Here is a 71846-nt window from a genome sequence, read left to right as displayed (position 1 = left end):
TCAGAGAAGGACGGAGACATCAAGCGAGTTTCCACCAAGGAATGGGCCCGCTCCACAGGATACGACGCAGTCAAACTCTTCAACAAGGTACCAGTCAGACAAGTCAAACTTCTTGGGCTGTTTCAGAATGTTAAATGCAGACCTTTTTATGTGTATGGGATACCCAAACCTTCTGTTCACTTTACAAGGAACGACTGTCTGTAATTGGTTATAACATTGATTTTTATTTGCTTTGCTTTCATATGTTTCTCAGCTCTTGCAGCTAGTAGTGTAGGAAGGTTTCATTTCGACAGTATGGGCTCTACCATCTATCAAATACTTGAAACAGCTTCTGTGGTATTTTAGATAGTTTTCCTTATTTAATCTCTACATATTGCAATTTAAAAAATTGTCTCCATTTGCTGTTTAAATTTGTTTTCATTGGTGTCCTGCTGGAGATGAGCCAAAGCCTAGCAGAACACGAGAACCAGTTTTCATTAATTAAGGACACAAATCATAAATGTGATTAATAATAATAATAATAATAATAATAATTTAGCAATCTCAAAGTGCTACAGAGCAGAAAAAAAATAAAACAGTTTGAATTAATACAATTTAAGAATTATTAAAAATGATTAGAGACAATAAATAGTTATTATATATAAATAGTGATTAGTCATTTAGGTGGCGACAGTGTTTCTGGTTTTACACGTATCCTTGGTAAAGATATGGATGGAAATGAAAGAAGTGTATTGTTAAAGTTTTGTGTTGGAATTTGATTTTTTTTTTTTTTTGTCAAATGGAGCAGATTTTCAAACAGTTTTAAAATGTACATTTACTTTTCTAATAAGCCTTTTTATTTTTACCAGTACTGTGTTAGTATATTGTTACAACAGACGAACAATAACAAGCTCAGTTCTGATTGGCTCTTCTCCCCAGCTTTTCAAAGATGACATCATGTACCTACTGACCATGGACAAGCTGTGGAAGAAGAGGAAAGCTCCTACACCTCTGGACTGGCATCAGATAGAAAACAGTGGTATGCCTGTTTAGATATTTATGACAGTGACATCTTTAGCTTTTGGTGAAATGAAGTTTGGGCGCTTGCTGCTTGTTTGCTGCTTGCTTATCCCACCTTCTTTCCTCCTGTTTCTGCCAAAATAGACTCCAGATAAACCCAAATCTTAAACACACCAGCAAGACAAGAAAATGTGGAATAGTATTGCAGTTATGGGTGTGACCGGTTTACAATACAACAGCCAAAAAATGTCACACTACTTGTCTGTCAGGAAGATGCTGAGCATGACACCAGAATGCAAACACCATTTTTTTTAGGGTGAGCAGGAGATGTGGTCAGTTTGTCTTTGAAAACAGAGTAGAACCAGGTGTGTAACTATATCTATAAGCACAGAAGAAAACGCTGTCATAAAAGCGATCAGTCCAACCTGCCATGGGAGATGAGAAATGAGAAAAATTAAATCTTCTGTGTCAATATACAAATTGAGTTAACTTTGTCACGATAAAAGACAAAAGACCAGCTCTGTTTCGAGCACACAAAACAATCAAGTGTCATACAATATATTTTACCAAGTTGGATTTTCAGTGAAGGCAAGTGATACATTTTGGAGTTAATATTCTTCAGGGTGAGCAGTTGCTTCACATGACTCTCACAGCTGTTCTCAGGTGGTTATTCCAGTGCTTTGCATGCTAACAGTGTGGTTTGGAGTATAGTTTGAATGCTGTGTTTCTGTTTGTACTCTGGGGCTGTGTTAAAGAGACACTTCACCCTGGTAAACAACTTTACTTGCTGTGCTGTGCAGTTGAATAACTGCTCGTTTCAGCTAACAGCATGGCTCAGTGCGACTTCCTTTCATACAGTGGAAAATCCCTAACTCTTGTCTTCTGTATGTAGGCATGGCCACTATGCACCTGTTTGCCTGTCTCTTGGTTGTCTTAAAGTTTTATAATAGGATTGTTGTGGCCTGAAATGCCTGTTTTCACGTCAGGTTTTCTAAAGAAATTGCGATGCATGTTGCAGTATTTGTAGAGTTTTATGCTTTTTGCAATGAAAATGTTGGAGTTAATGAAAATCGCAAAAATAGTTGCAACGCTGTCTCAGATTTGGAGCCTATTATTATGAGCATTTAGTGTTTACCACAGAACGTTTTAGTGTTGGTGGGGGTAGCAACGGTTAACATCACACACTGAGCCGTTAAACAGAACCAACAGTCTCACCCCACCAACTCCAAAATGGCTCAAATCTTTCATTAAACCCATCAATAAACGTAGGGTAACATTAGCCCTGTGATGCTAACGGTTAATCCTGTCACTGTGTGTGTGTGGCTCTATCACAGCTCCAGCAGTAGTCTTATGATAAACAGAGAGAGAGAGGCAAGCAGTGGCTGAGTTAATCAATACGCTGTGGGTGCTCTACAATGAAATGAGATTTTACCTGTTTTAAATAGTCAAATTCACGCAGAATGTACAGGGATCAGCTAAATTTATGTCAGCTGCTGCAATCACAACATCCTGGAGGGACTGGTTTATATATATGTCTTTTTGTTCATCTGTAATTGTTTGTGTGTTCCAGCATGTCCTCAGGAGGCATTCACAGGTACAGGTTTGAAGGACCAGCAGGTTCTGGGTGTTTGGGGTCTTTGCCAGCTGTTCCAGCACAGTGTAGAGACTCTCCGCTCACAGCTGCAGGAAAAGGGAGAAGGAGCTGAGCTGGTGTGGGACAAGGTAACACTCAAACTCATGGTCTTTTAATTGTAAAAAATCTAAAGAAAACAAGTTTCCATTATGCGTTTGTTGGCTATTTCAGATCTCTTGCTGGAGAATAAGCAGCCATAGTGAAATGTTAGTGACACACAGATACATGTAGTGTTTTATTGGCTCGTGTGTATTTAGTACCTTCACCGCTTCCTCTTGTTGTCAGGATGACCCTCCAGCCATGGACTTTGTTACTGCAGCAGCCAACCTACGTATGCACATCTTTAGCATGAACATGAAGAGTCGCTTTGATGTAAAGTGTAAGTTGGTTGTCTCATGTCATTCAAACAGGAAACAAACTATCATGTAGAATCTGCTGTGTTTTATTTAATGAGTATCTTGTACATGCACATTAAATTAGTTCTGGATATCTTAATTCCATCATACAGTTGTAGTGCACATTCAGATAAATGTCTCTAATTAAGAGTATAAATTGGTCTATTTGTTGATTTGTGTGTTCAGCCATGGCAGGTAACATCATCCCAGCTATTGCTACAACCAACGCTGTCATCGCTGGACTCATTGTGCTGGAAGGGTTGAAGATCCTGGCAGGAGAAATAGAATCCTGTCGCACGGTTAGTACCAAGTGTCCATTGCTAGTTAAATCAGTCCCGGCAGTTTTCAGGACCTGGATATAAACATTTTGTTGCCTCTGTGCTGGCGATAGCTGTGGCCGGGGGGCATTATCTTGTCGTGTTGTCTGTCTCATTCTCATTCTCATTCTCATGAACAATATCTCAAGAAGTCCTTGAGGGAGTTTCTTCAAATGTAGCACAAATGTTGACTTGTCATTGTGACCTCACAAAAATGTATTTGGTCATAACTCAAGAAGTTGTATGTTATTATGACAAAATGTTACACAAATGTCTAATTTGATTAAATGATGAAGTGCCGACATTTTATATCTCAAAGGTCAGCTTCACTCTGACGTCTTAATATTCTGCAGTAACACTTGTCTGGCCATTGCTCAACGTCATAACTCTGCAACAGAAAGGGAGACATTTTGGTACTGAATTGGTGACAATCTTGCGTGTCCATCGTAAACTGTGATGATTGTATAGATCTTCTGTGCTGCCAGAGGGAGGATGTGTGTGAAGCATCTGCTTTTTCACAGACATGGATGTAAACTGTAACTGCAACTTGGCGGCTGTGTGGAGGCATACAACTGCAAGGTGGTAATTCTATTTAACTTATTAACTGTAAATTCATTAACTGATCAACTCACAGTCTGTCTGTGAGTGGCAGATTTCCCTCACTTGCTATGATGGACGGGGAGATAAAATCAATTAATACGTAAATACAGACACTGTTGATTTCTTCCTGTGGAGCTGACATGAGTAAATGTCTGTTGTCAGTCAGCCTGGTGAAGTCAGTTTGGGTGGATGCTGTCCTCTTAGCCATGCAACAGCTGCTGCTGGCAGACAGCTGCCGAACGCAGGTTAGAGTCGGTGTGGATTGAAAACTGCTATCTCCATGGCAACAATAGTAACACTGCCAATCACGTTGTCCGATGATGATGTCCACGACATAACAAAATTCTCCAGGTGTGCGCCATGAAAGAAGACTGTAGAGAGACCCTTTTTCTTTTGAAATTATATCATTTCTGTTGAGCAACACTCATCAAAAGTGTTGAGCGCCCACCAATAAATTAGGCTTCAGTTTTCTTGTATTACCAATAACACTGAATCTGCTGTGTTTCTGTGCAACTATGGTAACTCTTCTTCGAATGGAAAGGTCCACCAACAAAAACTGTAAGAGGAGTGCAGCCATCAGTTAACCCCCTTTTTTGACTGAGTAGTAATAATATTAAATTCAGGCTAAACAGTGCCAATATGAAGCACTGGTAGCTGCCATGTTGTTTGCTGGCATAGTATGGCCTCCACATAGTTTCTGGTTTTTGCAAATGATATGAAAGCTTTTGATAAATTTTTCCAGTCTCAGTTGGGAATAAACCGAGCATCTAAATGGAGCTTGTGAATATTTTTGCCTACATACTTAGCGCCAACACTGTGAATCCCTTCTGCCAGCTCTGTTGTTTTTCCACATTTCATGTTTGTCTTTGTCACCTCTTCTCCAGATCTTCCTGAACAAGCATCCCAACCTTAGGAAGAAGCTGCTGGTCCCATGTGTCCTGGATCCGCCCAGCGCCAACTGCTACGTCTGCGCCAGCAAACCAGAAGTCACAGTCAAACTGAACGTCCACAAAACCACGGTCCAGTCTCTGCAGGACAAGGTGATATGATGAGCTTGTTTCTGCACAGAAAACACAGTTTGCATCTGAATATTCTTCCTCTGTTCTTGGATGGTAGTGCATTTCATCTGTCTTTATGATATAAACTAGAATACAGTACATAAATGGTTGGAGGGGGTTATTGCTGTTGAATTGCAAAGGTTGCTATGGACTCAAATGGGATCTCTGAGATGTTTACTGTTGTCTTACTTGTTGTTGACTTGATGTTTTTGTATGTTTTGACCAGATCCTGAAGGAGAGGTTTGGCATGGTGGCTCCAGATGTTCAGATAGAGGATGGAAAAGGGACCATCCTCATCTCCTCGGAGGAAGGAGAGACAGAAGGTAAGGAATAAGGGAAAAAATCACATGCAGGGATTCTTCGTTTAGACACAAGAGGGCACTCTGGCAGCATCTGTTAATAATCTCTGAGCTAAAACACATCATGACCAGACAGGAGATTAAAAAACATTTATTGAATAGCATCTCTGTTGACACGATTAGTGAGCTGTGCCTTCATGCTCTGGTTTTCAAGAGTTTGTATTTATAGGGTTGGAAATGAGCAGTTTTAGATTGGAACATTTTGTTACACAGATACACAGCAGAGAAAATATATGCAGAGTTCAGAGAGTATTAAGAGTGAGACTAATAAACGTTTTGCATTTGGTGAGTATGTGTAGGTGCAAAGGAAACACTTAGACATGAATAACACATTGTCCCCACATGTTTAGATAGACAGATACTGTTATTAGGTGTGTGTATGTAAATCCCATCCTGTCTGTCCCTCCACAGCCAACAACAGCAAATTTCTTGCTGATTTTGGGATCCGCAACGGAAGCCGTCTCCAAGTCGATGATTTCCTCCAAGATTACACACTCCTCGTCAATGTCCTGCACACGTATGTACATAATACATTGTGCTCAGTTGAGTGGGTCTAATTTTTTATGTTTTGTTTTTATGGTGACTGAAGTGAACAGAACTAAAAAAGCTATATGTGTGTGTCTTTTATTGGCAGTGAGGAACTAGAGCGAGATGTGGAGTTTGAGGTAGTAGGTGAGGCTCCAGACAAAGCTCCGCCCCCTCAGACTAACCAGGAAGAGGTTAACAGCATCACCAACGGCAACAAGGACTCCGCCCAGCCATCCACCTCTTCTAAAGGTTTGTTTTGTCTTAGTCTTGTCTACATTACATTGCTGCTGATTTTGTGTGATCCTGGGTCTTTGTTGAAAACACAGAGCAGAAATGAATGTGCTGTATCGTTTTATTGTGTCAGAGTGTGGGTTTGCTCGCCTTTGCTGTTTTTGTAGTGATATCATGACTATGAATCTGAAGGCTTTTCAGAAACCAAGACACTGCACAGATGTTTGTAATACTTGAAGACAGGATTTACATTTCTGTAAAGTCATTATAGCACTATTTTATTTTTCATTGTAACAATCGCAAGGTAAGTCACAGCCCAACAGTCTCAAACTAACTATCAGAATTTGAAAACTGGCTGTAGTTTGTGCACAGTTCTAAAATGCTGTGGCTGTAACCTTCCTTGCCAGTAGGTGGTGCAGGTTGGCCTTAACTACAGGTGTAGAGCATAGACTGTAACAATAATGGACATAGCTATGGTGACATCACCCATTGGTTTGTGGACTCTCGTATTGAAGCCTCGCGTTCGACATTTCAGCTGTTGCCATTTTGGTTTTAGAGCCAAAAGTGACCATATTTGGGCAAAAGGCTGGAGCTGTGGAGGAGTGAGGAGTGTATCTGACTTAGAAGCCAAGACAGCCTTAATTAAATGTAAATGGGTGAGTTATAAAAAAAAAAAAAAAATCACCCCCTGTACAGTTATGGTGAAGGGGGAAATTTGGGCAAATTTGGGCATTTTAACATGGGGGGCTCTGGGGATTGAGTGGCTTCTGGAGTCAGCCTCATGTGGCCATTAGGAGTTTTTGGCACTTCCGTGTTGGGTTTAGTTTTCAGCCCCGAAGGTTGCTGCTTAGTAGAGCTGCAGGTTTGAAACTGCTGGTACTGCAGCTGTGTTATAACTGCTGGGCCTGTGGTTCTGCATCCACTGACATCACTAACCTTTACTAAGATCCACAACAACAGAGAAATCATATCTCAGAATATTAATTTGTCTTTCTTTGTCAACCCACTGTGTTTTGAATCTCTAACTCCATAAAGACTCAAATAGCAGTCAGTTTCTTGTTTTGAGGGCTGGTGTTATCTTTTGGGGACAGAAATTTGTATCTGCTTCTTTTTCATCTGTAAACGCTGTTGTCTGCCACCTTTCAGCTCCGGCAGAGGATGACGACATCATGATCGTTGAGTCTGATGAGGAGGGAGGGGCGTCGTCCAGCTCTGCAGCAGCAGCGGCAACCAGCGGCACCAAGAGGAGGCACTCGGATGCAGAGACCGGCGAGGCCTCCAGCAAGCGCCCACGGACGGACCAGTCAAGCGCAGCAGCTGCCGACAATGATGACGATGACGACATCATCGCTCTGGATTAACCCCTCCACCCTGGTCTCCTGAAGGACTGAGAACTCTTTGAACGCTTGTCATTTTGACTCAAGACTGACAGTAGGTTTGAATAAAACACCTCTTTTATGAACAATTTACTGCCCTGGTTGGTCTTTCGTCACTCCCTCCCCCCAACTCTGTGTTTGTGCTTTCATACTCCTCTGCTCTGACATGATGCTGTAAATAGATTCTACATTTTAAAACGTTTTTGAGAACACACACAATTTCTTTTGTTATTTTTATTCATTTCTGGTCCCTATAAAATGCTTCTCTTGATGGTTAAAAAAGTGCTTTTTTTGTATTTTTTATAAACGTACTGTATTTCTCATGCTACACAAGTCAGGGTGTTTTTGTGCTTTGTGGTCAGGTAACAAAAGATTTAAAAACCAAAACATTTTCTTGGGTTGTAATATTAATCTCAGTGGCTGTGAAGGGACGGACGGACCCAGGAGTCTGCAGCTTGTGCTACTCTAACCAGCGTGTCTGTCTGTAGATGCTGTCGATGCCTGCTACGGGGTTGGTAAAGCACAGATGCAGTGATGGAGAGTTTGGCCACGTTGTGCCATGGAGGCGTTAGTTTGCTACCTCTTTTCTAGAACTAACATTATTTTGGCTGCGAATTTGTAACCATGCCCTCCATAACACCGCCACAGTGAGGCATCCAGCTCTGAGAGAATCATAAAAAGGTGACTCAGAAACAGCCATGGAGCAGCACAGTGCCGCTAACACGGTTCCCTGATGACTGCACTGTATCTTAAAGGCTCTGGCTAAGCACAAGCAGCTTAGATCCAGCCTAGTCGTAGTTTAATGTAAACATGTTACAGTCACTATTTATTAGTACGACTTGGTTCTTATGGAGCAAAGAGCTCACAGTTTGTGGAGACGGTTAAAGACAGAACCAGATGTGGTTTGACCAGAACCAGTCATTCTTTTTCATACTGCAGAGGTTAATCTGATGGCGGTGGAGTCCTGCACTGAAATAACAGAGGAACCTCTTGCACAAAGTGTAGCAGTTGAGCTCCTGGTGTCTTCTTCAGTCGAACTCCTGTGTCAGTGTCCATAATTTCATATTTCATTGTGATCTGACTTGTTGTTGAAAGGCTATGAGAGCCCTTTGGACCAATTTGGTGAAGACAATAAACTCAATACATGCAGAGGCTTCTTGTGTTGTCTTATTTATCTGTATGTCTTTCAGGATGACTCAGAAAGTTGTTTCAGAATTTAGAAGGGCCAAAATAATCTAAACACTAAAATGACACAGCAGAAATGCACGTCTGTGTGAGCTTTTTTTTTTTTTTTTTTTTGCCTGAGTGTACCATCATCAGCAAATTCAACTGTTTTCTTGGTGTCCTAGATATATTGTTTGTTGAGTTCAGGGATTAACGTCTGACAGTCATGTGATCATCTCTGTACAGAGTGTGACATTGTTGAGAAGAAGAACCATGATGCAACACTACAACTCAGCACACACACACACACAACAGACTGCACGTTACTGTCATTAAAAAAAAAAAAAAAATAGCTTGACATCTGAAAGTTAAACTCGAACATTCAGTGTTCCCCGTGGGAAGATGGGTCAGGATACAAGATAAACATGGATGATTAAAAGAAAAATGACTGTAATGTAAATGAGTGAAGTGAAGCCAGGCAAGTCCCAAGTCAAGTTGCAAGTCCTAAACAAGTCAGAATGGGCTCTCTAAATTTACAAAAATCATAAATGCTATTTAAAAAAAACATTTGTTAAAACAAGTTGGTTTGAGGTTGTTGCGTCTTCCTCTGTGATATGTGGCTACTTACCCGAGGATTAATAGCGTTAATGTTAGTCTTTTCAAGAATGAAAAATGAATTGATTGGTAACATACTTTTAAGATTACATACTTTAAATCTTTGGGCTGGGGGGACGTTATCAGCATTTTAAAGTCAGAAGGGTCAAGTCCGAGTGAAGTCGTGTCATTGGTGTTAAAGTCCAGGTCGAGTCTAAAATCGTGTTCTGACTCGAGGGTGATTCAAGTCCACACCTCTGATTTCTATAGCATATTTCACACACAAAGGCAACTCAAAGTGCTCTACATACAATAACACATTCAAAATGAAAAATGTTAAAAAAGTGTGCAGGATTTAGGGGCATCTAATGGCAGAAATGGTATGTAATATTTATAACAATGTAGCTATGAGTTTATAACCACCAGAAAATCAGAAAAGTTGTGTTTTCGTTTACTTAGTAGGAGCTGTTTATATCTATTTAAGGAGTGGGTCTTCTTCCATGGAGTCCGCCATGTTGTTTTACAGTAGCCCAGAATGGACAAACAAAGCACTGGCTCTAAATGGGGCCATCTGCGTTTTTGTGTCAGTCACCATACTTTACCTACACGCTTTAGTTTTTGTCAGTTTCAATCTGCAACCTCACCACTGGGGGCCACTAAATCCTTCACACTAGACCTTTAAGAAAAGAGACACGTTACTAAATGGTAAGTGGGAGATGTAGGGGCAAGAAATAAAAGCCCAGGTGTTACTAATAATGAACATAATGATAGCTCTGTTCTATTTAATTGGAAAAATAACTAATACTTAAAACAATCTTGAGGTACTTGTACTCGGTATGATCATTTCCCTTTCCCTGACAGCTAACATTGGCCTACAGCTAAAATTACTGTACCAATCAAGATTTTCATTCAAATCATATGATCAGTTAATGAATTGTTGTAGATCAAACTACCAGCCTGTGGAATAGATTCAGTTTTTCTCCGTTCCAACCAGCGCTAACATTGAAATGCTGATTTTATGTTAAAGCAGCAGTAATAATATAACTATTTCAACATACATAGATCACTGTGAAAGGGGCCATTCTTCATAATGAGTGCTGTTATTGCTGATATTACTTATGTTCTTTTACTGCAGTAAAATTATGAATGTAGGACTTTTACTTGTAATCATAGGGTGCAATCATTGGTGTAGATTTCAGGGTGGATGCAGGGGACACGACACATCCAACTCAATATTTAGAAAATGCGCCCCCCAGTAAAAACATGAAAGAAGCATAACATTTTTATTTTGACAAAATCACATTAACACAATACATTTATACGGAAAAAAATGGCACAAATTGGTGCACAAAAATTCACCATAGTGCAGGAATTGAAGCAGTGACGTATGGTAGTTAGGACGGGGCCCGGTGCATGTTATTATGATGGGCCCTAGTGAAAGATTTTGCGTTTAAACTAGCTACAACTTGACATTGGACAACATCAACATACATATTACCCAGCAATCACCAGTGCAAATATGTACACTATTAATATATATTAATATACAGTATATATATATTAATTAATTTGTTGTTTTATAGTTTATGTAAAGTAAACATACAATTTTATTGTAGAATGGATTGCTACTCTTTCACCACAAAAAAAGAAATAAAGACATGATGATGGAGATGGTTTGCCTTTACAAGGGCATATATTGCGGTTGGCCCCACTTTTGTAAATTAACATGAGTTCTACTGTGAACAGTGGTGTATTTCAATTCTTAGGTGGCAATCTAGATAGCTAGATAGATAGATAGATAGATAACTTTACTGTCATTTAAGGACACGTGAAAAACAGTGCACTTGAACGAAATTGCATTGCATTGACTCTCGGAATAGCAATTAAAATACAATTTGTCAACCATAAAAAGTGCTTTATGTGCATACAGTTAACAAATATGCAATAATATATATAAATATAAAATTTATAAAAAAAATCAATAGATAGTTCTAGCAGCAGTTTTTGTGACATTTCATTGTCTATGTGGGTGTTTGGCTTTCTTTTACTGAGAGTTCAGTAGTCTTATGGCCTTAAGAGCCTGTTCTCTGGCCAACACACTGCTGGAGGGCCCGCTCTCTCCACTGGCCCCCCCATCCCATGGGCCCCACCCGCACCGCCTGCACTGTCTGTATTCACGCCCCTGAATTGAAGTGTTTGATGCTCCAAATTCTCTTGCAAAGGACCCCCAACCCTCATTTCATGTGTCCGCCATATGTTGAAACGAAACCTACGCCCTTGCTTATTCATTCATTCTGTGTCGTGCCATATATTTGGCCCATCCCTCATGGGATTACAAGACACCACTTTTTACAAAACATACATCTTCCGGTCTTGTATACAAAACATGTGGAAAAAGAAAAAAAAAAGAAAAGAAATACAGACAATACATAAGTTTATATATAACATAAGTTATCATGCTGTACATTTTACCAATTATTTTCTGAAGTAAAAGCATAAATACTATAGTATTTGTACATTTATTCCACCACTATTAAAAAGCTGAGTAAATAAAGTGATTTATAGAGGGGGAAAAGAAGACGAGATAGCCTACTTAAAAAATGGCAACATGGGAAATACAAAGAGATGAAATAAATGCATGTATAAAATACATTTTATAAAATGGATTAAGCTGTAGTTGGAAAGGGTTTGACTAATAATAATAATAATAATAATACACATTATAGTTCATGTGTATTATTATTACATTGCTATCATTATATTTTGCATTATTACGGTATAATAATGATGAGTACGATTAGAATATATAAAATATAAGTTAGTCGCTTTTTTAAAGAAAAACAACAACAAACAGACAAACAAACAAAAAAAAAGCCCACCTGTCTGTCATTATTGTCATTAGCCTGTCTGGTCCTCCATCATGAACATCATCATCGTGTCGTCATTATTATCGCTAACGCCCCTCAGCGGAGGCCTCTGATTGGTCAGGACTGTAACTGTAGCCCCCCCTCGCCCCCCCACCCCCCTCTGTCCCGCCGAGCAAACAGTTGAGCAACAGCGGCCCTATCTTATCATTTATCGGCTGTCTAGGTTAGCTTTGTCCCGGCGGGGACACCGTGTTATCGTGTTAAATAGGCGCTGTAGCTCCAGGAGACACGTCGGCTGTTTTTGCGGTCACATTTTGAATGTGTGTAGTGAACCTCCTTCCCCCGCCCCCGGGCAAACGGTAACGTCAGGAGGCAGAGACAGACACAGAGGAGATCAGCCAGCAGATAGTTTGTGTTCAGCTGGCTCTGTACTCCGAGCTAACTTTTGGGGAGTTAAAAAGACGTAGCTAACCGCTAGCTTCACAGAAAACACCGCGACGGGAGACGTTAACGGACGTTACAGCGCTTTTTTTAGCAGCTCGTTGTGAAGCTTACAACGTCAGCCTTATCAACATGGTGACTTTGTCATCTGTAATAAGACCCCTGGCTGCTCAGCTCCACCGGCAGCTCGTCAGACACGCCAGGAGTCACCGGATAACACCAGTCAGGAGATGCAACCTCACGGCGTGCTCAAGCAAATATGTGCTGTCGCAGGGTAAGTTGGACTCAGTGTTTTCCCTTTATACCAGCAGCTCATTATCATGCAGCCTCAGAGGAAACATTTAAATGTCACACATTTCCGCATACAGTGGCAGTGTGTGTATCAGCACGGCTGTGATTTGGGTTATTTTGGTTTCATCCAGCTCTCAGGCCTGTTATTGTGGGTCACACAGCATCAATTAATGGTCACTTTTGTTGTCATCCGTAAACGTGCATGGGAGAGCATTGGAAAGCCTGGACTGGACTTTCATCTGCACTGGATCTGTGGTCAGACACACTGTGTTGACCCAGCCGTGTGTGGGTGAAGCAGATCCCAGGTCCAGGTTTTCCAAACAGGCATTGATATCCCTCATATAGGGGCCTTGGATGCTCTTTGACCTACATATAGGGGCCTGTATGTCAGATCACTATACATGTATAGTGTCAGACATTTTGTTTTTAAATGCACACAGACATTTAGTGCCATCTGAAAAATGATCTGTAAGATCCTCAATAAGAATGTATCCTTATTGAGGTTTGATATTCTCATGTATCCAGCTATCGCACTTGGACGGATCATGTGACATGATCATGTGATGTAACATGTTAATAATGTATGATACTGCAGTTGTAGGATGCACCCGCAGTCATGATAAACATGTTCCATCTAACTTGAAGAGGACTTGCTTCCTGTACATGTTTGCATGCCAGACCCCTGGTATGAGTCATCTCCCTTAGTTTTGATGTGCCCATAGAATATTCGTGGCACCCAAGCTCGTCTGACAAGTCCCAGCAACTTCCTCACCGCACCCTTACATGAAGCTTGTCTTGTTCACCATGTCATGCCAAGGACAGCCTCAGAGTCAACATGCAGAATGGTTGAAAGTGGAAAACAGGCCCGTGCAGCAGAGCTTTTATGTTCAACCGTGATAATAAATAGTTCATATTTAACTTTAACAAGCTTATTGTACTGGACACTGTCTGTCCACAGCTTTATGGACGTGCTTTTGGTTTGGCTTTGAAGCGGTTTGTTAGAAATTAGAGGTCTCGTGCCTGTCTGTTGGACTGCCCTGTGATCTGTCCTCATGCTATTTTATTTTGTAAAGAGACTGCTTTCCCTACTTCTCAGGTGAAAACATCTGACTTACAGGAAAGTGATGCAGTCTGTTTCCCTGAAGTAGGGAGGCACAGTGCCATCTTTTTAACATGCAAGGTCAGAGTTGAGAAATCAGATCCTTGAGTTGAGCCTTTCAGCCATTTCCTCATCTCATACAGGTTACAAATCTTGCCTCCTTCAGTGAATTTAACGTATTTATACTTAACATAAATCTCTTACCTAAAGACTCTGAGAAGAACTTGTCAGGTATAGCACACAGCCTGCAAGCAAGTGCTGCCAGAAAACCTCAACTTAGGAAACATAAGTCTCATTAAGACACACTTACACTCACTCTAATGTTAAAAATTGACTTCAGTCTCACGTGGGACGTCTTGTCTGCTTTTATAGTTGTTTAACTTATGGTATGGTTGCATGGTAGTGCAGTGCAGACTTTTTAAATAGATGTGCACTTTCACCTGCTGTGTGCAAGTTGATTTTCATACTGCACAGAAATATATGGAAACCAGCGGCCACCTGGAAGGTATGAAAAACACATTTACAAATTCAAAACCCCAGCTTTGAAAACAGTGTCAAGTTATGTAAATTTCTCCTCCTTCAAACCAAAGCCACACCTTGTGCTAAACTATTTGGCTCAACATGTGTGGCTGTGTTTGCAATTAGACAAAAAGCTCTTATTGGAAAGTCTCTCTGTGTTCGTCTTTTAGTTTTTTGTATTATTTGACCGAATCTCACATATATGGGTATGTATTATTACCTCAACTTTCCTACAGCTGCATCAAAGCTGTGTCGATTTACTGCCAATGCAAACCAACATTTCCCACTGATGTTGCTTGGCATTAAACATTTCCACCTCAGAAGATGATTATTCTAAAGCAGTCATTGGAAATTTAATTATAACTAAAGTTGAAATTTTAATCTGCAACCCTGCCACATTGTGCAGCTATATATGCCAAAAAATACATTTCTCCATATTCCTATATCAAAATCCAATATTTTCTTCCTGCAAAACAAATAAGATGTGTGCTTACCTAAACTATTACCAACCAATTCAGTCAACAATATCAAGACATCCACTCATCAATCAATCTGAAACTTAAAGAAGCACAGAGCTGAGATTAAGTCAGCTACATAGCAACAGCATCATGTGATGATGTGTCATCGTTTCCCCAAAATACCGTGGTTACAGGCCCTCTGGCTAGAATTTATTCACTTTGATTAAAGTGGTATCTGTTACAGCTCCAGATTGTGTGCAAGGCATTTTACAGTGGACTGCCTCAGTCACTAACGTCACATAGGGCATGTGCTTCGTCTCTTTCACCATGACGGATACCACTAGTTCTCCAGTATGCTTGCACTGTCAGGGTCTCATTGTTATGATGTGCCTGCTTTTCAATGATCAGATTAAATTCCTCCCAGTTTTATATCCCGCCGACCTATCCTGTTTCACTAGTAGAAAATGCGTCACAATACTGAAGCTAGATATTCTCGAAATGCTGTTTCATCTGGAATTAGGTAGTGGTTTAAAAGGAGGTCCACAGGATGTGGCCATTTTCTGTGTCATTTATGAATCAGGTTGCATCTGGCACAGAAGGAGAAACTTCACTTTCACTCTCCAATCTCAAACATGCACATACTACAAGATTTGAAAATAGTGATGCATCACACACTACAGGATATTATTAAGATTATCATGCCAGAGGGAGCAGGAACTCATGTTATCTCATGGGGATGCAGATGTAAACAAAATGGAGACTGGTGTGGTGCGATAGCTTGAGATAAACAAAAGCAAAAGGCTTAACGAGTCTGGATGAGAAAATGGTTGAAATGGTCACCACAAGCTGTTTTTTGGTGAGATTTTAGTGTCAGTTTAATGTCTTTCAAGGCTAGCTAATGTTAGCCTAAAGAGCTAGAGTGTTTGCCGTTGCATGGCAACACCGTCAGCTGCTCCACACTGATTTCATCATAACCGTAATCATCCAGATGTTTGCAGTTATCAGGGCGGCCGTGATGAGTCTGTGAGGTTCAAGACTGGATCTGTAAACGCCTCACATTAAGATCCCAGACTGAGTTTCTCCTCCAGTTGTCGGGAGTGGTGAATTGGGGATAAATCGTCTCAGAACTCCTATAGTCTGAGCCCGGCTCCAACATGTCATCGAGATAATCAAGGCCTTTCACCTTTCTGTGCTGTCCTGTGGAAAAACATTTGCACCTTGCCAGCATAGCTTGAATGATTGTGGTTGCTCACAGCACAGCTCAGAGGTCTGATACTGGCTGTAGGTGAAGGATACTATTTCCAGGTTTTTATCTGTCATTTTCGCTAAATTAATCATTGCTCTGCCACTGCCCAATCTTGCTCAAGGGTACAACAGGACAGATGTATGTTGCAGGAATGAAATAAGCTTTCAGGTTCTTGTGGCGGCAGATGCAGAAGACTCAGCTGGTGTTTCAGAGCTCTTCATACACACTTGTCATTTTCTGATTCCAGACATCTGGTAATCATGTGACACTTTCAGGAGCACTGCAGAGTGACACCGTGACACTGCCACGCATCCGAACAACTTCACAGCTGATAATTAGTCAGTGAATGAGCGTGAATGACTTTGTAAGCAGCTCTTTTGTGTTCAGGCAATAACAGCGTCAGGCAGCCAACTCCCCCAGGAGGAGCTGCTGAAATCTGATGAAGATGAGGGTCATCTCTCAGTCAGACCTGTTCAGCTTGGCACTCAGTGGAAACCTTAATCCTCGCGCTGAATGAAAGGAGAGGAAAACAATAGACAGTGTTGTTTTTGCACCTTTTGATACACTTGAAAGATTTTTTCTTAAGATCTTGGTCAGGAGTGGGAGGAAAAGTATCTTTTGAACTGACCTTTTTGAGCTAAGTAGCGGCGTTAATGCTTTGTGGGTGGATTCAAGGGTAAAGGAAAATAAGAAGGAGGGGGGTAGGGAAATCAAGCGGAGTTTCAAGTAATTAGAAGTCAGGTCTCTTGACAGACATTGGCCTGAGCTGGCGATTTGACCGGCCAGAGGTCCTGGTCTGATTCCCCCGCTGTGGAGTTGAGCTGGGGGCGTGCCAGGACATTCCGTGTGTCACTTTCTGTACAGCCAACCCACTTCTCTCTTATTTTGTGATTTCCTTTTAGGAAAAAAACGGTAAGAGGACTAGAAGGAAGTACTATTGCTCACTTGCTCCTTTTTCATTCAGTTCCTTGACACGGCTCAAGGAAGGAGAAGGATTGCTGTGTGTCTATCTAGCACTGACTCTGTGCAGTTTTTTTATTCATTTAAAAAGGATTTTTTTCCTTTTCAAAATGGACTGTGTTAGAATGCGGGAAGCAGCTGAGTACAACATGAAAAGTAGGTGTCAGCATTTTTTGTTTCCAGTTTTTTGTCTGTCATTTTCGTGGACAGCAGGCCCTGTAAATTTCTAGGTGTTTTACATTTTTAATTTGTCTGACTTTTCTCATTGATTTACTTCCCCTCCTCCTCCTCCTCCTCCTCCTCCTCCTCCTCCTTCTTCTTCTTCTTTTCCTTGTCTCCTTCAGTGCATCCCATGTGGCAGGGACCCCTCGCGGTACCAGGAGGTGATCGTCAGTCTCCCATCGACATCGTTGTGCGAAAGAGCGTCTTTGATTCGGAGCTGAAGCCTCTGGTCACTGATTATGACCCGCAGACCTGCCAACAGATCTGGAACAACGGCTACTCCTTTCTGGTCGAGTATGATGACACCACAGACAAATCAAGTAAGTTCTCTATGTTTATATTGTGATAAAAAAAAACTGAAGTGTATTTAAATCTGCTCAACCTTGCCATTAAAAAATGTAGGAAGTAAAATGATGGTTAGTTTTATATATGTTCCTCATTATTAACTACTAGATTGGGAGCAAGTCAGTAGTTTCCCTTTAAATCTGAACGGATTAAAAGGAAATCTTAGAAAGGGTAATGCATGTTTTAATCCACACGAGAATTATCTCCCTCTTCACCCCCTGTAAATAGCCCTCTGTCTGTTGGAAAATCCTGTAATCAATGCTACACTTAAAACTGCTGATAAAGACCACAGCCGTCACGTGGATCTGGTGACTGTCATGTGACTCGCGTGTCTGTCCTGACCTCAACAACTACTTTCTTCAAAGTGTTGGTCATTTTGGTTTAATTGCCGGGCTGCACCAAAATCACTACATAACTTTCCAAACCATCAGAAGTCTAAATATAAACCTTATTTTGCTTATATTACAAATGTTTTAAAGCTGCTAAATAAGCCACTTTATAGGTGTCACATGCCCTTTGTCTTTGTATTATGAGCTTAGTGTGGGACTGAGAGAACAAAAACAAGTGTTGCAAACAGTATTTTATTACCAGTAAAATAAACTAGGCATGGAGACACGTACCTTAGCAAGAGATTCAGTCTTTAAATGGATAGCTATGACTACAACTATATGTTATGCTGCATTATCTCCTCCTTATCTGTTGGTAGTATCACTGGTGGTGATTAACAGTGTACAGCCGCAGTAAAAAGACATTGCTTCACAGGTTGTTGTCTGTGCCATACAGTATTTCCTGGATGTTTGTAGGTCAGTGTTACTGCCTGAACAACATGTTCCTCAGTAGACGTCCTATCATCGTTTCCTCCTTTGTGAAGGAGGAAACACATACTATATTACCCAACACTAGACAGGCAGAGATATGATCTGATCCCTTTTGGGGCATGAACGTCCCATTGTTTTAAAAGAATTGTGAAATCTGTAAAAGTTTGATGCACTGATCTAGATGTCCTTCTCCTCTCTGGTGCAGCGCTGAAAGGAGGCCCCCTGCAAGACAAATTCCGGTTGTGCCAGTTCCACTTCCACTGGGGGGAGAGCAACGCCTGGGGATCAGAGCACACCGTGGACAGGAGACTGTTTCCTGCAGAGGTACTGGGCTGTAACTTTCATACACTGGCACACAGCAGGTAGTGAGCATAAAACGTCAACCATACCTATAGGGACTGGGATGCTGCACATTTCTGAAATATTGTCAAGAACATGAGAGAGAGAGAAAAGGAAAGTTGATGTAAAACAAACAAAAAAAACAGACAGGAAGAGGGATATATCTCTTGTTATGATATTATAATAATAAAATCTACAATATATAATATATACTTCAAAGTATATGACAGTACTGTAGAACATCAACAAAACATCACGCAGCCAAAGCCACTCTGACGCAGTGATACAGTTAAAGCCTTTCGAGTTTTGTCTGTTCCTTTGGTTGATGATGTTAGCTAGAGCCTGCTAGCCATCCTCAGTGATGACAATCCTGTAAACTGTTATGGGTGTGCATACACTGCTGTAGATGTAGATTTATAAAGTGACTAGGCTAATACATCGGCTGAAATCTGCTTATTGCAGATATGTCAGTGTCAGTGATGGCCACTAAGTAACCAGAATTTGAGCCAATATATTATTATTAGATTTTTATCAGATCTCCAAAATATTGATTTCATTCAGCCTGAAAAAAATCCAGTATTGGCATAAATTGTTAATATTTGTCCACAGACTGTCCTGACTTTATGTCAATGTCACCGGCTATCATCTGTGTCATTTACTGACTTAACAAAGCCTTTTTGTGCACATTATACTAACATTTCTTATAGTATGCAAACCAAAAAGGGATGATTTGATTGATTCGATATATTGCCGAACCCTATCCAGGTAGTAATCCCTTCAGTATACCTGGTTATATTAGGCCATGGTATTACTATCAGAGAGAACCTACAAATAAAATACTGGAATTACCTTTGCTATTAAGAAATATTTGTTCATTTTGCTCACTTGTATACAAAGCAATGACTATGTTTACATGTGCAAATTATTCTGGTTTGCCCTTTTTCTGAAAAAGACAGTATTCCCACTACACTGTTTACATAGCGAAGAAAAATTAATATTACGCTAATATTCCTGTCAGCATGCAGCCTACTCCAATTAATACACAGCAACATGTTGTTTATCTCATCGAAATATAGAAATGTAGAACAGCTGGAGCCGTTTGTCGTTTTGCTTCTTTGCATAAAAATAAGATTTTTTCAAAGTTTCCTACTGGTGGCGATCTTATGGACCTTGTTAACACAGCCTCCCTCTTTCATTACACCAACTACCTTCCTGAAAAGAAAAATTTTCACTTATTGAAAAACCTGTTGATATCCAAGTCTTTCATAATGTCTAAACGTAGGTGTATTATTTTTTCCACCTAGAAATTTGGGCTTTTCTTTTTGGCATGCATTTAAACCCCAGCCTTGTGAAGTATTGGCGAGTTGGTTTGTATTCAACGCATCCATGACAACGCACAGAGCTGACCATAGACAGACAAGAAGCTGGTCTGTCTTACACAGGAACAATATTGTGTTAAGCAATAGCTTTTTGAGGCATTTTTGAAGCAGTTGTAGATACAAGGCCAGACTCATGTCACTGCACAAGTGCATCATTACATTTAACAGCAGTATCTGTGCATCTTTGGCTTTGTTGTGCACACCCTTTGTTGTTGCTCTGAAAAAGACCTGCTTGCTCTGCTGGAATAATGTAGCGTGTTAAGTACAGAGGCCCTGCAGTCACATGTATGGCAGGTGTATGTGTGTGTGTGTGACCATGTGACCTGAGCACTGAATGGAAAAAGTCCGGTATGTAGGTCTCAAGAAACCAGGTAAGAGAGGAAGAGAGAGTGACTTGCATCATAATTAGCAGTAACTTTTCCACTCGACAGAATGTTCTCTTAAGGGTTAAAAGAAAAACGGAGAAATGGAATAAAGCAAGTGAAACTCTGCACTGTTTAAACAGTGTAAATGTTGACTTACTTTGCAGTCCCGTTTATTTTCTGTTCACGTGTCCGTCTTGAAATAATGCCTGGAAAAATACTGAGAGTATTGTATCGATGACATCAAGCAGAACGGGATTTATTTTGCTATGTCTATACTCTGTCTAAAGCCAAATCCAAACATAGGCAGGGTATTGGTCTCCCAGTGGGTGCTGTGTGAAGCTGGTATTGTAGTCCAGCCTCAACGTTTCACCACAGTACATCTATTTTCGTATTGTTCCATTAACTTCAGCACACTTACGTGACAACAGGTTCCACTGACTGTGCATGTGTGCGTGTGTGTCCTCTCCCAAGCCCTTGGTGGTGTTGGGAATGTGTCCATGACGTCGTTGTCATCACTCAGCAGTCTTTGAATGCATGTGTGCAGAGTGTCAAGTTGCAGCCCTGACTGCAGCTTTGTGCTGCCTTGGCATGTAAATGGATGCTTTTATGCACATGTGTTTGCTGTCAGTGACAGTGTGCAGGTGGTTAGAGCTGTGGTTGGATCTAATTGTGTTAGTCGTCATGTATTGTCTGTTCCTGATCACAGAAAATGACCGAAATGCACATTTTCAGTTGTTAATTCTGCAATAGTTGGCTTTCACTGGTAGTTTTGAATATGCACAAAGACGTCTGCTCCTCAGTAACACATGCTGTTAATTGTACCTCCACTTATGGCAGTGATACTCAACGTACTTTAATAGTTAACAATGTATTTTATGTCATGCACAAAACAAATTCAAACTTAGTCACAAGACTAAACTCAAGACTAAAATTAAGGAGAGGAGGAATTAATGGGTCATTTCAAGGACAAAAGTGTGCTGGGGATCAGGGCAGAGGGGTTTCAAAGGTGAAAGTTATGGTTTACCGTCACACACACAGTCTCATGATGTGTTAATATGCTGTGTGTTCTCAGCTCCACTTGGTCCACTGGAACTCTGACAAATACAGTCTGTTCGAGGAGGCAGTGATGGAGGACAACGGTTTGGCTGTCATTGGTGTCTTTCTTAAGGTACAGCACACACACACACACACACACACACACACACACACACACACACACACACACACACACACATTGTTCTAAATCCCTGCCTTGATTAAAGAGGAAACACTGATTGATGTACACAGATACAGTTTGCCTTGTTGACACTGTACACCTGCATAATCTGTTGCTCATTAGTGACCTGTTTATGTGAGGCAGTTCTTTACACATTCTGTGGTATGTGTTGTTTATGCAGTTTAAACTGTGACTACAATCCAGATTAACGTCTAATCCTTGTGTAGGTGGGAAAGAGACACGAGGGGCTGCAAAAACTGGTCGACGCTCTGCCTGCTATCAGACACAAGGTTAGTCCACTCACACACCACATCTCTGTGTGTTGTAGGATGATGTGCTGATTCCTAAACTGTACTCAATAGTGACCTAACATGCTGACCCTAACAAAATCCATTGCAAAAACGGCAGTGAATGGTAGTTACACTTCATTAGAGGATAAATACTGACCCCCTCTAGTGGTGCAGTAGAGACGCTACAGTGGTGGTTAGGCTGGCCTCTGTCACAGGAATTACAATATGACAGCACTGAAGTGTTTTTCAAAATACTACTATTTGTGAGATGTCATTTTTGCATGCTGCACAACTACACAATGTCAGCCCTTTTTTTTTAAAGTATGTTTTCTAAACAGACTTCAAAGAAAGTGATACATAGTGCAGGTAGCCATTGCAAAACAGAGGTGTGAGTTTTTCTAGAATGTAAGTTTTTCATCCCATAAACAAAAATAGGAACAAACAGCACATTACGAACCAATTGTGAACGAACACCTTTCCAAATGTCCTTGTGAGTACAAATCACACTGTCTTAAGTGCAGGAAGAGATGATGAAGAAGAGAATAATTAAGAAAATAAGATAAAATAATAATAATAAAAAAAATAGAATATAAATTAAAAGTAGGGGCGAGGGGATAAGAAGAGTTATTGAGCAAATTAATTGTCTATCTGAGTTAGCAAACACAACGAAATCAGCTTTAGTTAGCCTGCCTACAAGAGGGGACACACCAAAGACAGCAGTTAGGGGACATGGGTTTAAGGGAATCTTAAGAACCCCAGAGAGGGTGTCAAAAATGCAACTAAAAGGAGTTAAGCTTTCGGCAAGAGAAGAATGTGTGTGTATGGTCTGCTGGGGTAAGAGAGCACCTGATACACGAGTCGTCAGCACCAGGAAATAATTTCTTCAGCTTGGCCCTAGTGTAGCGGACCCTGTAAACCACTTTCACAATGTCAGCCCTTAAAGTAACACAGAAGTAAAGTACTGAAGATGAACTACATACAGTATTGTATGTTATTTATTACTTAAGAATTTGCTACTTTAGAATGCATACGTCTTTATGCTAAAACAGCACACACTGTAGTGGTTATTAGAAGTTATATAAAGATAGGCTATTGAAAAAAACAACAAAAAACAGTTTTTTACATATATATTTATGTGTTGGTGGTTGTGCATGTTTAAGGTGACTCACTGGAGGTCATAGTTTGCCCTCTTGTCACACCACTGCTATCACACTGCTTATCTGTAATAGTGTCTGATAAGGTTGGTATTTATCCAGTAAGAGGAAATGCAACAGACTCACTGTGCAACAGTTAAGTAACATATTTTATATTGGATAATACTGTAATTAGATAATGGTTGTAGTATTTGGATGATAGCTTCAGTCTTTTATCATTATATTAGTCTGTGTTGTAATGACACAGATTGGGATTTTAGCACATTTTCTGTTTCAATTACAAGAATGAGTGTGAACAGTGAAACAAGTCGCAGCTATATTCTTTCTTGTCTCTGTACTGTAACATTAAAATAATTCCACACACAGCTTAAATGACCACATTTCCTTCCTGTGTGTCTCTCTGTCCATAGGGCAGTGTAGTGGAGTTCACCAGGTTCGACCCTGGCTGTCTGTTACCCACCAACACTGATGACTACTGGACCTACCACGGCTCTCTGACAACACCCCCTCTGACAGAGTCTGTCACCTGGATCGTTATGAAGCAGCATATAGAAGTCAGCCATGACCAGGTGTGTGTGTGTGTGTGTGTGTGTGTGTGTGTGTGTGTGTTTTTAACCAGATATTTCTTTACATGGGTTATTGTCAGTGTTTGCAATATGGCTTTAATGTTTTATCATATTTTAATATTGATGTACGCCCTTAGAGGGACAGTTCACCCCCAAAATCGAAAAATACTTATTTTTCATTTTACCTGTAGTGCCATTTATCAATCTAGATTGCTTTGGCGTGAGTTGCTGAGTGTTTAAGATATCAGCCATAGAAATGTTTGCGTTTTCTCCAATATAATGGAACTAGATGGCACTCAGCTTGTGGTGCTCAAAGCAGCAAAAATATATATTTTAACTTGTTGTTCTGCTGCCTCCAATACCCCTTTTCAACATTCATGGGCTGGCTTGGCTTAGTTTAGTTTGGTTTGGCCCATCAGCCCAGTGTGGCAGGGATTCGTGTCTCCATTACAACAGGGCTACCCTCTTGAAGGTGTGTCTTTAACTCATGACAACTTTTCTTGATGTTTAAAAGCAGCGGGCCGATCCACAGCTGAAGTCCCCCGTTTTTTTGCTGCATGTGTTTTTCCTTTACTCGGCACAGCAGGTATAATAAGTTTATCCGTTGGAGGTGAACTGTTTGCAGAGGTGCAGTATGATTCTGTTGTCTGCAGCTCTTCATCTAACTGTGGCTGTCCCTACTTTTACTTTTACTTCCTTGCAGTAGCAGTAGATATGTTTTATCGAAGAACAGCCTCTATGTTCAGTGATAAATACGTTTTATTTCCTATAGATTCTTCACAATAAAAGCCCCCCATTATTTTGTTAAGTAAAAGCTTTTATTGAGAAGCAGCATCATAAGGAAATGCTGGGTTTTCATCAGCAGTAACTTAAAGCAACTTGTACAGCTGAAAGTGAACATGAAACAGTAAAATAAAGCAGATGCCTGAAGAAAAAACAGGACGCAGGATAGAAACTAAACTCCACACCACAGGGATTCAGTTAGATGCTACGAAAGTACAGAAACTGAACACAGAGTTTTGCAACACGCATGCTTGTTTCAGGGGAAGAACAGGGGTCATCAGGGATTGGCTGCTGTTGGCAAGATGTCATTGCTTCCCTCATGGAGGCAGAGAGCACCCTTTTGGCCCTACCCCAGGGAAGGTCTATCTCTGGTGCAGCTTGGCATGTTAAAACTGACAAAGGAAACTCAAATTGATGTGGCATGGTTTGACTCGACACAGCCAAAAGTGAGAAAGGAAAAGGCCTGCAAGCAGTAAGCAATCATTTAAATTAGCTTTAAGCTGAGCTAAATGTAAACCAACCACTAGAGGGCTCCTGTTGTCTTTCAGAGTAAAGCTCAGTGTGTTCTCTAGTGTTTCCTTCAGTAGCGTTAAACGGTAATCGTTTTCGGTAGCGTGACATAATTGCTGCAACCCTTATCATTGTTGGGGCGTGTTAAATATTTAAACAACGTAGGAAGTTACAGCCGAACAAACCTGCATGGCAGCATTTTGTGCCTTATGGCATGCGAACTCTATTAGTTTTAGACAAGGTGAATCAGCCTGTACGTGTTTTGTTTGTTCAAGACGCCTCATCCCTTTTTTGACCTTCTCCTTTGCTCCCTTTAGCTGGCGGTCTTCCGGAGCCTTCTTTTCACCTCAGCCGAGGAGGAAGTGCAGAAGAGTATGGTGAACAACTTCCGTGTGCAGCAGGCACTCTGCGGTCGCACGGTGCGTTCTTCATTCACTCCTTTCCTGCAGACGGAGCCATCAGCCGAAGGCGATAAGCATTCCCACTGACGCTGCTAGACACAGTAACACGCCATGACCACCGTTACACACAGTGACCGTCAGAAAACTACCGTTACTCTGTCATCAACTGTCCAGACACCCCCCCCTTTTTTTAAACTCTGTCACAATCAAATGTTTCTCATCACATTTAAAACAGAAATCATATTTTTAAGTATGACAAAGTATCCTGTGAGGATCTTCAGTCATACTTATTTCTGTTTATCTCTCATGGAGTGAGCATATTGTATTTATTTTTCATTACAAAGGGTGAACAGTTTTACACGGAGGGTGTAGGGATACTTCTGTTTCTGTGAAGTTGAGGTTTTAATTCTCTTTGTATTTTTTTAGATTGTGGTTTGAGTGTTGCAGACCAATAACCAATAAGGGATAGTTGCTGTGGGGGGAAAACAGTTTTACTGATTTTATTAACAAGATCGTATTTATTATACCTTTTACAGTTCATTCCGTTACTGTACATGGGTTTGTACCTGCGGCTCGGTGTAGAGAACAGCTGAGCTGAGGTAAAAACTGAACAACACTGTGTGCTGGCCACAGTCGGTACTACAGCAGCCTGCTCCGACTTCGTAGCAGTGATGTTTGTGTCCATAAAAGGAGGCCGCAGCTGCTGCGAAAGCCCGAGAGATTTTAACTGACTGGAGTGAGAATATATCATACATCTAATATTAACAAGGGCTTTTTTAAACCCTGTGTGGTGATTTGATGGAATTATCATTGATTTTGGCATCTACATATTAATAAGATGATTAGATTGTATGTTTTCTTTACCTGTTAAAAGGAGATTATACTCAATACAGTACATCTGACATTCAGAAACAACATGCAACATCCCTCATGTACAGTAGGGGTTTAAAGGAACTCTGCTGAGCCTTGGGTCTTCTACAGAAATAACTGTTAAATATGTTACCGATATGCACAAGTTACTGTAGCACAAACGTGTTTTACGAATATTCTGATTGAAAGAAGTCGTTCTCTTCCATGACTCTTACACTAGTTTCAAGAACCATAACCACAGTGCCTTAAATATTCTTGGTGTGAATCACTGCAATGGGGCAGAGTTTCACCAACACAAACGTGTCATACAAATCACAAACATGTTTGAGCATGATCGGTATCTCCATTCCACAACTCTTCCAAGCAGCTATGGTTCAACTGCAGTGGTTGGTGGTTGCCCAGAGACACAGTCAAGGCTTGGCTGATACTTACTATGATCCTTTTTGAATGGAGTAAATGGAATCAGTCAAGTCTAGCGTTTAAAACATGTTGCAGTGCTTCAGCTGATGAGTTCAGGAACACAGTAGAGAAGTTGAGTTGAGACTGATTGAATCAAGGAGGAAACTGTTGTTGTCATTCGTCTGTCTGATTTAGTTAGTTTTATGTTGTCTCACATTGGTCTGGCTGAAGATTAATCGGAGACTAATCAGATTTTACTATTTTTGGTTTCGGAAAGGGCTTAAAGAGTTACAAATATTGTACTTTAATGCAGAATATCTAAACTACTTTTGAATTACTTTTTTTGAATTCAAAATAAAGTCAAAACACACAAAGAATCCCATCATGAGTAGCTGGTAGACTCATGATATTATAGAGGATACTAAGATCAACAGTTGACACAGTGGGACAAACTTTTCCACAACAGCCTCGTGCATCAAAGCGCCTGTCTAGCAGTGTCTAAAAATATGTTTATATTGGCTCCCACTTTAGACCGCTGATGTCATTTCCTGGCTAGCCTCAGTTGCAGTAGCATCTGTAACTCAGTGCTGCTTCTCATTCAGGATTTCTTTCACGTGTCTGTCAGAGAAAAGCAACTTCCTGGGGTTTACTCTCCATATTTTAAATCAAAATGGCTTCCACCACAGCCGCTGCTATTACAAATCAAAAAACTTTTAATTCATCTTGAAAAAAAATCTCTCTTTAAAGTAAGTTTTCCAGTTTTCTAACTGTAATGGCTGCTGTCTGAAATCTACCGCATTTACCCCTCTTCACTAATGAGTGTGTTTACATGGACATGATAACTTGTTTATGATTAGATCATGTAAACAACATGTTCCGTTTACGAGAAACCCAAGTATGCTAGCTGGAGTTCTCTGAAAGGAACTGAGATGTATACGGGGAATATGAGTAACCTGATTTCTCTGTGCTCGTGTAAACACCATATTCTGAATATGATCGTAACCAGGATAAGCCTCATGAACTGGTTATTCATGATCATGTAATCACACTCATTGTCAGTCTGAGCTACGAGCCTATGAAATAGTGTTTGTTAAAGCCCACTTTAAACCAGAGATATCAAATAAATGGTGATATAAGAAAAATGTCCTGCAAGCTACATGACATACTGTAGAGAAAGGCTCTTGTTTCAGTGCTGAATTTTTAGTTATTAGCGTAGTTAAAAATGTCAGCGACTGCGGCTCTATTTGAGCTATTCAAAGTAGACTTGATGTACACTCTACACTGAGGTAAATCAAGCTCTCCTCTGTGTGTTTTTCACCTAATCCAGTTACATTGCACACCCAGTGCTGATGAGGGTTTTAAATTAGGAGCAAGCTTATGCAGTGTTGCATCATATGAAGAAGTCTGGCAGTCCTCCTGCTCTGGCTCACATCCGGAAGTTGTGGTGCGCTGGGTGAATCTTACCATGCAGCACCATGAGAAAGAGAGGGAGAGGACTGTGGATAAGACCGTGAAGAGAGAGAAGAGGGCAGATGAAAAGTTATAAGAAAGGGGAATTAAAGTTCTGATTAGCTCACACTACATGAAATGATCCTTTTAGTTTGTCAGACATGTCTGATTTCACATCTTTTACTTCAGGGCAGGAACCCGTAATTGCACTACAAACCAGAAAACCACATCAAAGGAAAGTGCATTTGGCTACTTCTGAAATTATCCATGTGTGAAAGTTTCCTCCATTGAGGTGCAGTTGAGTTGAGGCAGGGGTGAGAGGTCACGGCTGTCTGTATAATCCCTGAGGAACAATGCAACTGTCCAAACTGGCCCTCCACCCCTTTAGAAATGGCACCCGGCTCCGTCTCCCTAGCAGGGCTTCCCAGTGGAGGTCCAGCATCATGCCGCACTGAATAGACTAACTGGATGTGTATTGAAAATATCTGACGCTCTGCGATGTGCTCTAAGTGATGTTAACTCGTCGTGAAGGCTGCATGTTTGCTAGATAAACACTGACGGAGATTAGCTGGTGTGGAAGTTGATGTGGCTCAGTAACACTTAGGAATGTTGCGTGGTTACTTTTTTTTTTCTTTACAGATGATGCAATACAGAATGTATGTTACTAACATGGAGACAAGGGACCCAGTACTGCCTTCATCTTGTACAGGTGTATTTTATTGATGTATTTGAGTTGTGCACCATGATCTGCCTTCATGTTTCATGGCATTTTATTCATGTTTATTTACTTATATGCCTTTTTTTAAACCATTGAATGCAATGAATATCAGTATATTCCAATGCAAATGTTAAATCTATGGAAAATGTTTCTCTATGTGGCCTTTGCTGTCGACGCTGAAGTCAGTGATATTGCATCAGAAATCCATTTAAGATGACTTTGTCACATGACTCAGTTTTATCTTCTGAAGTTTTTCATTTCACTTTTCATACTTTTTTTTTGGCATTTTCATCTGACTTGTATCATTGTCTTGCCTTTCTGAACATAAAACTATCATGGAATGCTGTCATCATGCTGCATTTTCCTCATGATCTTCCACACCCTCGGTTCATCTGTTCTTGCCTTCTGTTGTCCAGCGTGATGTTTTAGCAGGTGTATGCTGTACATAGTATGCAGTACATACTTTAGCTGTTTATTTGTGCAGTGGGCTGCCAACATTCCTGCCCTGCAGGGCTTCACTACGCCCCTCCACCTGGATGGCTCCATATTGGCCCCCATCCAGCTGTGCAACCAGGATGTGTTTTGCTCCCAGAGGCCCCTGCTCCTCAGGGGGAAATGTTGAAAACCACCTAAAGCTGTCACATGATATAGATGTAAAGATGATTTTAAAGAAACTGATATATTATTACATCATGTATAGCAATAAAGTGATGTGTGATGTAAGAAGGATGCATATCTCTGTGTGTTTTTACATTTGTGTCCCCTTGACACGAGTAGAAATGAGGTGGAGAGTGTTTTGCCATGCAAATGAAATTATAGAAAATACCAAACCTTCAATGTCCTGCTTTATAAACTGTCCTAAGAAATATATACATCACTATTGTTCCTCCAACTCCTCTATAAGCATGAACCAGGGCGGGGCACAAGTTTGAATTTTAAAAAAAATAATGTTGACCATTGCCTCTCTGTCTCAACCCCCACCCTATCCCCACTTGATACCTTTGAAACCCCCTGACACAGAGAGGGGATGTTTAGTGGCCCCCACCCAGACGCCTGGGGTGCTGAGGGTGGGTTGTTTACACTCTTTTATACACTGTTACCACGGCTGGGTGTAATTTTGGTCTCCACCTGATTCAAACCGAAGAAATGGCAATTGAAGCTGTCCTCTGTGGGTGTTTATTGTGCTTGGCTGCAGGGGATGAGGGGGTCTGAGTGTACCGGGACACACCAGTCTCTGCTGGGCTTCCCTTGATTGTATGAATGGACAGACTGACTGGAGACCCTGAAGCTTTGAACTGTACAAAGCATGTATACGTGTTTTTGTAGGAGGTGAACGAGAACACATTTCATAACCATTGCATGAAATGTGATTAACACTGGGACTTATACGGTATGTTTTTTTTTTTGTATGTGACCTACATAATATCTGAGCGAGAACTGAACATGTTGCGTAATTGGTAATATCAAAAAACTGCGGTTAACAATAATGTTTTCCTTATTGTCCAGAAAATCCCAATTAAAGTGAGCAGTACACCTGGGGCCTGATCCTTTCTGTGGCACTCAAAAGGTAAATCTTTGAGGGTCACAAATATATAATTTGTTTTTGAAAAATACTGAATACCTTCCTAAAACAGGCAGGCTCTGTGGTATCAAGTTAATGTTACTTAAACAGATGTACATAGTGTTTTTATTTAGAGCTATTTTAAGCTACATTTGATGCCCCAGTGATTATTTACTGTAGCAGGATGATGCAAGTGGGATTGAGTCAAAATAAACTACAGTGACTGTGTTCATGGCAATGAATGAGGTACTTGTCACTCAGTGCAACTGTGTGGCTCAATTATGTGTTTAAAATGTTCTTAACCACGTTCACAACATGTTCTGCTACTCTGGTGTACAGTTGCTCAACTGCTGGCTGTGTGGCCATGAAATTTTGTAGAGACATTGATAGTTCACAGAGGGTGAACCATGCTGTGTTTTTTAGTGAAATATCTTAACGACTATTGCGATAGTTGTTGAGATATTTCATAGAGTGCCATGAAACTAATATGTATAATCCTTTAATACTTTGCTGATACCTTGACTTAAAGGGAAATTTTGGTATTTTTCAGTCTTGACCCTACTTTCTTATGTTTTGTGTGTCAAAGACTATTGGAGACAACAGCTTTTGAAACTGGTCCAGTACTGAGAGAGACCACTGCAGCCTTAGTGGCGAAACAGGCTGCAATGCAATTCCTAGGGGCAATTGTGCACCGTCAATTTATGTCATTCAAAGTGCTTATTTTTGCCACCAACAGGTTCAGACTGTTATCATAAGTGTCTTAAAATAACAATCTGAGCCTGTCAGTGGCAAAAACAGGACACTTTTAATGGACATAAATTGTCCGTGCACAATTGCCCCTAGGGATTACACTGCAGCCTGTTTCACTGCTGCAGCTGGAGCGGTCTCTCACAGTACTGGACCAAATTCAAAAATTGTCATCTCCATTAGTCCCCTAGACACAAGAGCATGGGAAAATAGGACCCAGGTTAAAAAATACCAAAGTTTCTCTTTGTGGCATTATCAGATCACACTCCAAATTACTTCAATTCACTGGATTATGACCAAATACCTGCACAACTAAAATCACTCGCATCAGCTTTAGCTGTACTTTGAATTTTTGTGCTAATTAGCAAATGTTCATACACTAACTGCTGGTGTAAGATAGATAACAATGGTAAAAATGGCATTTAAAAAGCCACCAACAATGTCTTAGTAACTTTCTTTGGTAGAAAAAGATTTTGCTGTTGTATTCCCAACAGCTGGAGAGAATATCTGCATTGCTAGATACCACAAGAGCTGAGTGAGTAACTATGTTTTTAAAATTTGGGTGAGCTAACCCTTTAATGAGCAAACAGCTCCTTGACTGTTCATAGAGCTACATTGTTTGGTATGCCATTAAAACAGTTAGCAGGTCTGATGGTATTTCATGTGTTGTGAGTCTCGGTGAATGTAAATATCTAAAAATATATGTCCATTGTTATACAGGCATACCTCTTAGTCTGCATCATATTGACCTCATTCCAGCGGGTGAGCAGGGGGAGGTGTCTGGGGGGCCAGGCCTAAATGTATTTTTTAAAAGCCCTGAGAGTCCTCTATGCTGTTCGAAGAAATCTTATATATTTGAGCAGCTGTTCTTCTGTTGGCCTCATTCAATTCAGAGTATTGAAAATCATATTTGCTTGCTATTGTTGCCAGTTGTAGTAGATTTGTCAGCCAAACATCTATTCTGCTATTCTGTCTACTCCAGCATAGTGTTAGCATCTATTATCTCAAATGGCTTGGAAAACTGTGCATATTGCTGCCGTAAATGGGGAAACAATCACCCCCGTGGAGCATGGCCCCGGACCCTCCTACATTTGGGCTGAGCCCTGAGTGTTTACAACGTCTGGCTCCGCCCCTGCCTTGTTCGCTGACCATCAATGACGAGAGAGATGAAAAGAAGAAGATGAAGAAGGCAGGTTCTAATTAGAGAACTCGTCTTCCTGCTGTCCTTCTGTTCTCTGTTAAGGGGAATTGTTTTCAAATCCCAAGAACCCCCCCAGTTCTCTACATAGGCAGAGATATAAACAGGAACCTACAATGTGAGGCCCTTTTCCTTCTGAACTCCCAGCCAGCTGCTCTTCCTCCTGTTTTACTCATCTCTGTGCTCCTCAGCCTCTCTGATGTATTTGTTTGCTGCTTCACATATTTTAGACAAAGGACTTCCGTCCATGTGATCGATGTTTTGACTGTAATACGAGTCTAAACTGGTTTGCTTGAATGCATTTGTGATTGAACCTTATTTCACAATATCATATTCATACAGGCTGCACTCTATTTTATAACATCAGAGTGAGACAGGCTGCATGGTTAGTCGTAACTCCAGACTAAATAGTATAACAACGATAAAATAAGTCAAACTGTTATTTGCTAATATAATAACTTGTCCAGCTTCTTCAAACAAAATGTATGTTTTAGGGCTGTGTTTATCATGTGACAGTAAAAAGTATGGTTTTGCAAAAAATTACTGGGGTTGGACTTATAACTGGTTTGAAGCACCGTTCTGTTGTTTGAGGGCATTTTCATGAACCAGGGATGTTACAGTTAATGGTTGGCACTTTAACCCCTCAGCCACCAGGGTGCCTCTGCTTAGCTGTTTTTGGAAGAAAAACTATATACTGCAGTCAAAGATACTCCAAAGGAAAAAGTAGAAGCAGATAAACTCTTTAATTCTCAGTACCTCATGGGCAAAAAGTTATCTTGTCCAGCTTTTACAGATTTATGTTTCGCTAATATAGTTTCATTTAAGAATCAAACTCTTAACAGTTGATGCCCATTTTAAAGCACATGAATTGATTTTTTCGCCACTTGGGGGCATTGCCGTATTATATTGTTATATATGGTGAGAAAGCAAGCAAAAAAAATGAACTGCCTATTTACACCAAGTCCCCCAGGAACAGCACCAGGCTTTGACGTCAGCATGGTGGCCAAACCGTGAAATCAAAACTTCAGGGTCCATTACATGATGCTATTTGGCCTATAAAGAGTTTTTCTTATATTGTGAAAGAGACCATTTTTGAATGTCACAGCCAGTGGTGTAGTGGATGGTATATGCAGGTATACCCAACACTTTTTCTAGATGTTTACAATATACTCACCTATCCACTGTAAAGCCACTGCAATATACAGAAGAGAATACCCACTTCCCTCTTGGTAACAGATGACGCATTTTACTATCTGGACTTGATCCATTCCAGACGATAAAAGTTAGCTGCTTGGCCGGTGAAAGTGGGCGCACCAGAGATCCAGATCCTGGAATGAACAGGGCCCAATGGCCAACACTGCATCCAGTTCTCTTTATACTGTACATCTATGGTGTACACACCCAACAGATAGAGAGCATTATTAGCCTTCATTTGAATTTGCATGTCACCCTCCAGCTCTTCTCTGGTTTCCAAAAACCCCTGAGAGACATATCTTGCTCTTTAGCTGCTAGTTGTTCCACTATGTTCACCAGCTGTTTGGTGCTTTTTTTCTTTATTAGGTAATCAGTAATGGCTGCCTGGTATTTTGGAAACAAGGTTAAAGTAAAACAGTAAAGTTGCACCATTAACACCACACGACTTAGCTATATGGTGCTAAAACTGTGGACCTGGGTGATGATTTTCTGCAGGTTTGTCACTATTAGCAACTCCTTTTGCCTTACTCATAGTTAATTGATCCATTGTTAATATAAAAAAAGATTAATGCAGATTTACTGATAAGAAAAAATCATGCAAAACTGCTTTAAAAAGCAGAGATTTTATTTTCAGTGCAGACATTGTGACAGGTGTATTAAATGCTACTGTTTCTACCTCTGTATCTCTCAGGCTTTCTAAAAACATCAGCAGAAATGAATAGTAAGCAGCACTAAAAAGCCCTTGAGCTGTTGCCAGTTGTGTTGTGCAGATACATTGTTTGTATGTATGTGTGTTTGTTGACTTCAGTTCTCAGCCTACATGCAGATTCCCTGGGAGAAAAGCTGGAAACAGAGTGGATGTTACTACAGCTGCCAGGAGCAGACCTCTCCCACACCCACATCCCAGAGTCACGGCTTTGTTTGCGTACCTTTTCCCATCAGTGCAGCGTTCTTTCTCATATCTGCAAAGCTACTGTCTTGTTAAGGGTCCCACATGAAGAATTTAAACATACGCAATACATTGTTACGTTCATTATGAGACATTATTAACATAGAGGAACGGCGCTAACTGAATCAGCCTCCAGATTGTACCCTGCAATTCACAGTATTCTGACCTTGTGGGAAAGATTTTTTGACACAGAACAGATACTATCTGCTGCTCTGCTGAATATGGAGTGATAACATTTTGAGCTTTGCACACTTGTAGATAGGAGTGAAGAGAAAACAAAAACTAAAGCTTGAAGAAGAAACATCCATGTTACGTTATAAAGCAACGGCATATGTGTGAAATGTGGTCTTAAGATTTAACAAACTCTGACAGTAGTGCCAGTGTTGCCAATAATGTACTGCAACATAGTGGCTGCTAATCACCTCCAGCATAGTCTCAGCTGGTTTGGTAACAACACCAACTAATTTCATAATGATGTCGGCACACCGAGGCCTTTCATGCATGCTTGCACGCACAAATGAATAGTTGAATACACCCTATGTGAATCTCTCATCAGAAAGCACTGCTTAAAAAGCAATAGCCTTGTTTGAAGGTTACACAAGTTCACTGATGTTGCTTCATTAACTGTCCTTGTCTAAAAATGGCTCTATTTTGCAAAAAAAGAGGAAGAGGGACTTTGTCATTAAGGCAAACAAAATATCAGCAAGATGTACATGTTAAGATAATGAAATCCTACACGTGCATCTATCACAGCCAATAATGTGCATTTTTGATTTAAATAGGAGTGTGTCTTAAAGGTAATATGGTCTGCATGTATTAAAAATATGCAAGGGACAGAAACCAAATTACCCATCAAGTGAGTAGTGTTTGGTATTGGAGAACATATCTAGCATTATTCTATATTTTTATTATCGTCAACGAGTTCCATGTAAGGTGGCATAGTGGTGTGGTGGTTAGCACTGTCGCCTCACAGCAAGAGGGTTCCTGATTCAATCCCAGGAGGGAGCCCCTCTGTGCGGAGTTTGCATGTTCTCCCCGTGTCAGCGTGGGTTTTCTGCGGGTACTCCAGTTTCCTCCCAGAGTCCAAAGACATGCAGGTTGGGGATAGGTTCATTGGTAACTCTAAATAGTCCGTAGGTGTGAATGTGAGTGTGAATGGTTGTCTGTCTCTACGTGTCAGCCCTGTGATAGTCTGGTGACCTGTCCATGGTGTACCTCTCGCCCAATGTCAGCTGGGATAGGATGATGGATGCTTTATCTTCTCCCCAGCAGCACAGAAGATCTATACAGTCAGTGCAGTTTGAAGACTGACACCCAAGACTAGTATCATTAATTCAGTATTTGACCAAATGTCTCCCCTTCTGTTCCTGAGATATGATGTTGAATAATTGCCAAAAAAGTGTCTTTGCAGAACATTATGATGTCACAGGGAAGTTGACTTTTAACCTTTTGGATATAAAATGTCATCATGTCATCATTTTATTATTCTATTAGACATATCAGTGAAATTTTGTCTTCATTAACATAAGAATTCTTGAGTTAAGGCCCAAAACATGTTTCGTGAGGTCAGTTCATGGTTGAGTCCAAGTGGACGTTTGTACCAAATTTAAGGAAATGCCCTCCAGGCATTCTTGAGATGTGGGGTTCACGAGAATGGGACAGACGTTTGGACAAAACCTGAAAACCTGATGCCTCTGGCCATGGCTGTTGCTGGAGTGGAGGCATACAAAGGCTCCCAGCTAAAACAGCTGGTCACTGTAGTGTTTAGCAAACTTTACCAAAACAAGTGTAAAGAGTACATTTGTTGGGGACTATCTTCAGTTGTGGATTAATACACGTTTGGTGCACTTTTGAGTATTTACAGCAGCAGGACATTGTATGTGGAACTGACTCCAAATAAGCCTCTTTTTTTTGGACATCAATAAAGCTCTATGGCACAGAGAAATAGGGCATGGTCCTTGGTCTTTAGCAGAGTTTGTTAGGGTCCAAACTACTTTTAATGACTGCTGTGAGCTGATTCAATCACTCTGTATAAAAATGTATCCATCATCCAAACCCACAAAAACACTGATCATTTAATTCAAGACAGCAATAAACTGATTGCATGATTTATTACAATCAACTGAAATATCATAAATCATTACTGATTCATACTCCAGGGAAAAGAGTCAAGAGGAGTGTAACATTGTACTCCACATACCAGGGGTTTGACCCTCGCAGTTTGATTTGTGCGTGGAAATTGGCCTGCGGTAGGTGCAATGAACATCAAACTGCTGCATGTGAAATTATGTTTTAAAGTCAGCCTCCCACAGTGAGCAAAAGAAAATCTTCATTTGTTCCCATGTCTCTTGGGGGTCCTCGGGAGCCGTTGCACAGGTTCACAAAGACAGACAGACACAGTTAGACGAGCCAGAGATGACAGACATGGATTTAGGTATATTTGTGTCTCTGGATCTGTGGCTCAACCTAACATGAAAGTCCTGCATTCTTCAGGCTTTGTGTAGACGGACTGAGACAATATCAGGACGCTCCTTTAGGCTCGCCAATAAATGTGGACCGTGTCCACCGAGTCTGAACAAAGGAAATTGTCTGTCTGTGGCTCGTGTGTGTGCTTGTGTGTGTCGGTGGATGTATTTGTATGTATCAGAAGTATTAAATCCACAGCTCAGACTTGTGTGTTTGTCTCACAGGGGGGCTTTCATAGTCCACCTCTACAGAGCTATGAGACTATTCATTTACCCTATAGGCTTTTTGTGTGTGTCTCACCGTGATATGAGACAGAGAGGACACAACCGTACTTTCAATTTGAACCCTAAAATGGCCCATGGTGGTTAGTTGATGTTTAATGTGTACCAGTTGGTGATCTTGTGGGACTGGCGCAGTGACGGGTTGAGAGTCAGCTGTAGGAGTCAAATTGCAGTGAGTCTGTGTCTTTCACTTTAAACTCAGCTGCAATATCAAACATCACCTTCTCAAATTTAAAAGTCTGGCACTAAAGGCAGGGCCGCCCATGCTCCAACCACACACTCAAAACCTTGCCCTAAACTCAGCCACTCCTGTCCCCAAGAAGCTTCCTCCCCTGTTGTGTCATCACAAATCTGGGGCATCTGATGGGTGCCGTTGGTTATGCAGCATTTACCAGCATTGTTGTGTGTTTGAATGTGCCCTGGGATCGCTGTCTTTGTTACATAAAAACTTATCTGCTCCTCTGTCCGTATCTTATTTCATTTCTTTGTTGCCTTTTCAAACCCTGAAGTAGAGTACAAGAAAGTCTTACACTGAACCTTTGAATGACAGAATCTACAAACCATTTAAAAATTGGTATTACATGATAAATATTACGATGAAGGGAAAAAAACACATACATCAGAAGGAATAAGTAAAAGAATTAAAGCATAAAGTCAAACTCTACCTCATGTTTCTTCTCACGCTGCACATTTCTGTTGTCTATATTTGTATTTTAATAATATTTCACTCCTAAATCTCTGAATTTAGGGGGCAACTTCACTTTCATTTGGTGGAACTCTTGTCTTCTATATGTTATCTTGTGTGTGTTTTTTATTTGCAGCATTCTATACTTGGTACACATTCTCTTGCACTGTGTTCATATGGTGGGTACTGCTGATATCATGATGCTTTTGTTGTGAAAGTGTGTGCCCACCCCCTGATTCTCTAGCTCTATCAGCACAATTTCTATTGTTAGCACTGTTGATGGGATTAGCACTGTTGATTGCTAGCCAACACTGAACAATGCAGTTTTAGTTTAATAAAGTAGTTTCAAAAGTTAAAAAATCCTTTTTTTTCTTGGGGTCTGAAGCCAAAATCACTGACCAAGCAGCGGAATTTGACAACTGCAGAACAAGAACAGGTTTGTTGTTCGAACCACTGTGTGCAACACTTGGCAAAAAAGTGACCCTTTCCAGAACCAATGTTTGTCCATTCTGGGCTACTGTAGAACAACATGGCAGTGGAACATGGCGATCTCTGTAGACAAGGATCCGCTCTCTATGTATAGATATAAACAGCCCACTCAAAGGTAACGAAAATATAATTCTTGTATTATGATTATTATAATTAGTGATTGTTAGTGACAAAAGAAAACATATTTATATATTATTTTCCATTTCGGCCAACATTACCCACTAAATCCTACACACTGGACCTTTAAAGTGGGTGATAAGACTATCTGAGGAGCGGACAGGGCTTTCTATATGCTGGTTGTATTTTCTCCATTCAGCTGGTGACTCCAATTCGCCCACACGTTTGAGTGTGAACATGATTGTCAGTCTACATGCAGGTTTGTTAGATCTGTGGCAACTTGTTCAAGGTGTGTCCTGCCTCCAACCTGGCAAATGGAGAATGATGCTTCAGTCCCCTGTGACCATAAATGGGATATGTGACTTCCAAAACAGATGGATGGATTTATCTTAGTGTTTTGACTTTTGTGGGTTTGTCCTTAGGGGCCAGAGTTTGGGAATTGTATACATGAAATCAATGCCATGCACAGACATTTTGTGGGGCAGGTGCTCAAATGAAAAAAGGGCATCCTCTTTTTGGAATTGTGGAATTGATTTATCTTTTATTTTTTTGTCCGCTTGCAAAGCACGCCGTGCCAGGAAGTTTCCATTTGTCTGCCAGCTCCAGAAAAACACTTGAGGCCAAAGTACATACAGTACATTTGTGCACAGGAATGATCAGGAGACATGTCTGCCTGAGGTATCTCAAGATCTATACTATATACACCTAGCAGCTGCTGCACTTTAACAATGACATTGCACTTTGCTCTGTTCCATGTACTTACATTTGATACTTTATAGGCTACTTATCCACTGTTTTTTTAATGTGTGTGTGTGGGTGTGTGCATGCATGAAAGAACAAATAAAATAATCAACAACCCAGTCTACCCTCCAAAATACAAGTAGGCTTCAATTACAACAATCAGGCTTCAAGTGCATTCTGTTCTCCTCTCTTCACTGTTCTCTCCACTGCTTTCCTTTGCCCTCATCTTCCCCTTTTTTTCCCTCCTCTTTCCTTTATAAATAGTCACATACTAGTTCTTATATGTATCTTCCAAATACACTTTAATCAAATAATCCTCGAGAACAGACGCATGCAGGTTTAATGGTGGGTTACTGCCTAAATCAGCCTGGCTGTATTGAGATGTTTTTTTTTTTTTTATAGTGGATCAATTTCACAACAGTGAAAAACAATGTAGCTCAGGACAATCACTATATTTACCTGAGGGCAGGTCAGGGAGACGTGATGCTGTGTTGGACACATTCATGATTCATGATGTCAGATAGAAATGATTATAAAGGGAAAACAATGGAAGTGGAGGTTAATCCTTCACATGACACTGTTGACCAGTGGGAGGCAGCAGTAGGGGGCCTGGGTGATGACGACTCTAAAAACTGATGGGAACAGATTTCCCTGCTTAAAAAGTGTGCTAAACGATTACTGTATTACTAGGCTGGTGTTTCACTTTAAACATTTGCATAACTGCAAAGTGGCTGCTGGAGATTGAAACTTTTCATACCTTAACTTAGTGAGTGACACCCTATACTTCATGACTCTGGGCTAAGCAAATTAGGCTATGCAAGGCTTTAGGGAGGATGGACCAGATCCATGAACGACACAAGATGTTCCAGATTCCCATTCTTGGAGGGTGTCAGCTCCCCTCGGGCTATTTTCAGAGTCTGTCTTGGAAATTACACCACCATAAAACCGGTCCAGCTGGTTTGGGTAACTTGTTAGAAAAAATGGATTGATTCTATATTCTTTAGTATTTCCTGCTCCTGTGCTGTATAGTGGTGCTTCCGTGTTTTCTGCAGACGTGATGCCATATAGACTGGGCAGGGGTCCATTATGTGGGGACAGCTGGTCATACTCAGATCAGATGGGAGTTATAGGATGAGGTGTGCCAGAGAGAAGCAGTGCCGACCTCCGCCGCTAGAGGGCGGGGAAGAGCAAATGTAATAGTTTTGATTGAGGAGACGCCGAGCTAGAGCAGGGGCTGGCCTTGACGGAGGAGGGCCATCATGACAATTTCCATAGTTTCTTTGTAGACGGATAGAGTAGAGATAGGAGAACACACGCTGCTCAGAGTCACACCTACAGACACGTCGTGGACTCCTCGTGGCTGAGCCCGGCCGGCATCAGACCACACACCGGACCGACAGACAGAGGAAGAGGAGACCGGCGACACACCGAGAAAGCGGGAAGCTTTGTGTTAGGAAGACGAAAGAGGAAACTCAGTCAACGATGTCAGGGTTAAAAAAGAGAAACTCAAATTCCTCCGCAGACCGGGAGGAGGACAAGCAGGTGACAGAGAGGATGCTGTCCCCGGGCAGCGGCGGGGAGAAGGGGGACTTCAACCAGGGTGGAGCACTGAGAAGCGACCCCAACAGCCCTAACAACGCCGTCAAGGGAGAGGAGGGTGAGGACGGGGTCGTCTTGAAGAGGACCATCACCCTGCTTAACGGCGTGGCTATCATCGTGGGCACCATCATAGGCTCGGGCATCTTCGTCACCCCGACCGGCGTGGTGAAGGAGGTCGGCTCGGTGGGTCTGTCCCTGGTGGTGTGGGCTGTGTGCGGGGTGTTCTCCACAGTGGGAGCCCTCTGCTACGCGGAGCTGGGGACCACCATCAGCAAGTCCGGCGGGGACTATGCCTACATCCTGGAGGTGTACGGCTCCCTGCCGGCTTTCCTCAAACTCTGGATCGAGTTGCTCATCATCAGGCCGTCCTCGCAGTACATCGTCGCCTACGTTTTCGCCACTTACCTCCTCAAGCCCCTGTTCCCCGTGTGCCCGGTGCCGGAGAACGGGGCGAAGCTCGTGGCCTGCCTCTGCATCCGTGAGTATCCGAGCCGTGCCATGCTACCGGGATGATGCAATTTTAAGTGTTGTTGTGTTGTTTGTTGTGTGCTGAGCTCAGGCACCGGTAGGAATGCAAATGAATTAAATGACACTTCCTGTGTGTTAGTGTGGGCACACACATGAAATAACACACTGACAATACTCACATACAACACTTTGAGTTTACATGAGCAGATGTATGACGCTCCACGTGTGCCATTGACACACTCACACGCACACATACATACATACACATCCACGCGCGCAGCATCAAACAAGGTGGTGAAAAATGACGCGTGATTACATCAGCTCGCGTGACGGTAAATGATGCTCGCGCCCACAACAAGCTAATTCTCTCATTAAGTGACTGCCATTAGGTGCAATTTATAATTTAATAAAAATTAAAATTAAAAAATAAATAATTTACTTGTACCTTATCTCATTTGTATTTAGTGATGTGTTTTATTTTAATGTTCTTTATTTTCTCCTCTATAATAATTAATTTATTTAAAGGGGAACACCACCAAATTAAGAATTCCAGTGTGTTTTTTCCATGGCCTTGGAAATTCAATATTTGTGAACATGAGCTACTCTCTCTCAAAGTCTCAAACTTGTAGGGTATAAAGTCTGGAGCTGCTCCGTATGGGAGGCTGATTTTGAGGACCCAAAGAATGTTTGTTTTCTTTTTCTAACCAAATGAGCTTTATTCAGTTGTAGTGTTCTCAGGTCTGAAACAGAAATGTACCCATATACTCAAAATATTCCCCAAGTGCTCTCATTGTCATCCAGAGCATCTTTCCCCATTCATTATCTATGGAGCAGCTCCAGACTTTGTACCTTATGACATCACAAATTTGAGGTTTAGCACTGTATTTTGTGAATTTGGGAGAGAGTTGGTCATTTTTACTAATATTTTTGGCCTGTCTTAGACCATATGAACAACATGTATTAATTTTAGAAATGGACATAGTTCCCCTTTAATTGTTACTTTCAAACAGAGAAACAAGGACGTTAAGCCCAGAGGCTGTAAGTTGCTTTTGTTATGACAAACTTTCTGGATTTAACAGAAAAGAAATGACTAATAGGGAAGCCGGATAGAGGGCTACGCACAAACTGATAGAACTGGAGTTACAAGCGACAACTGTGTGTTTTGAATATGAAATGAAATGTATTAAAATCTAAAGAAAAATAATTGAAAGTGAATTTGGTGGGCCCACTTCAGCATCTGCTGGATTTAATAGGTGAGATCTTCAAATTCAACAAAGAAAACCCTATATACCATTAATTATTTTTGTTTAATTATCACTGGGAGTAGTTAGAGTCCCTATTCGACCACTGTAGGCTACTAAATTATTATACAAATATATTATAAGAAACAGAGAGAATTTATCATTAATAATGTGTTTTATGTGTAAGTTAGTAACTTTCCAAAAAATGTGTGAGAATTGCTATAAATGTGATAAACAAAGAGGTCAGAGCAGAGCAGTCAATTAAACCTGAGTGCTGTGGGGTTGGGGTCAGTAAATGTTTTTTTTGTTAAAAAGTTAGTTCACAGTTAAGTGTTAGCTAAAAATGCTGGTAAATTTGCGTGTGTTTCAACTTGTGTTGTTTGGAGTCTTAACAAGATTAACCCCAGATTATTTGCTGCTTTAACTCAATAGCACAAGTCTCTGGTTGTACATGTTTTCTTTAACCGCCACACAAAACAAGTACCCCCTCTTTCACCTCATACGCTGCATCTCCATCTGAACACACGATTACACATACCATGGTGTACGCATGTATACTGAGTGTGTGTGAGTGCATGTGGTGCCAGCTAGTAACCCTAGTACCTAATCTTCAGATTGACTGAAGGCTAAATCCTGACTGAGACCACATGACAAAGCCGTAGACTGAGAGGCTCAGTAGTCTGTGTGTGTGAATGTACGCAGGCTTTTTTGTGCGTGTGCATGCCTCCGGTGTAAGCAGTGGGGTGGTCAGGGTCATTGTGGGGCTGAGAGCCAAATCTCCACACACACACACACACACACACACATGCATCTACAGCTCCATAGGTCCACTTTTGTGAGAGTTATTCTTCCAGTTGACCTGTTTTCTGTAGGAATTTGTGTAATTGAGATCAGAGCGTTCCTGCGTTTGCTTGCTAAGTTTGTGCATACATGTACACACACACACGCCCAAGTATAAGCCAGTTGTGTGTGTGCATGCCTGTGTGAATTTTGATGCCAGCCTCTGTGTGCATGTGTAACTAAGTGTGTGTCCATCCCTCTACTGTACTCTGCCTCCCTCTGTCTTTGTCATGGTCTCTTTAACACAGAGCCTCATTGTGCTCTGTCTCGTTTTTCTGTTGTGGCCCCGACCTGATTTAGGAGCTTTGAAGGGACCTGCTGCTTTAGTTAATCACTTTTAATGGTGTTCAAGGTTAGGTTAGAGGCCGCTTCAGCAACCATATGAGTGTGTGTGTGCGCACAGGAGGGGGTGGTTACCATCACGTACAAAAAGAGGGGTATAGTGGGAAGCATTTTTTTATTCCAATTAGTCTCTTTGAATTCTTCCCCAGCTCCCAGCGGGCTTTGAGAGCTGCAAATACACACATATGCATGCACACTCGCCGACATTACCTCAAATGTGAGTCAAAAATTAAAGAAGGCGCAGGGAAACATTGTTAAAAGCTATTTTAACATCAAAACACCTGCAGAAAAGTCAGTTCCTCGTGTGCCTAATAAAATATCCTTTGATGCACAAAGAAGATGCCGTGGTGGAATTCAGTTTGTACATTTTGAGTCAAATTGTGTTAGGGACGAGCTGCCTCTTAAAGATGCCGGCACTTGCAGTCTTTCTTCCTCTTATTCTCTGTCTTTATCTCTCTTTCCGCAGTCTTGTTGACCTTTGTGAACTGCTACAGTGTGAAGGCAGCCACCAGAGTGCAGGACTTCTTTGCCGCAGCCAAGCTCCTGGCACTCGCACTCATCATCATCATCGGCTTCGTCAAGATTGGCCAAGGTACTTCGAATGACCACGTACACTTACATATGCACTAATACACACATTCACAAGTTTTCATCCACGTGTCATCAACGTCTTTATTAGCCCCTTTCCCTCACCACAGGTGACCTATAAGCAACCTGTAAGAAAATAAAATAATAAAATACCAAAATCATGTTGAATTTAATGTTTTGCATTGTCAGCAGATTCAGATAGTGACACTATGAGCTTAACATGTTAACATTTAGAGATTTTTGTTGTCCAAAGTAATCATTTTAACTAAGTTGTAATTAAAAACACAACTGTGATATATATTGATGTGAAAAATATTCCATATTGCTCAGCTCTACTGGTACAGGAACTAAATATGATTTATTCACTGTAGTGCAGTTTCATTTCTGCACTGTAAAATCTGACAAGCCTATCTTACCCTAAAAATCTAGGGCACTGATTGCCTTGAAAAAGGTTCGTAAACATAACTATTAGTCTTAAGATATGTTTATTATTTAAAGTCTAATGGTTATGTTTACTTCTAAAAAGGGTCAATAATGTCAGCGATTAACTGGTTAACTGTTAATCGGTTACGCATGTTGGTACATAGGTTAATTTTTCTGACTCTTGATTTTACTGCACTGCGCACCACCCGGTCTGGTCTGGTGGGAACTAGCTAGCAGGGCTGCTCATTCGGCAATTACCACTAGTAATGCCATCCCGACCTGCCAGTGTTGCTGTGGAAACATTGTGCCCGTCTTCTGGGCTCCCCCAAGGTCGCCCCGGTGAGTAAACAGCTCAGTGTTGAGCTGCAAACCCGCTTTAGCATTGTTAACTATGTTATCACTGTTAGCTCTGTTACCACTGTTAGCAGAGACAGCATGGCTGGTGGTGCTAACATAGTGATCAAAGCTAAAGGGGTTTTGCAGCTCAAAATGAAGCAGCTTACTCACCAGGATGATCTGGGGGGATACTGGAGGGTGGCCAACATGTTTCTGCAGCGAGTACCAGTGGTAATCATTAAATGAGTGGGGCTGCTAGCTAGCTCCCACCTGACGCAGTGCAGAGTGGCTAAGGCTAGCTAACAAGTGGAGACCGGAAGCTGGGCAGTGGACACTATGTTTCCGCATGTTAACACACTTAGCCGAATGTCTGTTAGCAAAGCCAACGAAAAAATCCATCCTAAATAAAATTTCTTCCCTTTAGTGCAGTTTGATTTTTGTACTGGCAACATTATTCATCATTCACTTAACAGAATTTTATCATAAAACCAATGAACCAAGTCTCATATCAAAGTACACACCTTTGGGGCTTAACTCCTCTTTGTGAATGGTTTGATGTTTGTTAACACAGAAACCATTATTAAAATGACAGTTGGCTTTAAATACACACAGCACACACTCAGCAGACTTAGTAATTCATGCCCAGAGCATACAGCACAGTCAGTGCCACGCGACTTGAAACAGGAAGTTATTAATTTGACTCGTAGTTGTATTTTTTGTATAAAGCCTTCCTGCTGTGTGTGCCAGTCACCCTCATGCTCTGATGGGAAATCCTTCACTGAAATTATTTACTGACAGGCATCAATTTCTCACTGGTAGAATACATTACATCTGATGAACTTTTTGGTTTGCATGTGTTTCTGTGAAGCTAATTTATCCATGACAATCATCTCATATGCACAACACAATTTCTCTAAATTCAAAATGGACAATAACAGTTTTTCAAATTTCCCTTAGCTTTAAATAAGGAGATTTAGTGTAATCCAGGAGGCTATGATAGCATTTTCTCCTCTATATAAACCCCAGTCAACTCACATTTATGTTGCACTGCTTCTGACACTATATCTGATCAAACTCTGGCAGTGTAATCCCATTCTGCCCGGAGTTAATCCCAACCAAGCATATTATCTTTGTTCGATTCGAGTAGTGGATCTGTGGAAATAGCTGGTGTTTAGCTTCCTGAAGTCGGGCCGAACCCTTGGTAAAGGCCACTGGATGTTGTGAAGCGTAGCCAAAGACGGGAGGACAGCACAGAGACCAAACAAAGGCCCTTGAGCAGAACACAGCTCCTTTCATTGGAAACCTACTAATTAGCTGCAAGACGTCTGAGTCACGCAAACACTTGAACAGTCTATTTGATTGAGCCATTCACTGTAAGTCATCAGACCAATAAAGGCTTTTAAGAAGATTTATTATTATGACTAATACAGACAGGAAGTGAGCTCAGGGAATCAAACTCTGCCCTCTAGAGGAAGGCAGTGTAAGTCTCAGCCAAGACTTTGGGGCTCATTTGTGTCCATGTCATTGCAACTAGACTACTATAGTTTATAGTCATCAATATGGAGGGTGGCATAGCACCTGTCCGCTTCCTTTCCCGTCACAAAAACCCCTTTGAACAGGTAACTGCAGGCCTCTATCCTCTCTGTTGCCTGTGTTTGTGTCTGCTGCCAAGCCCTGCCGCTCTCCGGCTGGCTCTCTTCCTGTCTGTGGTGAAGCTGTCGGCTGCAGTACCTCCTAATAGAAAACAGGAGGACGGGGAAACCCAATAAAAAGTGGAGTCAACAAGCATGTGTGTTGAATGTGAATGAGTCTGTGTGAGAGTCAGACCAAGTCTTGCAGATTGAATATAATCACAAAGTAAATAGACACAGATTCGTAGCTGGGAGCTGATAGCAGGGTCCGCTCTGTAAGATTTATACCCGGTTTAAAAAATGTGGTCGTTTAAAGAGAGATGCCTTTGAGGACAAAAAGTGAGGAGTTTAAAGTGAAATGGAGTTCACCCAGACTGAGGGGTGATTGTGGAGAGCAGCACCAGTAACCTGTCTGCTCTCTCAGCTGAGTGTTTCCTCTGTCTGGACCTGTGACCTCTTCTCCTCTGTTCTCACACCGGACGTTAACCCCAGCCACGCCGTGAGATTCAGCTTTTGAAATCAGCAGTTTTCTTGAAAGTCTCACTTTAACTCGAACTGCAACACCAAACCTACAGTTTAAAGGTTAAAGCATCTGAAACGATCCACAAAAAAATTTAAAGAAACCAAAAAGTATTGAAGTGGTAAATGCAATTTTGATTTTTCATTATTGTGCCCATTTCTGGTTTCTGAACTTTAATTAACTGCTGCATGCTCATTCAGATGTAGGTCAACTGTAGGTATTCTGCCATTTACTTCTGGCAGCATGAAAGATGACAATGTCTTGCCTTACTGAAACCTGCTGACATTTTGTTTAAATACATGATTGTAAAAACCCACACACCAACATCCTGTAACTGGTGGCAACAATGGCTGCTGTTGCATCACCTCATGTTGCCTTTTGCCAAGAGCCGAAAAATGTAAACCTGAAGACCGACAGGACAGATTCAAGATGCTAGTTAGCCAGTTAGCCCATTACCACACAACCCCATGTTGAAAGAGCAAATGATATTTACTGTGTGCTAGCAAACAACAACACAAACCGTTACAAATGTGATGGCATCTCTTTATGTTACATTTATTTAGCTGATGCTTTTATGTGAAACAACTTACAATAAGTCTCCAAAACTGAACAAAAAAATGAACTGGACACATTGCTATGTGTATATATATATATATATATATATATATATATATATATATATATATATATATATATATATATATATTTTACAGCTGAAAGACAAAAGATTTGAATGACAGATTCTTGATTAAAGGTCGAATCAAAGTTCAGTTTTTCATCACACAAACGCAAAGTGGGTTGTTTGTGTGGAGGTCAAAGTTCACAGGTCATCAGCTGACTGGTGGGCAAACAGGACCGCAACACTGACTGGAATTGTTCAGAAGTGGTTCAGCAAGCGATGGAGTTGAGGGTGGAGGTTAGGAGGGAGGTTAGAGAGAGGGAAGGTGGGAGTGGAAGAGGTGGAAGAGGCATGTGGTTTCTGGAAGCTGGTTGCTCACCGGCAGAGATCAGTAGCAGACGGCCCAGGGACCACAGATAATATCATACCTGCGACAACATGTATATATATAGCGAGAGAGAGCTTTGTCCACTCAACTAAACAATATAATAAAAGATTTCTGTAAAATTGAAAGTGTGGCGACATTACAGATGATGTCTTTTTTTTAAAGAGTTGTTCATTTGGAGTTGGGTAAGCTTTATAAAAATGTTTCACCTCCAGTGCTGAGCTCACACTAGCAGACAGATGAAGAGGCAGGGAATTTTAGATGAACAGAGTGGCCTATTAAAGCCAGTGGGTGGTCTGAGGGGTGTGGTGACATAATGATAGTGAACCAGCTCTAAGTAGTCACACATTTTGTAGTTTAGCCGTGTAAAGAGCTGTTGGTGAGAGCAAAAGTTAGGAAATGGAATCAGAGAGCTGAACTCTGCATGTTGACTTTTTAAATTCAATATGCTAACAATAAACAGTTTTGAAAGCAGAAAAAAGTAAAATTTGTTATTTAACATGTTTAAATGTACCTCATCCCTAATGTCAGAGGCCTTGACACGCCATCGGAGTGGACTGGTGGAGTTTAATTAAGCAAAACAATTTGATTGAGCACTAAAATAAGAATTAGTGTTGATTTGTTTCTTTTTTTTTAAAGATTTCATTTTATTTATTTTCTAGTCAACGTCAGGCCAATGTACACCATATCAGTGACTGCAGAAATCATCTTATGATCTTTTGTAGCTCTGTTTTAGGCAGGTTTATCAGTTCGAAAAGTTAGGTCCTGATTTTTGGCTACTTTCACAATAGAGGAAATGGACTTTGGTGATAACTTGTGGATGTTCGTTAAATTGACTCCTAATTTTTTCGAAACAGATGCATGAAATTGGCGCCACTGTCCGCCCCAAAACTCTACAGGGGTCACAAATGTTACGCCACAGCGTCCTGTATGTCTAAAACCCAAAGTTACTGATCATTTACCCAAGATGACCTGACTATTATTTTTTTTTTCATTTTAAATTCTTTTGTCTGTTTTCCCTCAATTCCCGTGGTTTAAGTTTGAGCCCATCTGGACTAAATAACAAGCCTGGCCTCTAACTGATCCTCCTCCAGCGCTCCCCTCAGTAGCAGCAGGAACTGTACGTGCCGTTCATTCTTTGAGTCTTCGTAATCCACATAAATTGAGTGTAAACCCTGCCCGTCTAATATCTGTTTATGTGTAGCTGGAGCGTGGAGAGTAATTCTACTCATTTGTAACTCTAGTTGTTTACTGTGCCATTTCAAAAGTGAGCTTTTCTAACATATTTATTCCTAAATCTTTAACATCGGTCTTTTTCATCATAGTGCCTGTAATAACTGTTTGACTGGGGTAATGAGATTATCGAGATTACGTCAAAGACTCGCAAAGACTGTGTGGTTGTGTTTAGACCAACACACTCACCTGACTCGGCGTCTTCACTGCAGCTCTCTTTGGCTGCTGTTTAGCAGGCGGAGTGGAGTAAGTTTATTTGTTGGTCTGTTTTAGAGTGTTGATTTATTGTTTAACCAGATATCTGATTTAGAAAAAACAACAGAGACGCAAGAGAGAAAGATATAGCACAAGATCTTTATAAGTCACTTAATTTCTGAATAAATGAATAATTTGAAGAGGTGTATTCCAGACCAGAAAAGATGAGGAATTTAAACAATGGTTTACATGACAAAAACAATTCAGTATAAACAATTTTAACAATTTATTTTGCTTATTTTTTAATTTATATGGTGATTTTCACTCAGTCTAATTGAAAGTGGATTGTTTAAGTTAAGTTTAAAGAAGTTAATTATTTTCCCTGCACAGAGGCAGTCTGATTAAGTTATGGACATTAAAGGGTAACTTTGGTATTTCTCATCCTGGACCCGTGTTTTTGTGTTTAAATGTCTAGTGGGAACAACACTTTTTGAAGTTGGTCCTGTATTGAGCAAGAATGCAGGAGCCAGCAGCCACAAAACAGGCTGCAATATAACCACTTGGGGCATTTGTGCACCATCCATTTATGTGCATTTTTGCCACTGAGAGGCTCAGATTATTATTCTGTCTGTCTTGCAACACTATGGAAAAGATCACTACAGAAAAAGACCTTTTTGTTCAACTTGACACAGCCTACTTCATTTAAATAGATTAATTTTACCATCATATTTTCACATCTAACTGGGTATGGGTGAATTAACGGTTTATTTCAGCCAAAGTAGAGCTGGTGATTGTTGGAACAGTGGAGACATGAGACACGTTTAGGTAAATTTTATTTTGTTTTGGTGCCATTTTTGGTTAAACTAAGAGGATCGTACTCTTACTCGGTGTACAGTTGCCCTTTAATGTTATATTGTAGTCTGTTTCTTTTGCCGCTGCTGGCTGCAGCCCAGTCACTTCGACGCAAAAAAATATGTCCATGTTGAAAATTACTGAAGTTACCCTTTAATAAGAAATTGACTACAAGTATCTTTGGGGGAATTCTTTGTTTGAGCTGTGTACATTCGAGCATGTGAGTGTAACCACTCATTTTGCATGATCATATAGACATACAGTACAGTAGCTTCTGTCTATTTGCGATGGTGATGTGAGCTTGTTCTGACACCATACACACTCTGCTTATGCTGATCCATATTAAACTATTGCGTGCGTGTGTGTGTGTGTGTGTGTGTGTGTGTGTGTGTGTGTTCATGGAGCTGTGCAGCTCATAAGGTCAGAGTCTGCTGCTGTCTCCGATTAGAGAACAGTGTAATCTGATTAGCTCCAGTAAACCCCTGCTTTCTCAATCTGACACCTGCCCACACTGTTTGGAAGTGAAACACTCACAGAGACTGATCTCTTGTTGACCAGCCTCGTGAACTTACCTCTCATTTACTGCTGTTTCTTCTTTGTCGCAGTTCATCAGTGATGCAGGAATTTGATTCTTCATCTATCTGACATGAACATTTTTTATTTAATTAAACACACAGTTACTGTACACGCACAGACTAATATTTGGTTTCGCACTGCTAATTCACACACCAGCGCAGCTCTCCTGGAGGTGTTTATGAATGAGAGGTGTGTGTTTGTGCAGTGGGAGGGTTCCAAAAGAGACGTCTTAGCAAATAGTCTTTTTTTTTTTTTCCTGAAGCGGGGAACGCTCAGTTTTAAGAGTAGGACTAATCCATGTAATGCCTTGGTCTTTACCCGATCCATGGGCTCTTTAAACTGAACGTAAACTCAGTCACTGCTGAGTATGAACCCAAAGAACCCTAGATTTACTGTTAGGCTGAGCTCAATCCACATAAAGGGAGTTCTCTTGTCTCAATCCATCATGACCACACACTTTTGGCACAGGAGGAGCAGTAATTTGTAGTTGTAGCCCCTCCTCTCTCATTTTTACAGCAAGTACACATTTTGGGCAACAAGTAATCCTTTAAACTGTTTTGTTAGCTAAATACATCCAATTACTGTCTGCAACCCCTTCGAAATGACTCAACCTTTCTTATACTTAAAACTGTACATATGATTTTTGTTTAGGTTCTTTTGTCACCACATTTCGTTGATAGCATTTCACATGCTCAACATGTCTATTGCTTTAAACACAAGAGCTCATTAAGAGAATTTAGGTTTTCAGAGATAGTTTAAAGGTTCATCGTGCAGGATTTAGAGGCATATATTTGCAGAAATGGTATATGATATTCATAATTATGTTTTCATTAGTTGTTTTGATTACCTTAGAATGAGCCATTTATATCTACATATGCAGCGGGTCCTCTTTCACAGCAGCCGCCATGTTGTTTCTACAGTAGCCTAGAATGGACAAACCAAACCCTGGTCGTGTTAGCTGCTGTAGTTTTTAAGTTTTAGTCGCTAGATGCCACTAAATTCTACACACTAGACCTTTAAAAGAATACTTCAGACATGGTGGGAATTTAGCTTGTCTGTGTCCTTCAGAGAGTAAGACGAGAAGATCGAAACCATTCTCATATCTGTGCGATAAGTATTAAGCAAGTGCCACATGCTAACTAGCATAGCTTAGTATAAAGACTGGACACAAGGGGAAATGGCTAGCCCGGTTCACTGAGTGGTTCAAAAATACACCAACCAGAACCTCCAAAGCCGACTAATTAACGGAATGTATCTTGTCTGTTTAATCTGTGCGCAAACACAAATGTCATAATGTCAGGCTGTGGTTTTAGAGGGAGTTACTGGGCGGAGGGATAAAACTGTTGTTTGTCAAAACATCGTTACAGCAGCTAAAACCACAAATAATTTTCAGTCACTAATCAAAAGTCATTGTGCTTTCAAGTGTTAATTGACTCTATTAAGTCTTTCTAGTCCCTATTTTTAAATTAGGCCTAATGACAGGAACGCAGGTTGTCTTTCATTCACTCTTTATTGATGTGCACCTTTTGGATGTGTGTGTTCTGCATGGTGCATGCATATTTAATTCTGGGTGTGTGTGTGTGTCTCACTTTCACTGCCTGGCACTGGTATCATGTGACTGACTGATCGCAGCTCTGAGTGTTTCCTGACCAGTGTGTTGGTCTTTTATGCCTCCGCGCCGGTGGTTGAAGTAGAATTGAAACAGTAAATCAGTCAGAAAATTATTCTGCTATTTGCTAATTAATTATCCAAGTATTTCTTTAATAGCAAAAATGCCAAATATTCATTGGCTACACCTTCTCAGTTGCTTTTCTTTGATTCAGGACTCCAAGAATCCTTCAAAAGTCTTGAAAGGCATTTAATTAATTAATCTAATAATATGGCCTTATATGGTGTTAAATGTCTTCAGTCTTCCAAGAGGCTTAAACTGCTCAGACATGAAAAGTAGGATTTTATCAATCTTTTTACCTCCGCCAAGGAGGTTATGTTTTCCCCGGCGTTGGTTTGTTTGTCTGTTTGTTTGTCTGCAAAATAACTCAAAGTTCTGAACAGATTTTGATGAAATTTTCAGGATAATGGGACAATCGGTTGATCGGTTGAAGCAAAGTGGATAAAATAATAAAATGGCGGGAAATCCGAGCTGCTTGGCGGAGGTCTGCGCTCTCCGAGTGCTTTTCTAGTTTGTTCCTCACATTGCATTGTGAAATACCCAAATAATTGGTAACACCTTTTTTTAAATTTCTTTTTTTTTTTTTTTTTAAATAATTTACAGAATATCTCTCAATTTAATGCCACACAGATCAGAATAGTGAAATTAACAACACTCATTTTATTTGCAGCTGGGATGCTCAAAGCAGAGCATCCTCTGTCTGCTAGCTAGCTGTCACTATACCCTGGACAACATGGAGAAGTGCAAATTAAATAAAAATCTGCCATTGACAAAGACTTTGCGGCATGGCTGAAACCTGTACAAGGCAATGCATATGGTGTATTTTATATAGAAAGTTTTTCAAAAACTCAGCACAGTGGGAATCAAAGCAGTACAATCCCACATGCAGAGTGAGAAACACAAAATCGCCCAGTAAACAGTTCCCGTAGAGGGGTGTAACACATTTGTCGAAATGCACTCTCGGAACCCATCAGCTATCGATTGTGTTTTAGATTAGCTGAAATGACCGGCCCATGGAAGATAAGGTCTTGGATATCCGCTGGCTACACCAAAATATTGGTCTTTGCCCCAGGAGGCTTATTGTTGTCGGCAGATTGACTTGCACCAATCTGCCCTTTGAAGAATCTTTTTTTACACTGAGGAAGAATCCATCCATCATCTATTTTCTGTAACTTCTTATCCTGTTAAGGTTTCGGGGGACTGGAGCCAATCATAGCTTACATTAGCAAGAGGTGGCGTTGCCTGATTATTGCGGGGCTGAGATATAAAGACAAACAACCATTCATGCTAACATTCACACCTAAGGGCTAACCTGCATGCCTTTGGACTGTGGGAGGAAGCCGGAGAACCCAGAGAAAACATACGCTTACACAGGGAGAATATGAAAACTCCACACAGAAGGCCCCAAACCTGAGATGGAATCTGGAGCCTACTTACTATGTATGAGGTAACAATGATGTACCATCATGCCACCCATTGATGAAGAATCCACAATACAATTACTTCAACTTCAGTGCTTTTATGAACAAGTTGAAACAACCATAAGGAACCTCAGTTGTAGACATGTGCTTATAAATGTTACAGGCCAGGCCCCTGGGGACCCCCAGCACAGCTCCCCTGTCAGGCTGGTATGTGGAGCAGCAGCACTGACCAGGTGTGGCAACAGAATCTTAGGATGCTGTGATCACACATTGGCCTGTTTGTTGGGAGCACAGTTAGTCACACGGACAGCACAGTAGTCACGCCTTTCCCACGCTACACGGTGGCTTAAGGCTAACCCTCCCAGTACCAACACTGCCCCAGGCTGTTGGTTTAGCAACCGTCGCTGTGTCTGAGAATGTGTGTGCGTGTTGTGGGGTGCTGCTCCGTCAGGAATGTGGCGCAGATCTCCTCAAACCAGCAGCAACCTGGAGGTCAGAGAAGAGCGGCTGTGACCAAAATATCAGAAATTAGCTGATAAATTGAAGTGAAATACTCTCCCATCTCTCAACAGCTGTTGCTCTGCCCTTGAGCAAGGCAATAAAACTTCCCTCTCTTCCTGTGGTCCTTTCTGTTTGTCTGTTGTGTGATCCTTCCGTGCCTCAGGTCGATCCACGGAGCGGCGCCACAGTCTGGGTCACTTATTGACTGTCTCAGCCTGTCTTAACTCCATTACATTCTGCGGTCCTTCACTGATCCAAATACCGAGACAGATTTAAGCCGAATGTTTCCCCCCCTCTAAAGGCTTTTTCGGTGCGTGTTAGTGTGTGTGTTGGGGAACCACAGATCATTGTTTCATTTATTCTTCCACATTTGGGGTTCTCCACACTGGAGGGTAAACTTCCCTGCAGAGAAATATTGCAGACAGACAGATTTTTTTTTGTCTTAACCCATTTTTTCTCCCTGTTCTTCTCCAGGTGAAACAGATTCTCTTCTTCCAGAATATTCCTTCCAGGGGTCCAAATATGAGTTTGGGAGCATCGGCCTGGCGCTCTACAGTGGCCTGTTTGCTTACGGTGGCTGGTGAGTAACTGTTGACCAACCTGCGTGATCAGGTTGTAAGTCACCGTGCTGCCTGTTCGTTTTCCAGTTTCCAATATAGGATCATAAAATGATCGTCCTGCTGAATTGGGGACCCCTCATGGTGGAAGGATGGAAATGAATACGTGTAACCATGATTCATTACTTCAGACTTCAGCATTCTGTTAATCAGTAATATAATGTTATCATCAAGATAAGACTCCACTGAATGTCCATGAGCCATAACATTGAATTATCACCCAGCCTACTTCCTGCTTGCTTGCTCCCCTTGTTAGTGATGAATGAAACTAGATTGTGATCAATTAAGTCGTTGCTTTCTACTGTTTGTCTTTACACTGTAAAAAACAAAAAACAAAATGTCTTTCTTTGTCTAAATAAAGTAGATCATTTTGGTGTTAACCCTAACCCCAAAAAGCTCCTGTGTTTTGAATGCAATTTGGGAAAACACAACTTATCACTCATTTTTTTCCACTTACAGATTACTGCAGAACAGTTTTACTTGTACAGTTTGCATTATAGCTGTTACGCTGCTATGCACTATGTCTCTGATTGTTGTTTCCTCTGCTCACAGGAATTACTTGAATTTTGTCACTGAGGAGATGATCGAGCCTTACAAGTGAGTATTAACAAGTTGAATTGTATTTTTTATGATGAAGTACGGACTTGTTTGCTGAAGAGTGATTCAGAGCCTGTATTTGTGACTAAGAATGTTTGTGTCCTCCTCAGAAACCTTCCCCGTGCCATCATCATCTCTCTGCCCATAGTGACAGCAGTATACGTTCTCACCAACCTGGCGTACTTCACCACCCTCTCCCCTGAGCAGATGCTCAACTCAGAGGCTGTGGCTGTGGTGAGTGCACACACTTTCTCTCTACTACTGCTGCTTTCTTTTTATTAAGGCTGCCAAATACAGTCAATACGTTTTTACTACCTATATAGTTACCTAAGTCAGTGTTTCTCAAGTGGGGGTATGGGTACCCCTAGGGGTAATTCGGAGTACTGCAGGGGGTACTTGAGATTAAAATATCAGTCATGCATTATTATTGAAATTATTACACTATAATAAGTTTGATAAAGTGCATTTTTTATTTAGTGTTTCTTTTTTCAATGTCATCGTTAACTGCTGTAAACTGTCAACTACTGCAGCAAATGCAATCATGTTCATGTTTGTCAGTTTTAATATTATTACAAAATACCATCAGTATCAAGAAGAATATGTTTTAATGGGATTTACCTCATTTTATTGTTCCTTTTTATATGGGCTCTTTCTTCTACAAAAATGCTCTGCATTGGTCAGGAGGTACTTGGCTGAAATAATATTTAAAAGGGGGTACGTTACTAAACAAAGTTTTAGAAACACTGACCTCACTCATAGCTCTTTGGTTTCCCTCTGGATATACAGTGGTACGAGCAACTTTATGCCGCTGACAAATATTAAGGCGTCTTCACAGTATTGCCCTATTGTCCAAAACACAGGAAGCTTTCATAGCTTATTACGCCATTCACTTCTATTGAAGCCTCCTCTGTCCGAGTATAAAGTTTTTCACAGAAGAGCAATATTTTGCCAACAGTTATTAAACAGGGGTAAATGGTACAAATATATCTTTTAAACTGTGTGAACCTATTGTTGATGAATGTTGCTGTGCCATGTCCTGGTGTGATTGGACTTGGACTTGCTACTAGACTTATTATGACATAATACTCTTTGCGTGTGTGTGTTCGACAGGATTTTGGTAACTACCACCTGGGTCCGATGGCATGGATCATCCCTGTGTTTGTAGGTCTGTCCTGCTTTGGATCTGTCAACGGCTCTCTGTTCACATCATCCAGGTAAGACACACCAAATGAAAATCCATTTAAATACGTGTAGACCATCAAACTGGGTTTGGGGAAACAGTGAGAGCTCAAAAACACCTGCATAAACCGTAAACTGTAGAAAATGATAGATGTAACCACTGTGACGTCAGCCATTGGTTTGTGGACTCCTATTTTGAAGCCTCAAGTTTGGCATTTTGGCTGTTGCCATCTGGGATTTTTGGAGCCAGAAGTGACCATATTTGGACAAAAGGGTGAAGGCAACCCAAAATGTGGGTGAAGTCAACCCTAATACTGGTTGCTAGCTTATTTAGCACAGTGGACTTAGAGCTATTTTTGACTGTGATAATGCAAATGCTAATTTTTGCTAGTGAAAAACAGGCTTGAAACCATTAAAACAAAATGTACTTCCTGGAAAAACTGAAAATCCGATCCCTTAGGGGGTCATATAGTACAACTAAATGCTGAGCAAGACCTTTTTTAGGTGACTAAAATGTTACAATTCATCTTCATGAACTGAAAAACACTTAAATAGTGAAAGCTACGACTAAGACCATACTGGGGGGTCTCACTATGGTTACGTTACTGTACCAATGCTGTGTGGCTTCAAGCACCTTAACTTGTGGGTCTTTAGAGATTGACTCACTCTTGGAGCCAGCCTCAAGTGGCCATTTGAGGAACTGCAGTTTTTTGCATTTTCATGTTTGTTTCATTTTTCAGCCCTGGAGGTTGCCTCTTAGCATGAACACATAGAATCAGATCATGGCAACAAAATGCATTGTTTGGAATCACGTATATTTACATACTATGTATCCGTGTCTTTCCTTTTCTCTCAGGCTATTCTTCGTGGGTGCCAGGGAGGGTCACTTGCCCAATCTGCTGTCAATGATCCACCCCACCCTGCTGACTCCGCTGCCCTCACTTATATTCACTGTATGTGCTCGTAGTTTCTAATTTACAGTCCACTAATGCACATTATCTTACACTATGTACCCTTGGGTCTTTACAACAGAAGGGTACCACTGCACTGATTTTTAGTAGTAATGGAGTATTAGGAAAAAGCTGCTGTGAGATATGTGTAGATATAAAGCAACAACAACAGCATAATTTTACTAGAAACATATAACTGTTTTGCTGCTGTCTCTCACACATGGCACACCTAATTACTTCTCTCCCATTCTCTCCAGTGCTTGATGACGCTGCTCTACGCCTTTTCCAACGACATCTTCTCCGTCATAAACTTCTTCAGCTTCTTCAACTGGCTCTGCATCGCCATGGCAATTGTTGGGATGATGTGGCTCCGTTATAAGAAGCCAGAGTTGGAGCGACCAATCAAGGTTAGCCAAACTTCATGCAAGAACATAACAAAAGAAAACAGGTCAGGTTCATGGATTTTTTCCTGATTTGTCTGATGACGTTCATAGAGGGACATGAACGGACGGTTGGAGACGAGTGGACACGAAAGTTTCACTAGGTCTTTGTCACTTTCGACTCCCGCTTGAGTTAGCTTTGGCAGCGCAAAATGTTTCTTCTTTGTCTCATGCGACCAACAAAGATCCATTCAGCAGAGCTCAGATGAATAGAGACTGATTGCAGATTAAAGGACAGAAGAGAAGCTGGATGCTTGTCAGCTGGTGTTGAGGCCGGCTGGGTAGTAGTGTGTGTGTGCGTGTGTGTGTGTGTGTGTGTGTGTGTCTGTGTCTGTGTCTGTGTCTGTGTGTGTGTCTGTGTCTCTGTGTGTCTGTGTGTATGTGTGCGCGAGAGGAAGTGCAGTGCACTATGCCTCCTGACTGGACCAGTTGCTGTAGGACTCTCCAAAACACAGAACACCATTGTGCCTTGTTGCACTTTGTTTGAATGTGAGTGTGTGAGCTTTCACGTGTGATGTGTGTGTGTCCCTTATTAGAGCCTGATGGCTGCCCTGGCTCTACTCATCTGCCCGCTGGCATGATGTTGTGTGTTGGTTAGAGGTGGAGTCTGTGAGCGCAGTGAAGTGAAAGAGGCAGATAGATCTATTGGCCCAGCACTATGTGTGTGTGTGTGTGTGTTTGTGTGTGTGTGTGACTGAGTGGTGGGACAGTGGTGGCACTGTCTCACTGCTGACCTCTATCTCTCTCTTTCACTCTCCCACTCTATTTCTTTCTCCTTTCTTTGTCTGTCACATTCCTGCTGTTCAACAGATCTGGAGCCGAGCCGCCGGAGAATCGCGTAATTAGTTTGACTCATTCATCTGTTTGGTTAAGACACTGTTCATCAGTAACCTGTTAGATTCATGACACCTTCAGTTCAGTCTACATGCATAGATGTATATAGTCACCTGAACACACCACTCATTAGTGATTGTTGGGGGCCTTAATCTGCTGCTATAAGAGCCTGAATGGAGCCTGGCTGCAGCCTCCATTCAGCTTCAGAGCATTAGTGAGGTCCATCACTGATGTTGGGCGATAAGGCCTGGCTCACAGTCGGAAGTTCAACTTCATCCAAAATGACGCATTGAATGGAGTTAAAATCAAGTTCTTTCACACCTGACTCAGAAAAGCATTTCTTTATGGATCTGGCTTTGTGCACAGGTGCCACAGGAAATGGCCTTTCCCAAACACAAAGTTGAAAGCACACTTTTGTCCAAGATACAATTGTATTCTGTAGCATTAGGGTTTACTCCCATGGAGCTATGGGGTCCAGTCCAAACCATAAAAAATAGCCCCAGAAACATGCGGACAGACACAGTGCTGCAATCATTATTATAATAGAAATGGATCAAGTCTGTACAATGTGAAGGGGTCGCTCTTAGTGACAAACCTGCAAGTAATAATCACTAGCTCTGCAGTTCCCCCTCGAAGTTTTAGCAACTTTCAGCTCATTGTTTTGGTTTCCTGCCTCCCACTCAACCATTATCCTTCACTTTCATTGTGCAATTTTTGTCTCTCTGTACATGACCTGCCAAGCCCCAAAATGCAGGCAGAGAAAGTTGGTGACTAGCTGGTAAACACAGTGGAACATGTAGCTGTGAAAGCGCCAGGTATTTTTCTGGCAGTTGGAGGAGACAAAAACTGAGCAAAAAGGAGACTTAGTGTTGGACTTAGATTCAGCGGTGGCCAGAAACACAACCCCAAATGAATGTGAATGTTGCTCCTTGCTTCTGGGTGGCATCACCTCAGTACTGGTGATATCTCATTGCAGTGTGCTGAGCAAAGATAAACTAGTGTCAAGGGAGAACATGATAGGACACTATGAGGACCTGTTTCAGCAATGAGACAGATTTGTTTAAAACAAAATGTATAATAGATATATTTAATACAGAGCTCCAAGGATCAAATAATCCCTTTAATGGCACTGTAGCTGTTAAAGGAATAGTTTGACATTTTGGGAAACCCTCTTATTCACTTTCTTGGCAAGCGTTAGATGAAAAGATTGATACCAGAGCCTAGATCCAGCACCAACAGCTGGTTAGCCTAGAAACAGGGAAATAGACAGTCTGGATCTGTGCAGGTGACAAAGTTCACCTACTGACTAAAGCTCACTGATTTTCTCATATCTTGTTTAATTAATCTTAAACATGTTTGATTTTACGTGAGGTTCTGTGCCACGAAGTTACTGCACCTGGTCTAAAATCCTGTCTTCTAATTTAACTCTCGGCAAAGAGGTGATTAATGAAAATATCGAACTGTTCCTTTAAAGGGATAGCGTTGATTTTCTTTTTCAGTTGTATGAAGCACTTTTCCATGGTCAGTGCATTACCTACGGTAGATGTCAGTCGGCAAGGCCCCAGTTTGGAGAAGCAGCAGGAGCACAGACACTAAAGAAGATCCAAACTATTCCTTTAAGACAGGGGAGCTTTGGAACTTCTCGCTTTGACTGATGAGCTTGAATTCTTTGGAGTTTCTGTCAAAAATGCCCTCATCTTTTCCCTGCAGGTGAATATTCTGCTGCCAATAAGTTTCGTGCTCGCCTGCCTCTTCCTCATCATCGTCTCCTTCTGGAAGACTCCAAAGGAGTGTGCGATTGGCTTCGGCATCATTGCTACTGGAGTTCCCGTTTACTTAATTGGTGTGTGGTGGAAGGGCAAACCAAAGTGGATGGTGAATGGAATCTGTGAGTACAACACCTGCATCTTTGCATGTTTCTGGAACTGTTCCTTCACTAGGCATTGTGGGTAATCACCTCGGGTGTGTGTGTTTTTCAGTTTCGACCACAGCCTTCTGTCAGAAGGTAATGGAAGTGGTGCCTCAAGCGACCTAAAAGGCTTCACTCTTTACTACTGCCAGCCGCCGATCCAGGTTGCACCAACAGTGATCTCTGGGCTCTGACATCACAGCTGATGAAGTTGACCTCTGTTGACCCCTCTCATCCCAATCTCTCTCTCTCTCATACTACACACACTCACATACACACACACACCCTGTCTGCAGGGTGCTGATAAGGACCTGATGAAGACAGAAACATGCAGGCGTCTGAAGCTACTGTGTCTTAGCGGTCCTCAACTTTTTTTTTGCTGATATTTTTGGGTTATTGTTATTTTAATATCTTTTGTAGGCTGTTACGCGTTGTTTTTCTATGATGCATTTCAATGAATTGTTTTTACTTTTCTTTTGTTTTGTGAATAAGTTCATGTAAAATATCATCCTTATGAAAAACCTGTTGTATTTTGCAAACTGTGCCTTATGTGGCAAATGAAGGTGTAACTGTCAGCTGTTGAGCGGGAGTTGTTGGTGGTGTCTGAGGCTGCTGTCGGCCTTGGCTTTGACCTACAAACAGCTGCAAACAGAGCTCTCTCGTGTCTAAAACCTTTGTAACAAGGAGCTTTCTTAAAATCCTGCAAACATCCGCTTTTAATCTCCTGGAACCAACTTTTGCTGCTAAGTCGGAGTTGGGTTTGTCACTGTTTGTCAGATATTCATTAAGCTTTGCATTGGAAACCTTTGGTGCTGCAGTCATTACAGTTCTCTAGCACTTTCACTGTTGTCTGTTGTTGCTCGTTGGTCGACGGCGTGGCATATCAGTCACTGTAATGCCCGTAACCCCCAAGTGTTGAGTTGTATTCCTGTTCTCTGCTGTTTTTGTGACCCAGTGTGGTTTTAAAGTCGTCTATGCTGCTGTACGAAGCGAGTGAAGTTGATTGAAGATCTTGGTGTGTTTTTAATTTTCTCATTTTTACAGTAATAAGACTCATTTTCTGTGGCTGAATCCCTCAGAGGAAGAAGGAAGACTTATAGAAATTTAAAATTTCTGCTCACTCATGTTTTTGTTCAAAGCCCTCTTGCATTACATATTTATGTCTAAAGCGTTACAGACCGGCATACTGTGAGCATACTGTGTGCAGTCTACTGTTGTCACTTCACAAGATTTCTGGGTATTGGAGTTGCTTTGCTCTTTAGATCATCACATGGTCAGATGGACAGAGGTGCATACACCAGTATGAGAGATTATATTATGACTACCATTGAAGAGTGGGTCCAGATTCAAAGTGTGTGGTATTGTCCCTGCTGTTGGTTATTTTTCGGGTCAGCGATCTCATTTTCACATAGGGGATCAATATCTCAGCGTACTGAGCCCAGCTCGTAGAGCGTCAGGTTAGAGCAGAGTGACAGAAAGAAACTTGATGCTCTTTTTAGTTTTGTTGATATCTGGTGCGTGTGTGCGTGTGTGCGTGTGTGTGCGTGTGTGTGTGTATTTCTACATTGCGGACAGAGTCAGTTTTTTTCTGTGTTCTTGGACTGGTGACAGGCACTGCTGACATTTTCATTTAAACAATTCACACTTCGATCTTCTGTTACGTTCGGGGTGGGGGTGGGGGGTTGAAGTACAGAAGAAGTACATTTTCAGATCACAATATCAACTGCTAGTTTTTACTTTTCATCTTCATGTTTTGTTTGTACTTACTTTACAACAACAGTTACAAGAAAAGTTGTATTAACGTCAATCCTCCTCCTGGCAACGGACCAAAAGTACACATTACCGCGGCTATGTCGCCATAGAGACAGCGCAGGTGGATGCAGCGAGGGGTTAATGTGTATGTTTTAGAGGTAGAACCTTTCTAACACTCCAGCCATCGCACAAAGCAGATGGGGAAACTAACCTGAATAGGACTGTAGAAAGTTTATTTATTTATTTTTAGGAAACTTGTTGTTGTTTATTGTTATTAGTCCCTCTAATTTGTTTACAGGGCATTTTGTGGAAAGTGCTTTACAAATAAATCTTGAGTTTTTTTCCACTTTTGTGTTCTGTTGTGTTTGGTCATTTGTTCTCCTTAATTTTTTTAAATTTTAATTTTATTATTTCAAATGTGATTTAGAGGCAACTAAAATCAATTAGTGAAAAAAAAGACAGCCAACCCACTATGTGGTGATGGTTTTGAATTTGGTGTTTATTTTAATTAAAGCAGCTCTTATTGATATTTGAATATAAACAATAAATGGAATGAGTCTAAGTAATGTGAATGATGTCACTTGTGACAAACCCACAGAAAATTAGCAACCCAGCTCTTCAGTTCTTAACTCTACACAGCGTTAGCATTTTTTTTAGCTCATTGTTTGGTTTCATGCCTGCAAACGCACTGTTTTAGTTCAATGCACGGACTGTATATAAAGATAGACGACACGTCTCCACTTGCTCCCTTGGTACAAAAGTGAAGCCAAAATATCCCGGATACAGACGCTGCTAACTTGCCCTGGTGATGTCATTAGGAGCCAAGGTCTGTGCAGTAGCGATCTCTGCAGTGTCATGTTCTTGCCCAAACATCCGTCCAACCAATTGTGAGCAGTGCCATTGATCGTGGGCACACTGATTGGCACACATAGCTATTAATTATGATGTGAAATCCCCTTTTATAGCATCAAATAATTAAAACTTAACTTATCAGAAAAAATGAGCAGTTGAACACATTGCTACGTGATAAGAACTACCTCAAATGACTGAATCCATTTTGGGGAAACATTTATTAAACGTCTACTTTGATGTTTTAGTTTGGCCCATGTCCAATCCGCCAACACAGACGGGGCTGAGATTTATGATCTACACTGCAGCAAGCTACCACGGGGCGAACAATGTTTTGGCTTCACTTTTGAGGAGCCGTCGTGTCGTCCTTTTTTTTTTTTAACAGTCTATGTTCACAGCTCACTTTAACCTTGTTTTCAAAGTAAAATCTGTGATAAACCACTGTATGCTGACTGACTACCACCAAACAGCAGAGGTGGGAGTAAATCACACACGGGCATGGCACAAGCAAGTCTTAATTTTCAAGTCTCAAGCAAGTCCCAAGTTACTGAGGTGCGATTCAAACAAGTCAAGTCCAGTCCCAGCTTTAAGTCAAACAAGACAAGTCATTGCTCAGGTCAAGCTAATCACAAGTCTAGTCATACGTGGTGATTCAAGTTAGCTAAAAAGACACATTCCTGCACCTTTCTTTGTGGGTTTTCTAGTGATGTATGAAATTGAATGTTGTAGTGTTCGTGTCACTGATTGTCGAGCTGCAGACCCTGCATACTGCTTTTCTCTTCTTACTGCCTTCATTGATAACATAATCCTTCAATCTGAACTTTATTAAATTAACACTGGCCCCCTCCATGATAGCTACCTCATATGTTGGTCTCTGCTTGTCTGCTGGGTCCTAGTAGATCGCCATGTTTGCAAACATTGCACAAGAAATTACCCAATCATCCTTCAAAAACAAATGTAACTTCTAAGTATCTAGAAAAATGCATTCACTAAAAAAAAAAGAGTCAAGTCTTTGAGTCGTCTGTCTCAAGCCTGAGTCAAGTCTCAAGTCATACATACCAAGACAAAGTCGAGTCTTTATCAGTGTGTCATGTCGTCCCATTTGCACTTAGCTCTGATTCAAGTCAAGTCATACGACTCGAGTCCCCCACCTCTGCCAAACAGCATACTGATAAAGTTAACGGCTAACTGATAAACATGTTGGAGCAAACAACTAAAAGCAGAGTGAATACTGGACTTACATTTGTCTTGTGGCCAGAAACAGGGCTCCAGACTTGTGTCTGATGGAGAGGTAATAGTTCGTTAACACATTAGCCATCGCAGCCTAACAAGCTGATGTCTATGTTCTGTTAACAGGTGGTTGCACTGCCCCCAAGTGGCCAGAAAGAATAAGACAGGTTTAAGAAGAACAAGTGTTGTTTCCAACTTGTCCTTGATATAACAGTGTCAGTGTTAACAAAAATGTTGTTCACAATGAATTACACTGTAACAAGTAGGGAAATACAATGACAGCACCAAATATTACAGACATTTTAATATCAAGTTACAGCTCTTCACAGACTTTCATTGACATACATCGTTCTTTGAGCTTAAAAATTCTCTCTCTCTCCAACTCTGTTAGTGATTTAACCAATTTAATAAACTAAATCACTGAGGACTGATAATCTCACCAGTATACTTAATAATGATTTGTGACTGCAGTGTATACTTTATTCAGAAAATGGGTATTTTAGAAGTTCCACACATACTGGGACCTCTGCTGGATTTTTGTTGTATATCAAATCACCATTCCGTTTATTTCTTGCATAAAATCACAAGATACAAATCCAGTGAAATGCAACCCTTTCAGTTCCTTCAATTATGCATAAAAATACTGAAATAATGAATATGTGTGTATAATTGGGCAGTCTTAGGCAGTGTCTTCATTTAGAATCCTTGTGTCCTGAGGGTAGAAGCTCTTCCTGAAGCCTCTCAGTACTGGTCTAGTGTAAGTGGTACCTTTTTCGTGACCTCAGCAGGGAGAAAAGACCATTATTTGGAACCATATTGATTTTCCGGGGCTTACTCTTGCAGTGTCTGGTGTAAACGTCCTTCCGTGTGTTCAGCTGAATGAGCCATTCTTTGCAGGGTGATGTTCCTCGTCAGGACATTCTTGATAGTGCAGGAATAGACATTGCTTAGTATTTGAGGGGATACCTGGAATTTGCTCAGGTGTAAAACAGTCTCTGTCTTGCATTTCTTACCACTGAGTCAGTATGCAGCAGGTGATGTGGACACCAAGGAACTTGAGGCTAACCACCCTCTTAAGGGGGTCATAGTTCCTTCCCTGCTTCTTCCCAAAGTCTGCAATCATGTCCTTATTTTTGTTGACTTTCAGGAGTAGATATTTGTCCTGACGCCAGCAGGTCAGGTCCTCTACTTCCTTTAGGTAGGTCTTTTTATTGTTATCTGTGATTAGGCCCACCACAGTTGTGCCGTCAACAAACTTGATGATTGTGTTGTGTTGAGTCGGAAGTGACTAAATAGTCATGTATGTACAGAATGTACAGCAGGGGACTCAGTTCATAGCCCTGGGGTGCTCCTGCATCAAGGATGAGGGTGGAAGATCTGTGTGACCAGCCTGGAGGGAACTATGGTGTTAAACACTGAACTGTAGTCAATGAAACAATCTCACATAGCTCTCGTTCTTGTCTAGGTGAGATAGGGTGGTGTGGAGGATGTGTATTATGGCGTCTTCTGTTGTCGATTGGAACAGTAAGCAAACTGTCCTTTACCAGCTGTTCAAAGCACTGGAGTTACTAAAGTGGACAGGCAAAATTAAAGACAGACAAGACACCACCTGCACAGTATAGTGATGTGTACAAAAAACTACTATCCATTGAACTACGTGTTGAACCCAGCTTTCCCTAAACAACTGATCTTTTACTCTGGGACAGTCTCATGAAGTCTTTAAAATGTGATTGATGCCAAAAGCTGCACCACAGGAAAGGCGAGCTGAAACAACAGGGCCTTAACTTAACTCTCTTTTTAATAGAATTTTCATTGAAGCTCTGCCAAAAATAACCATTGTTCTAAAACATTAACTAAAGCCACAACCTACGTCCTTCAACTCCGGGCTTGTGCCAAGCAGCCATCAACTCTGGCTTCTGAAGAGAAGTGCTACCTGTAGAAAGGCTACCTACAGTAACTACATCAACTAAAAGGCCTTAGTTTACTGACTGTCCAGCCAAATGTGTTCTAGATAGAAAAGTGGTAATGCACCTATTACATAGGTAATCATGAAGTAATTTTTATGACTAAAAACCATGATCAGTGATTTGACCTATGACCCCCAAATGCACTAAAACTGGGGCACGTTCAATCTGCAAATGGTGTGCACTGTAGCAAAATGGTTTGACACACACAAACAGTGTGCAGCAGGCTTTGAGGGTGTGTTTTTCTCATTTTGTGGGTGTGTCAGAGTTGCAGCAACATGTTTATAAACCAAATTCTAATAGATCTTTATTGATTCTACACACATTTTTTGTTTTATTTTACATTTGGGGGAAACTGTTTTCATACTTTAATAGAGTCAGTTTGTATTTGTTTCATTTATAGATACCTGTTTTAAAAGTACAAGAGGTATCTTTTTAAGCAACCCTCAAATATTATTTTGTTGTAATATTCACCTCATGAGATTTGACTGAAATTACTCAGCATCATCTTCATCATTGATCTTGCTTTGGCCATTGTCACACTATTAATTATCTTGTCACTGGCATCATCCTCATTCTCATGTTCACCATTTGTTGTAATGCACTTCTATCATACTGCGGTTTTCCTTGGCTTGATAGAAACCCAAATCTCTGGCATCTACTGTGGTTTGCCATGGGGTTTTGGTTGGATTTTGTAATAACTGCAATTTTACGCCCTATTTTCTCCAAAACAAAATAAGATTTAAGATTGATCTCTGTTGCCGCCTTGATAACAAGAACAAGCTGCTCAGTGAGACACAGCTGCGCCCTTCTCTCTCCACCTGTTTCGTGTTTACCTCTTCACTATTGGCTGTCATAAAAAGGCAAAAAATGTCAAGGAACAAAATATAAAAAGGTAACATATTCTCTCATTAGTATGAACTATGACCTTATTCCTCTGTTGTTTACATAATAGTATCTCTTGGTGGATAAAAGATTTATTTTTGAAAACTTGAGTAATGAAAGTTAGATTTTATTTGTACTTGTATTTTATAGATGCAGCCACCTAGAATTTCTCCTCTAGGCCTTACAACTGCCAGTCAACTCCCAGCTAGTTTCCTGACAGGGCATGTCTTGATTCCACTGCAAGCATGCCCGATCTCAATCCCGCCATGGACCAGCCAAGGACTGGGCAAAGTCCCAGTGGCGATCCACCATGAACCTTCCTTGGTCCTATCAGGGTGGAATGAGGAATTCTCGGTGGCTGCATGTGTATTTTTTATGTGGAATTATATATTTTTGAAGATATACCTGCAGAGATAAGCTTTAATTTCTCTTTTTCAAGTGTCCTGACTTTAAAGCAGTTCCACTTGATACATTACTGTGACCATCAGTCCGCTCTGTGCCTACATGAACAGGTGTATAGCTGTAACTATGTTGCCTATGTACCTGAGTTAAACTGCCTTTTGCTGACTCTGAAGCCTCAACAGCACAGACAGGAAGGATGCGTGTCACACTTATCTTTTTTTTTATCTTTAATGGTGAGGTACAGAGAGAAAGGAAGCATAGGGTTAGATTGTTAGATTTCCCCCTCACTGTGCTGTGTGTCTGCTGAGTGCTTTTCTGTTCTTTTTCGAGCCTTACTCTGCCTTCACATGCTCCTCTCCTCCTCCTCAGTGCTCCAGATAGGAAAATGCTGATGCTTGGGTACTTCAGTGTCCTTCAAAGACTCGCAGGCAGTCGGAAATTCCTGCATCCCATCTCTGTTCCCACTTGTTGGTTGCGACTGAATGGATGTAGAATGCCAAAGCCTCTGAATCATGATCATGAGTACTGATCGTCCCCCTAGATTGTGACAGTGACATTTTCCTGTAGCCTCATGGCACATTTGTGGTGCAACATACCAATTTTTCAAACCAGTGAAAGTAACTTTTGACTTTACATCAGCTGCTTTTGTTGTTTCAGATAGGTATCAAACAAAAAAGAGTTGCCTTATGATTTTAAATGATGTAAACTCGCTGCTCTCAGAGTAGACCTCACTGAGCTGGACTGAAGCTGTAATGAGAGCATGAGAAGATGTCAACATTCAAACACTGTGCTGCTGCTACTTATGTCTTTCTTTCCCATTGATATTTGTATGACTTTGTATTTCTTGTTTTTGTTCTGGAGAATAAAAGTAAAGACAGACCGAAGTAAAACCAAACTGTGTTTCTCTCAAATCTATTTAAAGTCAATCCGTTCATGCATATGTTTAATGAGGCCTTTAGGTTTATATTGCTGTTTATTCTTGATATCACATGAATAATAATCACGTGAATCTGTGCTGGCAGTAAACTGTTGTTGAAGATTAAAGCAGGACTGTGGGAGGCTGGCTGCTGAGGTAAAAATGACACACAGCCGATGAATGTTAGAACCAAACAAACTAATCCACTCAAGCATTCAGAGCATCCAGCGCAGCCTGGGCTGGAAGTGTTTGACTGATCCGAGGTCAGTTTTACAGCCTTATGATAAAGTTAAGGTATGAGGACAAGAGAGCTGAACCTTAATCAACACAAAGACGCAACAGCAGCATGACTAAAAAGTTAATAGTTTCAGTGGCGTCTCTTTGTGATCCTTGTTTTTAAACTCAAGACTGTTGGAACTGTTGCTTATATTTGTTGCTTATTACTGTTGGAGGAAGCCGGAGTACCCAGAGAAAACCCACGCTGACACGGGGAGAACATGTAAACTCCGCACAGAAGGGCTCCAAGAATCGAACCAGGAACCCTCTTGCTGTGAGGCAACAGTACTAACCACCACACCACCGCGCTGCCCTTGTCACCACTAACCATGCATATTTAATCTGACTCACCGTGATTTTTTTCGGCACATTCTGTGGATCTGGATGCAAAAGCCTCTGTCACAGTAAATTGTTTTGTCTGCTGTCTGCTGTGAGGGGCCCAAAGGACAGAGGGATGTCGTGTGCTGTAAAGCCCTCTGAGGCAAATTGTGACTTGTGATATTGGGCTTTATAAATAAAACTGAATTGAAATTCTAATTGAATATCAGTCATTCTCTGTGTGTGTTTTGCGGCAGGAAAACAATTATTTTTGAGAATTGACTTTGGTTAGTCGATGACTTTCTTTTGAGTTTGACCACAACTTTTGACATGGTGCACGTTGCTTTGTTGTCAGCAGTAGCAGTAATTTCTGTTGATAAATGTAAGATGTTCGTGTTGCCCATGTCTGCATCTTCACAAACAGAAACAAGAAAGTGAGTGAAACAATTGTGACATCACACAAGATTTTTTTTAGCATCACCTCTGTCACCTATCCCACCTCTACAGTCAGTTTCTGATGCTTCTGTGTCTTCAGACACTCTCTGTAGAATGAGGCGATGTTGACGCATGCTCCACTGCATTTAGAAGTGTACCACTCATAAAAGTTACAGGTGATATCTTTAAACAACCATTAAATCCCTGTACCACACACCAGCAGAGCCTAATGAGGACTTGAATCTGCATAACAGTCACAAACTCTGTTACTCTGAAAGAGTGTTTTAGGAAATTGCAGTGTAGTGGAGGCTGCTGCAGGGTGCTGCAACATTTCACAGAGAGGCCTCAGCTTTGAGTCTTCTCAAGACGAAGAGCCAGCTGACAGAGTTTTCTCCAAACACCCTCAGAATTGCATGTGTGAGAGCTGAACATGAAACTGTTGGGGGAGTACCTTCATGTGTTTGTTAGTTTGTTAGCATAGGTATATGTGGTGCATATCCTAAGTGAAACTGGTTATTTTTTGATTTTTTTAACTAACAGCATTTGTTAACTAGTGTTCGTCAACAGGAAACAAAGTGTGGAAATCAATATGTTTTTTATCAGCACATTATGAGACAATGTTAAAAATACATCTTTGGTTGAACTTTAAATGTTTTTGTTTTTCTCATCCAGTATTGGATTTAGCAGACACAGGCCTGCTGTTTTATTGCTTCTTTGATCAGTGAAATTAAGTCTGTAAATCTGCCTCTGGAACAACGGCACGATGAAAGGGGAATGCCTCCCCTTTAATTAGAAAGACTAAATCACTGAAAACAAGCTGGGGGATTGAAAAAACTTGTGCTACACATGTTTCCAAGACACCCTAAGCTGTGGACATGTGTAACAAATGGTAAAACATGATAAAATAAAACTGATGTTCGGTGTTGACTTGTTTGGCTGATGAGCTGAGTGGACTCATAGAAACCCAAATTTAGGGCTCATGATTACAAACTCTTTCAGTCCCACTGTCATATTCTGGTATAATTAACTTTAAAGTGTGTTGCTGGGAGGTGAAAGCAAGTGGGCATGAGACAACAAACCCCAGCGCACAAACAAATGAACTCCTGACGGCTCACTGATGTTACTACATTCCTGACTGAGCCATAACATGCACGCTCTGCTTGTGTAACAGATCGCCTCACACAAATCAGATGTAGGTTGGCAGACTGAGAGAAGTAACTAACCGTGTGCATGTTGAGACTGTTACATGTTTAAAGGCTGAAATCCAAATGAATTATTTGCACCGAACTCAACAGACATGTTTGACAGATGTTTGAACAAGACTGAGCTGCATTAACAATCCAAAAGCACACTAAAGCAAAGTAACAAAAGAAATGTTTTATTAGACAGAGTTCTGGTAACACTTTCTATGACGGCCATGGTATCATGCATTATAAATTAATATACTTATAATGCATTATAAATTAA

General features: G+C 41.0%; 3 protein-coding genes across 4 annotated transcripts in view; all 3 read left to right on the top strand.

Annotated features, from left to right (window-relative positions):
• uba2 (ubiquitin-like modifier activating enzyme 2) overlaps positions 1 to 8647 on the top strand; it is a 12656-nt gene extending 4009 nt beyond the window's left edge. Inside the window, exons 8-17 of the mRNA XM_050073384.1 lie at positions 1 to 87; positions 919 to 1018; positions 2570 to 2721; positions 2918 to 3011; positions 3214 to 3326; positions 4829 to 4984; positions 5229 to 5325; positions 5773 to 5878; positions 5996 to 6138; positions 7267 to 8647. The exon at positions 1 to 87 is cut by the window's left edge and continues 35 nt beyond it. Coding sequence (XP_049929341.1) covers positions 1 to 87; positions 919 to 1018; positions 2570 to 2721; positions 2918 to 3011; positions 3214 to 3326; positions 4829 to 4984; positions 5229 to 5325; positions 5773 to 5878; positions 5996 to 6138; positions 7267 to 7481 — 1263 coding nt within the window. The 3' untranslated portion in view covers positions 7482 to 8647. The remainder of the gene's footprint in view (positions 88 to 918; positions 1019 to 2569; positions 2722 to 2917; positions 3012 to 3213; positions 3327 to 4828; positions 4985 to 5228; positions 5326 to 5772; positions 5879 to 5995; positions 6139 to 7266) is intronic.
• A 3665-nt stretch (positions 8648 to 12312) lies between these two features.
• Positions 12313 to 29686, top strand: ca5a (carbonic anhydrase Va). 2 transcript variants are annotated; one of them, XM_050072545.1, is made up of 7 exons: positions 12313 to 12836; positions 17480 to 17677; positions 18726 to 18844; positions 21676 to 21771; positions 22047 to 22109; positions 23674 to 23832; positions 25440 to 29686. In XM_050072545.1, exons 1-7 carry the CDS (start codon positions 12695 to 12697, stop codon positions 25608 to 25610), a joined length of 948 nt encoding a protein of 315 aa, XP_049928502.1. In that variant the 5' UTR covers positions 12313 to 12694; the 3' UTR covers positions 25611 to 29686. The 2 variants fall into 2 exon arrangements, with proteins under 2 accessions (XP_049928502.1, XP_049928503.1); XM_050072546.1 differs by lacking the exon at positions 12313 to 12836 and adding an exon at positions 16938 to 17291.
• A 10908-nt stretch (positions 29687 to 40594) lies between these two features.
• Positions 40595 to 63450, top strand: slc7a5 (solute carrier family 7 member 5). The gene is made up of 10 exons (XM_050073403.1): positions 40595 to 41464; positions 44344 to 44469; positions 55301 to 55406; positions 55996 to 56040; positions 56151 to 56274; positions 57151 to 57254; positions 58076 to 58172; positions 58427 to 58576; positions 61154 to 61331; positions 61423 to 63450. The coding sequence occupies exons 1-10, from the start codon at positions 40870 to 40872 to the stop codon at positions 61476 to 61478; spliced, it is 1581 nt and encodes a 526-aa protein (XP_049929360.1). The 5' UTR covers positions 40595 to 40869; the 3' UTR covers positions 61479 to 63450.
• The last annotated feature ends 8396 nt before the right edge of the window (positions 63451 to 71846 follow it).

The sequence above is a fragment of the Epinephelus moara genome, chromosome 20 (assembly GCF_006386435.1).
Source record: "Epinephelus moara isolate mb chromosome 20, YSFRI_EMoa_1.0, whole genome shotgun sequence".
In the NCBI taxonomy this organism is placed as follows: domain Eukaryota; kingdom Metazoa; phylum Chordata; class Actinopteri; order Perciformes; family Serranidae; genus Epinephelus; species Epinephelus moara.
The sequence above is the reverse complement of the archived record's forward strand: the minus strand, read 5'-3'. Positions and strand labels throughout refer to the sequence as shown.

Excerpts from the sequence above, each read along its gene's own strand:
- ca5a (XM_050072545.1), top strand. The coding sequence starts at position 12,695 with ATGGTGACTTTGTCATCTGTAATAAGACCCCTGGCTGCTCAGCTCCAC. Across the intron at positions 21,772-22,046 it reads TCATTGGTGTCTTTCTTAAG|GTGGGAAAGAGACACGAGGG; the intron begins GTACAGCACACA and ends ATCCTTGTGTAG. Across the intron at positions 22,110-23,673 it reads TGCCTGCTATCAGACACAAG|GGCAGTGTAGTGGAGTTCAC; the intron begins GTTAGTCCACTC and ends CTCTGTCCATAG.
- slc7a5 (XM_050073403.1), top strand. The coding sequence starts at position 40,870 with ATGTCAGGGTTAAAAAAGAGAAACTCAAATTCCTCCGCAGACCGGGAG. Across the intron at positions 55,407-55,995 it reads CTGTTTGCTTACGGTGGCTG|GAATTACTTGAATTTTGTCA; the intron begins GTGAGTAACTGT and ends CTCTGCTCACAG. Across the intron at positions 58,173-58,426 it reads TGCCCTCACTTATATTCACT|TGCTTGATGACGCTGCTCTA; the intron begins GTATGTGCTCGT and ends CATTCTCTCCAG.